Source organism: Cnephaeus nilssonii, assembly GCF_951640355.1.
Source record: "Cnephaeus nilssonii genome assembly, chromosome: 2".
Taxonomy (NCBI): Eukaryota; Metazoa; Chordata; class Mammalia; order Chiroptera; family Vespertilionidae; genus Cnephaeus; species Cnephaeus nilssonii.
This window is the reverse complement of record NC_137073.1, coordinates 15,592,629-15,652,113: the sequence shown is the minus strand read 5'-3', so window position 1 is coordinate 15,652,113 and position 59,485 is coordinate 15,592,629. Positions and strand designations below refer to the sequence as shown.

The 59,485-nt window shown below is 51.8% G+C and overlaps 3 protein-coding genes across 3 annotated transcripts; 1 reads left to right on the top strand and 2 right to left on the bottom strand.

Moving 5' to 3' along the window:
* Positions 1–25,614: 25,614 nt before the first annotated feature.
* Positions 25,615–30,317, bottom strand: IL32 (interleukin 32). The gene is made up of 7 exons (XM_079795550.1): positions 30,129–30,317; positions 28,406–28,456; positions 28,208–28,261; positions 27,801–27,827; positions 27,582–27,641; positions 26,994–27,147; positions 25,615–26,117 (listed from the first exon to the last, which is right to left on the bottom strand). Exons 1-7 carry the CDS (start codon positions 30,141–30,143, stop codon positions 25,906–25,908), a joined length of 573 nt encoding a protein of 190 aa, XP_079651676.1. The 5' UTR covers positions 30,144–30,317; the 3' UTR covers positions 25,615–25,905.
* A 4,396-nt stretch (positions 30,318–34,713) lies between these two features.
* MMP25 (matrix metallopeptidase 25) lies at positions 34,714–46,680 on the bottom strand. The gene is made up of 10 exons (XM_079795562.1): positions 46,344–46,680; positions 45,838–45,970; positions 44,226–44,364; positions 43,839–44,131; positions 38,380–38,556; positions 38,201–38,285; positions 37,949–38,031; positions 37,247–37,399; positions 36,905–37,162; positions 34,714–36,750 (listed from the first exon to the last, which is right to left on the bottom strand). The coding sequence occupies exons 1-10, from the start codon at positions 46,440–46,442 to the stop codon at positions 36,461–36,463; spliced, it is 1,710 nt and encodes a 569-aa protein (XP_079651688.1). The 5' UTR covers positions 46,443–46,680; the 3' UTR covers positions 34,714–36,460.
* A 4,811-nt stretch (positions 46,681–51,491) lies between these two features.
* On the top strand, positions 51,492–51,840 carry LOC307093639 (migration and invasion enhancer 1-like; the record flags this gene model as incomplete). Its single annotated transcript, XM_079761888.1, is given in 2 exon segments — positions 51,492–51,506; positions 51,508–51,840. Coding segments are annotated over 2 exon segments (348 nt in total).
* Positions 51,841–59,485: the final 7,645 nt, after the last annotated feature.

The following is a 59,485-nucleotide window of genomic DNA, read 5'->3' as shown; positions in this document are numbered from 1 at the left end:
GCCCTGGCCGGTTTGGCTCAGTGGATAGAGCGTCGGCCTGCGGACTGAAGGGTCCCGGGTTCGATTCTGGTCAGGGGCATGCACCTTGGTTGCAGGCACATCCCTCGTAGGGGGTATGCAGGAGGCAGCTGATCGATGTTTCTTTCGCATCGATGTTTCCAACTCTCTATTCCTCTCCCTTCCTCTCTGTAAAAAATCAATAAAATACATTAAAAAGAAACTAAGAAAGTAAGAAAGGAAGGAAGGAAGGAAGGAAGGAAGGAAGGAAGAAAGAAAGAAAGAAAGAAAGAAAGAAAGAAAGAAAGAAAGAAAGAAAGAAAGAAAGAAAGCAAGCAAGCCTGGGACAGGCCAAGACTCATCTCGTGTTCTTGTCAATATCCCCAATACTTCTGTACCAGGGTTGCCCTCAGTGAGGGGTCTGGCTATGCCATAAACACCGTGCAATTACTCCTTCAAGATTGTGACTGCCCAGAGGAAAATGCTGGGGTTACAGCTTCAGGAAAAGATATTATAAAAAATAATTATTAATAAAGTTATAAAGTTTATTTTTTAAGCTTTTATTGATTTTTAGAGAGAGAGGAAGGGAGAGAAACATCGATACATCAACCAGCCATGTCCTGCACACCGCCTATTGGGGACTGAGCCCACAACCCAGGCATATGACCTTTCCTGGAATTGAACTGACAATATTTTTTTTTGGTTAATCCTCACCCAAGCTATTTTTTCCATTGATTTTTAGAGAGAGTGGAAGGGAGGGAGAGACAGAGAGGAGGAGGGAAGAGAGGGAGAGAAAGAGAGAGAGAGGAACATCGATGTGAGAAAGACACATCAATTGGTTGCCTTCCACACACACCCGACCAGGGCTGGGGATGGAACCTGCAAACCAGGTACATGCCCTTGACTGGGAATCCAAGAACCTTCAGTGCATGGGCCAACACGCTAACCACTGAGCAACACAGCCAAGGCTTAATGCAGTCTAGGGACACACTTAGGCCACTGGATTAACCAGAGGCTATTTCAGGGATCAAAGGGCTTTAAAATATATATTATTGATTTCAAAGAGGAAGGAAGAGGGAGAGAGAGATGGAAACATCAATGATGAGGGTCATTGATGAGCTGTCCCCTACTGGGGATTGAGCCTGAAACCGCAACCCAGCCATCTCCTGGATCATAGGTCAACACTCAACCATTGAGCCACACGGGCTTTGCAAGCATAGGGCTTTTAATAGTAATTCTTCCGTGTTGGAGGAGTTCTCCCTTTGCACTGAATCATTCTAAATGGAGGAATCCTATATAAATTGAAAATACAGGAAGATTTGTTTTTCTTTTGAAATTTCTGAAGAGATGGGAGGAAAGATGAAGACTCTGTCAGTCATCCCGTTAGGTACTTCTGTTGACCTGGCTGATATTAGATTTAATTTTTTTTCACATTTAATAAATAAATGGTAAGTTGTGTGTGTGTTAAGATACCAATTACTTCCAAAAATTCTAAGGTAACAAGTAGAATAGTTGAGGTTTGCAGTTTCAAGATAATTTTAGGAGATACTGAAATATACCCCAAGTAGGTAGGTGAATATTCAAAGTCCTTTGGGGATGTGTTTATCACTTACTAAATAGAGATAAGTAATCCAGCAACTTAACAAGAATTTTTGTTTGTTCATGGATAACACTCTGGGAGAGGGGGATGTGTTTTCAAAGATCAGGACGAATTTGAAGAGAACTAAATGTTCTTTAAGCACTTTTTTTTTTCCGGCAAAGTAACTTCTGTTAATAAGAGAAATCAAAAGGAATCCTGCTTCAGGGACCCAAAGCCTCATGGAGGCAGCACTTGTCCGTCCACTGAGCCCGCATCCCTGGGGTGGGGACCTTGCCCGACACACACTAGGGAAGCAAGTATTTTCCGAATGAATGAATGAACGGCGCAAGTACGTGCTGAGCCAGGAGCTGGGATCTTAGGCCAAGCCCATAAGCTGGCGGAGGTTCAGGGACGAAGGCCCAAAGCTAGTGTCGGTCTTGTCTCCCTCCAGGCCTTTCTGTCTGGCTGTTTCTGGTAGCTGGGTCAAGCAGGTCTCTGCTTTTCTAACATATTTCCAGGAAAGGTGCGCGCCTGAGCCGCAGGCCCTGGCGAACCCCGAATCCTCCTGCTGCATTCCCAGCCAGCTCCCCCAGGCGCTCCCTCTCGGTCCAGCGCCCCGGAGACAACCAGGTCGGATCCTTTTTTTTTTTTTGACAAGATTCAACATCAATTTGTAATAAAAAGGACTCTTAACATTCAGGTTTATAAAGAAGGTTCTTCAGCCCTATAAGGGGCATCTACACGTTTCCAACAAATACCATACTTGATGATGAAAGACTAATGGTTTCCCCCTCAATTCAGAAGCAGGACAAGAATACCCAGTCTCACTATTACAAATTAACATGGTACTGTAAGTCTTAGCCAAGCCAATAGACAAAAAAAAAAATAAAAAAAAAATTAAAAGCATAGAAATTGAAAGCATAGAAACAGGTCGGATCCTTAACCAGACAGGCCGTGTTCCTGCAGTTCGGGTCCAGCCACGCCCACTCCCAGGGGTCAGGTACAAGGCCACGTCCTCGCAGGCAACAGCCATGGGGTCGCAGGAGCCGGGGCAGCAGCCCTGGGGGTCGGTAGAGGAGCCCGGGTCTGGGTCTGCGGGAGAAGCCTCCGCCCCGCCCCGTCCCGCCCCGCGCCCCGCAGGGAGGCTGCCGGACTTCCACGACGTGGCCTCGCTGCACCCACTGCCCCCAGGACAGACCGGCCTCATCGACTGGGCTCGGCACCGAGAGGAGGGCCCAGCCGATAAAGACAAGCCACTCCTGCCGGGGCGGGCCGCAGCCGCGGGGTGGGGGTGGGGGGCTGTGAAGCCGGGGAGGAGTCGCCCGGTGGGGAGCCCGGGGTGGGGGGCGCAGCAAACCTCGGAGTACCGTGGGCCCGCGGGCTGCTTCCAGCCATCCCGTCCGTCCCGAAACGTGCCAGGCGCTGGGCTCGGAGAGGGGGATGCCGAGCGGACAAGGGAAACAGCCCTGTGGGCAGGGGGCTTGTGGCCCCGTGAGGCCCACGCCAGACAAATATAGGAACCAGATCAGCCCGGTGCTCGGTACCGGAAGACAGCCAGCCTGCGAGGCAGCCAGAGCGAGCGCAGGGTCCGGCCCCCACGGCCTGCAGCCACCATGGAGGTGGCCCCGGGTCTCCAGGACAGGTGGTGCCATGGGGGTGCACCTTCCAAAAGCACAGCCCAAAGGCCCCTTAGAACAAAGAAGTTTGAGGCAGAGGCGAGGTCCCTTCCCCTCCCGGGAGCCCCTGCTCTGTCCTTGGTAAGGCTGGGGCCAAAAGCCACCTGGCAGGATTCTTGGGAGGATTTTAGGTGGCAATGTGTCTGGCGCCCTCCCCTCCCCCATTACATAGTCCTGTTCTATTTTCTTCCTAGCACCCATCACTGTTTGTTCCTGCACCCTGGCGTGTAAGCCCCTGCGCCCAGGTCCTGCTTACCTCTGTGTCCTCAGCACCCACAGCTGTGCCTGCCCTTGGCAAAGATTTGCTGCGTGGATGAAAATGCCTAGCAAGAAGCCCAGCACGCAGCAGGCATTTTTATTTATCAGTTAATTTATTATTTATTTAATCCTCACCCAAGGATATTTTTTCCATTGATTTTTAGAGAGAGGGAAAGACAGAGAAACACATCGATTGGTTGTCTCCTGGGCTCAGGCCGGGGAGGAGCCTCCAACCAATGTACGTACCCTTGACGGGAATCGAACCTGGGACCCTTTGGCACGCAGGCTAACGCTCTATCCACTGAGTCAAACCGGCTTGGGACACAGCCAGCAGGCATTTTTAAATGGCACTTCTTGTGTCCCCCTCACCCCAAAGTACAGGCTGACAGACCCCAAGGGGCATAGGATCAGTCTTGACTAGGAGGGGGGGGGTAGTTCTTACTTGGAGGGGTGGTTAGACTCATGAGCAGTTTGGGGTTGGAATCTGGATTAGCCCCTTTGTCTTTATTTCTCTGGCCCTGCCCTGCCTTCTCTCCACCCAGCTCCCAAACTGGGAGGTTAAGGGTTAACCCTAGGATGCCCCCTCATCACCTGGCTGGGGCTGGGGCTGGGGCTGGGAACTTCCTGTTCCATTTTCCTTGAGTCCTTCCCCAGGCTGGCCGAGCCTGACTGATTCTACAGCCCTCAGAGAACCCCAGCACCTCTGTCTCTGGAGTGGGGACCAAGTGGTAAGTTGCAGGGATGCCTGGGGTGCAGGCTGCCAGGACAAACGTGAGGGATCACAGCAGCTGGGAGAGAAAACCGGTGGAGGGTGGGGAGGGTGGGTGTTCCAGGCCTTGATGGGGGATTGGGCTGGAAGACAGTCTTGAGAGGGTGTGGGTGGTCCACGCTGGGGAAGGGCCCAGTGCCAACCAGATCAGTGGACCTGTGTTATGGGGCATCAGGGAGGTTACAAGACTTGCTATGACATGGGCTTGCTGTACCCGCTGCCCCCAGGAGGACCGACCGGTCTTATCAGCTCAGTTTGGCACTAAGAAGGGAGCCCAGCCAACAAAGACAAGCCGCTCCTGCCAGCTGTGTCCAGGGAGAAAGGTAGGGTTCCTGGCCAAGGACCCCGCTCTGTGCTCTCCTGTTGTCTGGGTGGCTTTCATGGCAGCAACTCCGCTCTGGGCTGGTCCAGCTTTTGCCTCCCTGACTCTGGGCTCCGAATTAAGATGGTCAAATACTAGAGGGTGGCTGCAGAGTCTTCCCCCTCACCCAGCCCAACCCCCACAGATGATGTGCATATTAGCAAAGCTTTTGTGTGCTCGGGCTAGGGGAGGGGGCGAGGCACGGAGGGACTCAAAGGCCAATTTCCCTTGAATTCCACTTCTTTCAAACCTTTTGGTGAGACCTCACCTGGAGGTTCCGGCACCCTGGGTATGTAGGCCTGAAGGCTGGAATTCGAATACCCTTCTTTTTTCTGATTCACGTTATGATGTTCTGCTAAGATGAGGGCAGGGGGGAACCTGGGTCCTTTTCTGTTTCTGGGCTTTTGCTTGGCGGTCAATTTCAGCCAAGCTTGTCTCCGCCTGGGGTGACCTTGACCAGTTTACTCATCCTGTTTGAACACGGTCTTTGCATTTGTCAAATTTGCCCCGTGGGCCCGAGTGGGATTCAGCAACCCTTATAGCTAGGCACCCTGTTAATACCGGGTTCCTGATTACACGTGATTGGTTCTCTAATTATTTTGCTCTTGCTACCAAAACACAATGGAACAAAAACCCATTTTTTTGAATATTTATCAAAGACCTTTTCTGTACCATTTTGGATGCATTCCTCAAAAATTACAACTGCAAGATAGCCCTTATAGTCTCATTTTGTTATTTCTATTAACAAACATTGAAGCCACTGCAAATGCTGGGTGAACAGTTACTGAACAAGAGCCAGTTTGTGGCTCAGTTGGTCCGGAGCGTCGTCCTGTGCTCGGAAGGGTAGCAGGTTTGATTCCTGGTCAGGGCACATACCCAGGTTGTGGGTAAAATCCCTGGTAGGGGCTCCTTTCTCTCTCACATTGATACTTTTCTCTCTCCTTCCTTCCTCTCTCTAAAATCAATTAAACAAAACAAAACACAAAAAGAAAGAGTTCCTACTCGCAGGCCAAGGGAAGAAATACACTCAGGGTGACACTGGAGGGGGAGAGACACGTGGCTGGTGTGTTGTGGAGTTCCACAAGCGAGGGGACAATGGGTAGAGGAGCCAGCCATAGAAGGAAAAGCCCCAGATGACACAGAGCAGGGAAGAATGGAGGTTGGAGAGGCTGAGGGGAAACTGAGATGCTGGGGAGTCTGGGGAAGTGCTGGAGGGAGGAGGGGGAAGAAGGGGAGAGTATGGAGGGAAGGGGAAAGACTGAAGAGAAGCAGGAGAGTGGGGGAAGGGGAGGGGAGCTGGGGAGATGCAGGACGGAGGGTGGGGGAGGCTGGAGAGAGGGGCCGGCCTGGTCAGGTGGTCAGGATGTAGGCCTCTCCCCTCTCCTTTCTCCTCTTCTCTGAGGCAGGAAGTGTAGGACCAGGCTTTTAAAAACCCAGATTCCTTCTGTTCTACCAGTTCACACCCCGCTCACCCCACCTGAAAAGGAGGTTTACAGAACCCTCAGCCCCTTGGCCCCTGAGTCCCATATCAAGAGGGCTCAACATATTGTTCCAAGCTCTGGACCAAACTGACTTCTCCCTGGCTCCATGGCCAAGGTTGAGTTGCCTTCTTGGTCTGTACCTCTGGGCATTGTTGTCCTCAGCCATAACATGGGACCAACGGTTATCTGTGCTCATTTGTGTTATTACCCAGTAATAATGGGATGAGAATTAGCACACCCACCGTCTACTCCCTTTAGGTGGTGGAAAGTGGTGCTGAAGTCTTTCTTCTGATCCCCCTGCCTGGATGTCCATGGGGTGGGGGTGGGGAGACGGGTTTGGGAGAAGCTCATTTTTAACCCTGAGGCTGGACAGCATGGAGAGCAGAAAGAGATTCGGACTTGGGTTTCAATATCCATAGAATAATTTCTGCGCAAATTAAAGTATAAACGTGCCCCAAAGCTCTGTAACAAAAGTACAGGTATGTACTGGGTTGTGCTGAAGGACTAAATTGAGTCCCCTGTGAGTGGGGCAGCTCCCACTTTGGTAGCTGGGCTACCCCCACACAAAAGACTGGGTAGCCCCACAGAACCCTTTGGGGCTTGCCAGGAGAGGGGGAGCGTTGTCAGTCAGTCACATGGATCCAGTGCCCCCTGGTGTCCAGTTAGAAACACTTTATTGCTGGCAGACTCAGGATGGATTCCTCCCAGAGGGGTAGACCAAGAAAGAATCCAAATGTAAAAAAAAAAAGAAAGGGAAGAACACTGCCTCTCCTGCCCATTCCCAGCTCCCAAGGGCACACCCACTACAGGCCTCTGAAACGGGCAAGGAGTTTTGGCCTGCCTTGGGGACCCGTCTGTAAAGCTTGTGCAAGCTGTAAGCTGATCTCTCACCTGGAGACCCATCCCAGCTCTTTGTCGGCCCATAAATTTGGTTGAACCCTCATGCCCCTTCACTTCCAAACCCTTCAACAGCTAAGAATAAAGGCATTTCCTGCATACCACAAAACTGAAATTCCACCTCAGAAATTCATCTTCATTGTCATCTAGTGCCCCATCCATGTTCAAGTTCCCCCAATTAATCCCGAAGTATCTTTGAGAGCCTTTTTAAAAACATCAGAATCCAGCCCTGGCCAGTTTGTTCAGTGGTTAGAGCGTCGGCCCGAGGACTGAAGGGTCTCGGGTTCGATTCCAGTCAAGGGCATGTACCTTGGTTGCAGGCTCAATCCCTGGCCCCAGTCCGGCCTGGCCAGTGTCACTCAGTGGTTGAGTCAACCCATGCATCAAGAGGTTGCAGGTTCGATTCCCAGTCAGGGCACATGCCGGGGTTGCCCCTGGGTTCCAGGGCTCGATCCCCAGCAGGGGGCCTGCAGGAGGCAACTTATTGATGTTGATGTATCCATGTTTCTTTCTCTCCCTATCCCTCCCTCTCTCTCTAAAACCAATTAGCAAAAGAATATTTAAAAAATCAGAATCTGGCTCTAGCTGGTTTGGCTCAGTGGATAGACTGTTGGCCTTCGGACTGAAGGGTCCCAGGTTCGATTCCGGTCAAGGGCACATGCCCGGGTTGTGGGCTCAATCCCCAGTAGAGGGTGTGCAGGAGGCAACCAATCAATGATTCTCTCTCTTAATTGATGTTTCTCTCTCCCTCTCCCTTCCTCTCTGAAATCAATAAAAATATATTTAAAAAACAAAATCAGAATCCGGCCCTAGCTGGTTTGGCTCAGTGGATAGAGTGAGGCCTACAGACTGAAAGGTCCTGGGTTCCATTCCAGTCAAGAGCACATGCCTGGGTTGTGGGCTCGATCCCCAGTGGGGGGCATGCAGAAGGCAGCTGATCAATGATTCTCTCTCATCATTGATGTTTTATCTCTCTCTACTTCTCCCTTCCTCTCTGAAATTAATAAAAAATATATTTAAAAAAAATCAGAACCAATCAAGTTTCATGCTTTTGGTAGCAAGAGGAGATGTTAGTCTCAAGCAATTTGCCCCTACAGGTACTCACTTTTTATAACAGACTAAAGAACCTGGGCCCGCTGTTTCCGGGAATATCCTGTCTTAAGGCTTTATTCAATTTTTCCTTGAGGGATCCTTTGATGCCCTACATGCCCTTTATACTGAGAGTTGGGTCTGAAGAGCGGATTGGATTGCGATGGAACATCGTTGGTAAGGACCCATCCTCAGTACTGCCAGGTACTGGAGACCACATCTTTAAGCATCTCTCTCTCTCTCTCTCTCTCTCTCTCTCTCTCTCTCTCTCTCTCTCTCTCTCCTTTTTCATCTCTTACCACAGGTGTGGGAGCAGAGAGGGAGAGAGCCCTCTCTGAGTGGCAGCAGCTGCGGTGAGGTGTCCCCGACGGTGAAGGATGCTTGTGGAAACGGTCCCGGCTGAGAGGGAGCCAGAGCAGCTCAGTGCAGTGAAACTGGAGGAGGAGGAGGCTGCTGGCCAGGAGGACCCCAGGCGGCCGGAGCTCAGGCTCCGGCCCGAGGTGGCTCACCAGCTCTTCAGATGCTTCCAGTATCAGGAGGACATGGGGCCCCGGGCATCGCTGAGCCGGCTCCGGGAGCTCTGCAGCCACTGGCTGCGGCCGGAGCTGCACACCAAGAAGCAGATCCTGGAGCTGCTGGTGCTGGAGCAGTTCCTGAGCGTGCTGCCCCCGCACATCCTGGCCCGGCTCAAGGGCCAGCAGCTCCGGGACGGCGAGGAGGTGGTGCTGCTGCTGGAGGGTGTCCCGAGGGAGTCCATTGATGTGGGGCCGCTGGTAAGCGGGTGGCGGCTCGATGGGCTGGACAGCTGGTGGGAAAGAGGGACTTTATGGCCCCATTAAGAAACCACTGAGCAGCCCTAACCGGTTTGGCTCAGTGGATAGAGCGTCGGCCTGCAGACTCAAGGGTCCCAGGTTCGATTCTGGTCAAGGGCATGTACCTTGGTTGCGGACACATCCCAGTAGGGGGTGTGCAGGAGACAGCTGATCGATGTTTCTCTCTCATCAATGTTTCTAACTCTCTATCCCTCTCTCTTCCTCTCTGTAAAAAATCAATAAAATATATTAAAAAAAAAAAAAAGAAACCACTGAGCACCCCACTTTCCTCCCTGTGCCAATTCCTTCTTAACCTCCTCATTTCTCCCCCATCTGACTCTCCTCTGTCCTTAGTTTCGTGTCTTTGGAGTCAGTAGGACATGGGTTACCACCCTCTCTGTTGCCTCACATGGATTTGTTCTGAACAGGATTTTAGCTTCAATGCTGGCAAGAACTGTCCCCGTGCAGACACCGCCGTGGAAGAACACGGGCATCCTTCCCAGGTCTCTATCCATAGCCCCAAAAAGGAAGTGCCCTCAGAAAAGCCTCCAGCCCTGGAACCATCCACGGAACTCCTGCCATCCCAGCCAGGGCCCTCCAAGCCTGCTGAGCAGGGGGCCTGGAGACATCCCCCAAGTTCCAAGCAGCCACTGAGCCCAGGTCCCAAGAGGACATTCCAGGCCCTGCAGGATAGTGGTGAGGAGCTGGGGCCAAGGAAGGTGGGAGCTGGGAGGCCAGGTGGGGACAGAGGTGGGCAGCCCTAATTGGCAGGAGTGGATGAGAGCCAGGAAGTCGCAGAGACTTAGCAACAGGCGCTTGTCCTCAGCCTCGTGGCGGATAAGGCTGGCTTCTCACAGCTCTTTCTCCCCCCCGATGCTGCCAGCCCCCCAGGGCCCCGAGCTGTGGTCTGAGGAGAACTCCCGTGATCAGGAGCTGGCAGCTGTTCTGGTGAGTTGGACTGGGCCCCTCACTCCAGGATGTTCTGTCCCAAATGTCGTTGCCTCTGCAGTTTCAGCAAGTCCATGTCTTTGAATTTAAGCCTAGTAAGCTCTTCAATCCCCTCAGGCCCCCGGCCGAGTTCCTTACTCACTGAGGGTTTCTGCCCCTCCTTTTGTTACAGGAGTCCTTGACCTTTGACGATGTCCCCGTGAAGAAGGCGTGGCCTGTGTACCCTCTGGGTAAGAGCCCCTTCCAGGGCTTACAAAGCCCAAAGCCTCTTTCTTTTCGTTGGGATGCGATTCCTGAAGCTCCAGACGCCCTACCTATACTTGAACCTTGTTGGCTGAACATGGGCTATTTTGAAGAAGAGATCATGTATATGGTGGAGCAAAAGTAGGGTTACAGTCCTGCCAGGGAGGCCCAGTGGTTGAACCAGGAGGTTACTGGTTCGATTCCCGGTCAGGGCACATGCCCGGGTGGGTTGCAGCCTCCATCCCCAGTTTGGGGCGTGCAGGAGGCAGCCAGCCAATCAATGATTCTCTATCATCATTGATGTTTCTATCTCTCTCTCCCTCTCCCTTCCTCTCTGAAATCAATAAAAAAAATATTTTTTAAAGTAGGTTTGCTTTTTTAAAAAGTGAGTACATGAAACAGAGTTTATTCTTATGTTATCATTTATTACTTATTTTCTATACAAAAACTGTAAACCTACTTGTGCCCCACCCTGTATATATTCAAAGGCTCATTGTGTCTGGTCTAATCATCAACCTCTTTAACTCTGGGCTTTTTTTTCCTTCATAAATATTTTTATTGATTTTTTTAGAGGGGAAAGGGTGGGGGGGCAAAACATCAATGTGATATCGATGGGCTGCCTCCTGCACACCTCCTACCTGGGATTCAGCCTGCAACCCCAATTGTGCCCTGACTGGGAATTGAACCGGCAACCTTGCGGTGCAAGGGATGACGCCCAACCAATTGAGTCACATCAGCCAGGGCTAACTCTGAGTTTTTAAAAATATATATATTTTATTGATTTTTTTTTTACAGAGAGGAAGGGAGAGGGATAGAGAGTTAGAAACATCAATGAGAGAGAAATGTCAATCAGCTGCCTCCTACACACCCACAACCAAGGTACCATGCCCTTGACCGGAATTGAACCCGGGACCCTTGAGTCCGCAGGCCGACACTCTATCCACTGAGCCAAACCGGTTAGGGCCTAACACTGAATTTTTTAAAAAGGTAGTCAGCCCTAGCCAGTTTTGCTCAGTGGATAGAGCATCCACCTTCTTAACCTCCTCATTTCTTCCTCATCTGGACTGAAGGGTCCTGGGTTCAATTCCGGTCAAGGGCTCATGCCCAGGTTGGGAGCTCGATCCCCAGTAGGGGGAGTGCAGGAGGCAACTGATCAATGATTCTCTCTCATCATTGATGTCTCTATCTCTCCCTCTCCCTTCTTTTCTCTGAAATATATTATATTATATTACATTATATTACATTATATTATATTATATTATATTATATTATATTATATATAATATATATATAACATATATTTTATATATATATATATATATATATATATATATATCCTACATAATAAAATGGTAATATGTAAATTACCATCACTCCGCTACGCCCACGATTGGGCCAGCAGGAGGCACAGGGGGCGGGACTCAGGGTGGCCGGGGTAGCTGATTGGGCCAGAAGGACGCTGAGCTCGCGGCGCCTCTGGCGCCGCGAGCTCAGCGTCTGTACCATGGCTGCCGGAGGCTTTCGGAAGGCCTGGGGCGCCTGCGGACAGCCAGCCGGACAGGTCCCCCGCGATCAAAGGCCAAAGCGGGGGACCTGGCCGCCTGTCTGCTCCGGCGCAAGGCCTTTCGAAAGCCTCCGCAGCGCCGGAGGCTTTCGGAAGGCCTGGGGCACCGGCGGACAGCCTGCTGGTGCACCAGGTGCATGATTAAATCATGCACTGGGCCTCTAGTATATATATATATATATATATATATATATATATATATATATATATATATAGTAATCATAGAAGTGCTTGCTAATAGGTATGGAGTTTCCATTTGGGGGAATGACCAAGTTCTGACACTGGATAGTGGTGACAGTTGCACAACATTGTGAATACCAGTATGACTAGAATCGCACACTATCAAACAGTTACAGTAGGAAATGGTTTGTTACTAGTATTTACCCCACGCCCTCTGCCCCCCACCATCTTTGCAGGATCCTGGGTTTCCTTCTGTTCCCAGGCAATGAGGTCCTGGCGATGCCTAGGCGCCCCTTGGAACAGGCCTGATCACTCCCGTTTTTTGCTCCTTTTACAGGATTTACAAACAGAATCCCGGACGAGGACTTTAAAGAAGACCCCAAAGGGGTGGCCTGGTCTGCTGCTTTCGCGGCAGAGTCTCAGGAGAGTCCGGGGGCGGCAGGAGAGGCCCACGAGCAGTCCCTCGGCCCGGGCCCTGCGGTGAGCAGCTCCCGCGGAGGAGAGCCCTCCGACAGCAAGAGTGACCTTCTTGCCGAGGGCAAAGCGGCCGAAGGGGCCCCCCAGCCGGAGCCAGAGACCAAGTTCATCTGCACAGAATGTGGGGTGAGTTTCACGAAGCTGGCCCGCCTGGAAGGGCACCTGCTGCGCTCCCACCCGGGCAGGCGGTCCTTCCAGTGCCTTTGCTGCGGGAAGACCTTCGGCCGCAACTCCATCCTCAAGCTGCACATGCGCACGCACACCGACGAGCGGCCGCACGCCTGCCATCTCTGCAGCCACCGCTTCCGCCAGAGCTCACATCTCAACAAGCACCTGCAGACGCACTCGGAGCCCGCCTTCCTGTGCGCCGAGTGCGGCCAGGGCTTCCAGAGCCGGACCAGCCTCCTGCAGCACCTGCTGGCGCACGCCCAGGACCAGAAGGGCCCCCGTGCCCCGGAGCCCAAGGCCCAACAGGCGGAGATGACCGTGGTGCTGTGCTCACACTGCGGCCAAACCTTCAAGCGCCGCTCCAGCCTCAAGCGCCACCTGCGGATTCACGCCAAAGACAAGAGCCACCAGGGCTCCGAGGGCCCAGCCGGCCAGCGCCCAGCCCCGGAGCGCAGGCCCTACGTGTGCAGCGAGTGCGGCAAGGCCTTCCGGCGCAGCGAGCACCTGGCGGCCCACCTGCGCGTGCACACGGGCGAGCGGCCCTTCTCCTGCCAGGTGTGCGGCCGCCGGTTCAGCCAGAGCACCCAGCTCGCCTGCCACCAGCGGGTGCACACGGGCGAGAAGCCCTACGGCTGCCCGCAGTGTGGAAAGCGCTTCGTGCGCAGAGCCAGCCTCGCCCGCCACCTCCTCACCCACGGCGGCCAGAGGCCCTACCGTTGTGCCCAGTGCGGCAAGACCTTCAGCCAGACGCAGGACCTCGCCCGCCACCGGCGCAGCCACACTGGCGAGAAGCCCTGCCGCTGCAGCGAGTGCGGGGAGGGCTTCAGCCAGAGCGCCCACCTGGCGCGCCACCAGCGCATCCACACCGGGGAGAAGCCCCACGCCTGCGACACCTGCGGCCACCGCTTCCGCAACAGCTCCAACCTGGCCCGCCACCGCCGCAGCCACACGGGTGAGCGGCCCTACGGCTGCAAGACGTGCGGCCGGAGCTTCCGGCGCAATGCCCACCTGCAGCGGCACCTGGCCACCCACGCAGGGTCAGGGGACCTGGCACCCGGGCAGGCCGAGCCCCCCCAAGAGTGCCTGGAGTGCGGCAAGAGCTTCAGCCGCAGCTGCAACCTGCTGCGTCACATGCTGGTGCACACGGGGGCCAGGCCCTACGCCTGCACACAGTGTGGCCGCAGCTTTAGCCGCAACTCCCACCTGATACGCCACCTGAGAACCCACTCGCGGGAGACCCTGTACTAGCAGGCTTGCCTTGCAGGCCTCTCCCTGGCCTCCTGGCAGCCCGGGCTTGCAGGGGAGGTCCTGGCCCCACCCACCCTTGCCCTGGCCCGCACCACGTCCCTCTGGCGCAGGTTAACCCTGCATTCGTTCTTCCCTTCCCCAGAAGCGTCTCTTCCTGGCCTCCGGAATGTATTTCAAAATGCCCCAAGTAAAAGAGCCTTTAAAAAAAATCATTTTGTACTTAAGCATTAATTTTTAAAAAATATATTGTATTGATTTTAGAGAGGAAGGAGTAAGGAGAGAGAGAGAGAAACATCAATGATGAGAATCATTGATTGGCTGCCTCCTACACGCCCCCTACTGGGGGATCAAGCCTGCAACCAGGCATGTGCCCCTGGCCAGAATCGAACCTGGGACCCTTCAGTCCGCAGGCCAACGCTCCATCCACTGAGCCAAACCAGCCAGGGCCTTAAGCATTAATTTTACAAAATGTGGCATAAAGGTGAACTAAATTTACAACTTAAATTGTTCATATAAATTGTCTTCAAAATATATTACACCTAAGAGGTTTATAAGATTTTATATGCATTTTGGGAGAAATCACACCGAAGCAGCTGCTTTTTCAATAAACGTGGCCAGTTTCACACCTCTTTTGGTCAGTCCACCACCGCCATGTGAGGTGAGAGTGACCTGGACTTTTTTGTATCCATTGAACCATTCCCAGTGATTTATTTTTTCTGCTTGTAGGGCAACTCGAGACAGGAAGCCAAATGCCGGATTAAAATTTTTGAAGAACCTTTGTAGATGGCATCTCTCCTTTAATTCTGACCCTCCTGCTGCTTTAAGGTCAAGCATAACTTGGTTCCTCTCCTCTGCTGTCAACCAGTGTGCCTCTGCTGACAGGGCCACAGGGCTGGGACTTCAACGCCACAGCGCCACCAGCAGGCACGGCATTGCCCCCAGCCTCACAGGGGCCGGCCCTAAAACAGCCTTCCTCTTTCTTCTTTTTTTTAAGCCTCACCCGAGGATATGTTTTTATTGATTTTTAGAGAGACGGAAAGATAGAGAAATATCGATGTGAGAGAAACACATCGATTGGTTGCCTCCTGCACATGCCCTGACCGGGGCTCAGGCCAGGGAGGAGTTTCAAGCATGGTACGTGCCCTTGACCAGAATCAAAGCCAGGATCCTTCAGTCTGAAGCATCCATCTCATATAAAAACTGCTGTTTGAAATTTTAACCCTGCTATTTTGGCTTCTGTAAATGCTTGCTTGCTTAAATAATAAGGAAAATAGGAGTCCTCCAGAGAGGCCATAAACATTCCCCAGACAAAGTTATCAGACCTCAAGCCTTTGGTTGAGGTCTCAAAGCCCAGCACATAAGGGCTCTTTAAGAACTTGCAAAGGGGACCGGAAACACCCCATATTTGGGAGACAAAGAAGGTAAAAACATGTAAATAGAGAAGTTCCTCCATGTTGGGGCCCAGAATTTGAAATACAGTTTTCTCTCGGCCCGAGCGTAATAATGATAAAGTGTAACTCCATCTCTCTGAGTGTTGCTTGGTTCTTCTCCGGTCTTTTGTAACATTAATGGTTCCCTGAACTACTGGGAGATCAACCGCGCTTGGTCTTTTTTGCCTCCGGTGAGTGGGCCAGGTTTGTCGCCCTGCTGAGTTAGCAGAATTGAACCAGGGGACTCTGGCGCTCCAGGCCCTCAGCCCAGGACCTGGCCGGCATTTGGAGAGAGTGGACAGACACTTCTGGACCTGTCGACAGAATTGGTAAGGTAGGGGCCCCAGTCAGTCAGGTCCACTCCAAGTGAGTGGAAGGGTAAGCCATACAGCTTCCTCAGGCAATTAATCAGAAATCAGGTGGATTGTTTAAACTCTGAGAAAATACCTGGTAGAAGTAAAAAACTCGAATTGTCTGGTGTATAAATGTAAGTGTGAGAGTCTGTGTGAAGCAAAAGCTACTTTGATTTCTTCTGCATTTCTGTTGATTCATCTGACTAAAACATTTGATTTACTAAAGGCTGAATGCTGCCGTGACAAACTGCAAAAGTCTAGCAGTGCTGCTGAGAATCCTTTTTCTCAGGGACATTTGCTCTTTATCACAGAGGGAATCAGCCCCACTTAGCTAATAAAATTTCTGTCTATCGGTTGCTCTTCCCTGAGTTGTGAATTTGCTGTATTAAATTGAAATCTTAAATTTCTGGGGTAGATTTAAAGGCTAAATCAAAGGACGGCTAGGTTCCAAGATTGCTTGGTTCTGAGATTGCTTGTAAGAAAAGCAAGAGAGAAGTCTTTTCAAGTTAACTATTTGCAACAAAGTAGTAAATTTCAAAGAACAAAGAACTTGTTATTTATGGCTTTTCTTATCTCTTTTGGTGGAACTTCCAGGGGCAGGGCTTATAGCTCCGCAGGGCGGGGAGATTTATGGGCCCTGCCCCTGCCTGTGATATCATAGCCCCATGAGCCACCTGAGGCGGAACTAAGGCTGAGGTTATTAACTACTAGAAGCCCGGTGCACGAAATTCGTGCATGGCGGGGGGTTGTCCCTCAGCCCAGCCTGTACCCTCTCCAATCTGGGACTCCTGGAGGGATGTCCGACTGCCCGTTTAGGCCCGATCCTGGTGGGATCAGGCCTAAACGGGCAGTCGGACATCCCTCTCACAATCCAGGACTGCTGGCTCCCAACTGCTTGCCTGCCTGCCTTCCTGATTGCCCCTAACCGCTTCTGCCTGCCAGCCTGATCACCCCCTAATCACTCTGCTGCCAGCCTGGTTGATGCTTAACTGCTCCCCTGCCAGCCTGTTTGCCCCCAACTTCCCTCCTCTGCCAGCCTGGTCACCCCTAACTGCCCTCTCCTGCAGGGTTGATCACCTCCAACTGCCCTCCTCTGCCGGCCTGGTCACCCCTAACTGCCCTCTCCTGCAGGGTTGATCACCTCCAACTGCCCTCCCCTGCAGGCCGGGTGCCTCCCAACTGCCCTCCCCTGCTGGCCATCTTGTAGTGGCCATCTTGTGTCCACATGGGGGCAGGATCTTTGACCACATGGGGGCAGCTATATTGTGTGTTGCAGTGATGATCAATCTGTATATTACTCTTTTATTAGATAAGATTAATGGACCTCGTTAACCCTGGTTGTGTGTCTTGCGCGGTCTGTTGTCTTTGTGGTTGTGTGTTTTGTTTGACTTGCCATTTTCAGTCATTTATTAGGGCCCTCCTAGAAGACATAACTTGGTTCCACACCTCTTCTTACACCCCTGACGGTATCTGTGATTGGATTGAAAATAATTTCCTTCAGTGGACCTTCCAGGATTTTGATCCATAAGAAATCTCCCTACGCACCCTTATCTTCATCTGCTATCTTTCCAGACTGACTAAGAATCATTTTTCTCCATGGGTCGGACCCCAGCCTCTGGGAGGGAGGACTAATACAGTGGCAGTCTGTAGTTTTCTCCGAAACTCCCACTGTTTCTATTTCTCCCCTATGTAGGAATTGTCTCCCTCTGACTCACAATGGGAAAGGGAGACAAGCAGTGGGCCCTGGGCTGGGGGACAGGAGGGCGGGGGTGTCCACAGTTAATTATGAAGCAGGGAAAGATAGGTTTTTGTTGATTTTTACTAGCTGCAGACCGCTCTGCTGGTATAGGGGTCTGGTCCATAGCCTACCAGGTGTCTTATCAGAACTGCACTAGATTCAAGGTTGCAACTTTTCTGCAAGCACAATTAATCTTTCTCTGCCCTGGTTTATTCTTTTTAACCCTTCCAATACTAAATTAGACCAATACAATATACTTTAAATTACATAGGGAAAAATATAGCAGTTTTTACTAGACAAATTTTAATTTACCTGCTCTTAGTTTTATCACAGAAGGTCTAGGTATATTTTCTTGAAAAAGTACATTTAAAGTGTGTTCATAAATTGTTCATAAAGTGTGTTCAAAAAAGTGCTGACTGTTCACTTTTGGTAATCATTAAATGATTGAGGTTTCTAAGAATAAAGAATTCTAATACATTTATAAAAACAAACAAACAAAAAAGACCTAAACTCCCAGGATCCAAGTGGAGGAGAAATGGAGCTGAAGTCCTCAGCCGCCCTGGTGATTTAGAACTGGTTGCTAGGCAGACTCAGACCCCAGAGCCAGGTGAAAGAAGAAGGGGGGGGGGGGGCGCGGGGTGGAGAGTAAATGCCAGAGCTGCCTGCAGTGGCCCTGGAAGAAACAGCAGCAGCAGGGAGAAAAAAGGGGAATGACAGACAGTAACCTGACACCTGAGCTGTTGCCCAGTAAATAACTCAGAACCACTCAGAGCAGCTGTGCCCTTGCTGCTCTGACACTTGGCTTTGCTGGCAGGACCTAGAAGAAGGAGCCAGTGCTCCCAACACTAGGTGTCAGGACAGGACTTTAGGGGTAAGTGCCCTGTCGGGAGATCATGTTGACTCCCCACCCCTTGAGGACTTGGAACCAGATCCCCAAAGAGCAGCGGGGAGCAGGAGGCTTGGGAAAGACCTTTGCCAGAGAAGCAAGAGCAAGCAAAAGAAGGTAGAGGGGCCAAATATCTAAGCTGCAGCCAGGCAGCCCAAAGATCCCTCAGCCCCGGCAGAAACCCTTGCCTGGAATGAGAGCGGGCAGGTAAGGGGGTAAGAAGAGCGAGCGGAAGGGAAGGTCAGACACCCAGACCCCAACAATGACAAGTGAGGGGGTGGGAGGTGGGGGGGGGGGTAGCTGACATTCACCTGACACTACAGCTGCCCCGCTGCCTCCCAGTTCGTAATGAGCGTTTTACAACAAGCAATACAAGACTTAGGCCTTTGGCTTGCTGGCTACAGCAGTTAAACCAGAAGCCAGTGACTGCTACTGGCCTTCCGGCAGCCCCAGGAATGGAGCAGGGAGCCCGGGATCTGTGAAAGCAGCAGATAGAGCTAGTGAAAGCTCCCTGTTTGCAAATGTGTTGAAAGGGTTCAGGACTACAAGAACAAGTGCCAATACCTGCCGCTCATCCCCTTCCAGTGCACTCCCTTGGGAGAGGCCTGGTCGCTGCTCTGCCACTAAGGGGACTGGTGGGAAGTCAAGGGGCCGAATACCCAAGCCACTGCCACAGAAGCCCTTTGCAATATGCAAAGCTGTTTCTAACGGCAACGCTGGCTGTTTGGACTGGCAGAGTAAAGTCAAAGGGCCACAAGAGACAAAGATAGCAGGGCCCTGTAACTAGTAAACAGGGTTAACAAAAAGTGCAAAGGAAAGGCGCTCTCCCTAGACCCGGGGAGCCTTCAGGACTTTGAGATTCTCCGAGAGAGGAGGAGTCTGACTGAGGGATGGCAGAGACCCTGCTGGGTTGGAAGGACCTAAGGCCACATGTTAAATGTATAGATTACGGCTTTCTAAACAGAGGCCCAAGCCCAGTTATGTAGAGATTAAGCTGCCTATGTACCGCAAAACAACTTTGTCCCATCCCAGAATGCATTTTAGGGAAATTGGACAGACTGTATTTGTGGCTAGAAAGAAAAACTGGCCACCATACACAGCCCTGAAAGTGGCCTGCGGAAAACTGTATAATAGACTTAGATGATGCCTGCGCCTTCATGGACACAACTCCAGAAAGACAAGGACAGTTTCGCTTTGCGTAAGAAGGTAAAAATGAACGTCAGTCACCTCCCTAAGATGTGTGTATAGCCCTACCATGTGTCATGTTTGGTAGCAGAAGATTTAGCCGTCAGAAGCGGCTGCAGCACCGATGTTATACTTCATTATGGGCAAAGAAAATACCCATCAGATTTTGGTCTTTAGTGAGAGACAGTTGGAAGCCTGTATACTGGTTGCTTCCTGCACATGCCACTACCAGGGCCCAGGCCAGGGAGGAGCTTCAAGTATGGTATGTGCCCTTGACCAGAATGAAGCCAGGATCCTTCCGTCTGCAGGCCAAAGCTCTGCTCACTGAGCCAAACCGGCTAGGGCTCCTCTTTCTTTTTTTTACATTTACCCTAAAGACATCTATTACCCTCCCGACTGTCACACTGGTGGCTTTCTCCCTCCCCCCACCCCAGCACCTCCAAAGGCAGGCTGGATGGGAACAGGCCTGGGGAGAGTCTCCCCCCCCCAGAAAGGCCCGGAGTGGGGTGTGTGTGAGAGGAGGTGGCTCTCTGTCACAGCCAGCCATGGAGAAGGCCAAGGAACCTCACCCTGGAATTTCTCCTGCTCTGGAGTGGACCCTAATCTGTGCTGTCCAGTACAGTATCCTCTATCATAGGTGGCTCTTTAAATTAAGATGGCATGCCATTTAAAGTCCCAGTTTCTGGATGATTATGGGAAACTGTTTTGGAATGCTGGTATCTAATTCAAATGGGAAATGCTAGCAGGTGAAACGAAACCTGCCTGCAGCTAACTCAGGTTATCAGCCGGGGGCCCCTAACCACTTATGATCCCCTAAACCCAAAGCTGGATTGTCAGAGTGCCCCCCACCTTCTTTTCCTACTCATCAGGCATTCTTGACCTGTCTCCCCCTCCCATGGACAGTTATTTTACTTGAATTTTTTAGAGAGAGGAAGGGAGAGAGAGAAACATGGATATGAGAGAGAACCATTGATTGGATGCCCCCCCCCCCCCGCACCCTGACTAGGGATTGAACCCACAACCCAGGTATGTGCCTTGACCAGGTGTACGTGCCTGTTAGATCTGATGGAATAATTGAATGAAGACCCCTCTCCCCTGGGAACCTACCTTTAGACCATTTCACAACAGACATTCCCTTTTGCATAGCACTTGCTAAGACCACATTCCACTTGGTAAGACCATTATCTTTCCCCTCAGGACCTTCCCAGAGAATTCTGGGTACTGGTGCCATTTTGGGGCTCAGCCCATCTGGTTTTCCAGATGACCTAATAAATTCATAATTCTTACCTCTTTGGGGCCGTGCGTTCATCCTTCGGTGACCCTAACAGTGACGATATTCCAACCAACTGAGCCAGGACTTTTTTCTTTTTTTATTTGAGAGAGACAACAGGAGAGAGAAGCATGGATTTGTTGTTCCACTTATTTAGGCATTCATTGGTTTATTCTTGTATGTGCGCTAACCGGGGATTGAACCAGCAACCTTGACATATTGGGCTGACACGCTAACCAACTGAACTACCCGGTTGGGCTGGACAGTTTTCTTTTTTAAATATATTTGTATTGATTTCAGAGGGAGAGAGAGTTAAAAACATCAATGAGAGAGAATCATTGATCAGGTGCCTCCTGCATGCCCCATACTGGGGATCAAGCGGGCAACTTGGGCACGTGCCCTTGACGGGAATCAAACCTGGGACTCGTCAGTCTGCAGGCCGATGTTCTATCCACTGAACCAAACCGGCTAGGGCTGGACAGTTTTCTTTGTGTGTGTTGGTTGTGTTGTTGTTTTTTAGTAAAGCTGACACTTGTACTTAATGAGTGTTGAAGTTCATCATACATTAACTAGCTATTAGACCTTAGTATCTGTTACAATACTGGTAGTTTTCTCTTAATCAGGAATAAAACAAAAAACAGAAGAGAAAAATATTTGATCAAAAGAGAGACAATTGGATAAATGTCTGCTTGTGACCAGAAGTGTCTAGGCCAGTGATCTTCAACTGGTGAGCTGCAAGAATTTTTAAAACGTGCAATACCTGACTATTTAGTCAGGGGCACTGACCGCTTTTCCCTTACATTGTCAAATAAAAAAGTGGCAGCATCCAACACACTAGCCATCCAATGTGAATGAATCAAAATTATACCTATTTTTTGGTCAGATGGGAAAAAAATATATTTTTGGTGTGCCATGGGACTTTATATAATTTACGTGTGCCATCAGATAAAGAAGATGAAAAATCGCTGGTCTAAAGAAAAAAATTAAAGGCATGGTGCAGAAAGAGCTGAGGATGAAAAAAGGAATTAAATTCACTAACTTGATGATAATGCCAGAGAGGAAAGCAAAAATGAAGTCAGCTTTGTATTGATAACAGGGATTGAAAGAAACAAATAATTGCAAAAAAATAATCCAAAATATTAAAATGTCTTTATATTTGCCTCAGATGCTGACTTGAGACTAAAGCAACAAGGTAAAGAAGATGGCTTTTGTGGGCATCGCATTCCTTATCTTCAAAGTGAAAGCTCCGCATTAGATTAGGGATGTCAAATGCAAATCTTCCTCTGGCCTTCCTCTCCAGCACCCATGGCGAGCACAGCTCCGGGGATTTCCTTGATGAGACCAAATGGAGCCTGGTGACCCTTCTCTCCACGGCGAGGCGGCCACTACCCATGAAACCCTTCGTTGCTCAAATTGAAACCAATTTGCTCTTCTCAGTTTGTTTTTTTATTTTTTTATTTTTTCTCTCTTCTCAGTTTTGATATTACATTGCATGCCTTCGAGGGATAGAGTTCTATATTCATATAACAGCAGTAGTCAATTAATATAATTTTGAAATGTTTAATTTGGAAATGTCTTCCCTTTTAAAAAAACATATACTTTTATTGATTTCAGAGAGGAAGGGTGAGGGAGAAAGAGATAGAAACGTCAATGATGAGAGAGAATCACTGATTGGCTGCCTCCTTCACGTCCCCTACTGGGGATCGAGCCCACAATTCGGGCATGTGCCCTGACCAGAAACCGAACAGTGACCTCCTGGTTCATAGGTCAATGCTCAACCACTGAGCTATGCCAGCTGGGCTAAATCATGTGATTTCTAATAAAAATACAGGAGATCCTGGCCAATGGTTGGTGTGGGTCAATGGTTGAGTGTTGGTCCATGCACCAGGAAGTCACCAGTTCAATTCCCTAGGTTGCAGGCTTAATCCTCAGGAGGCGGCTGTAGGAGGCAGCTGACTGATGTTTCTATCTCTCTCTCCCTCTCCCTTTTTCTCTCTGACATCAATTTAAAAAAAAAACATTACAATACACAAATTGTGAAAAAGAAATACAGGAGAGGAAGACAGCCCACCCCAGCTCCAGAGCACATGAGAACTTCCTGTTGTTGTCTGTGGCTTTTCACCCACAAAAATGCTGTGTCTGAGTTTCTGTGGCCCCTCCACCCCACTTGACACATAACTGCTCTTTAACAAGTTTTTGTAGAAAGTTAGAGAACTTATTCACCAGGGTCAATGGACTAAGGGAGGTGGGAAGGCTCTGAGTCTAGCAAAGGTCAGCACTTTGGGGGTTGGGTGGGAAGATTGGGGTATCGAGAGCCACCAGATGTCACACAACAAATTCAACTCATGGAAAACCCCGGTGGGGGTGGGGGGGAGGAAGGAATTTCAAAGAGGAAGGATTGGTTAACTAAGAGACTGAGAGGAGCTGGGAGAACCCACAGCATCGAAAGCTTATTCTTTATTGAGCACCTACTGTGTGCCAGGGACTGTGTGGGCTATTGAGGGGAACAAGGACTACAATAGAGGGAGGGAGGCAGCCTCAGGAGAGTGGAAAGGGCCTCCCAGACAGAGGGAACAGCGTGGGTAAAGGCCCTGAGATGGGAGAGGCTTGGCAGGCAGCTAAAGAATGTTGTCCAGGAGGGCGATCTGCAGGGACCTATGATGCAGGCAGAGCCTTACAGGCCAGGGTTGGGCTTCATTCACATTGGGAACACGGGAGATTTTTAGGCCGTGAGTTACTTCATTTTTTTTTCTTTAATATATTTTATTGATTTTTTACAGGGAGGAAGGGAGAGGGATAGAGAGTTAGAAACATCAATGAGAGAGAAACATCTATCAGCTGCCTCCTGCACACTCCCTACCGGGGATGTGCCTGCAACCAAGGTACATGCCCTTGACTGGAATCTAACCTGGGACCCTTCAGTCCGCAGGCCAACCCTCTGTCCACTGAGCCCAACCGGTTAGGGCAAGTTACTACATTTTTAACAATGTAATCATTTAGAGCTTGGCTACCGGACTGAAATAGCTTAAAAGAGGCAAGACTGGGAGATGAGCTAGTAGGTGACCTCAAGGGATTGGTGGGCCACAAAGCTCCTGGTGGCTTTAGCACAGGGGGACAGTTTTTTCTGTTGGAAGAATTAAGTGGGAGGGCATGAGGAGAGGTCAGTGGAGGTTTGATACAGGGACACTTGGGAAATTCAGGGACAGGGTTTGAAAAAAAAAAGAATGGTGACTGATGCCCGGTGTGGCTCAGAAGTTGACTCATGAACCAAGAGGTCGCCTGTTCAATTCCCAGTCAAGGCACATGCCCAGGTTGCAGGCTCCATCCCCAGTAGGAGGTGTGCAGGAGGCAGCTGATCAATGTTTCCTTCTCACCGATGTTTCTATCTCACCCTTCCTCTCTCTCTAAAAAATCCATAAATCTCTAAAAGAGCCCAGCTGGAGTGGTGTGGCATGGTTCAGTGGTTGAGCATCGACCTATGAAGCAGGAGGTCGCGGTTCGATTCCTGGTCAGGGCACGTGCTGGGTTGTGGGCTCGATCCCCAGTAGGGGGTGTGCAGGAGGCAGCCGATCAATAATTCTCTCTCATCATGGATGTTTCTACCTCTTTCTCTCTCTCCATTCCTCTCTGAAATCAATAAAAACATAAAAAAAAAAAAAAACCAACAACATAGAAACATAAAGAAAAGAAAAGAAAAGAAAAGAAAAAAAGGTGCCTGGGATGTGAGGTGAGGATATGGCCAAGGGTAAGTGAAGGCTGGTCAGGACCTGCAGTGGGCAGCCCTTGGAGCTGGGGGATTCAGGCCAGAGATGGGCCTTATAGTGTGAAGGCATGCCAGAGGGGTCCCCTGGAAGTGAAGGGGGATAGGATGTGAGCACCAGTGGGGCTCTGCTAAAAGGAACTCTCAGATGGGCGGGGCCAGGCCAAAGGTAAGGAAGATCCTTGCCACTAGCGCCCTCCCCTGCTGGGGCAGGGTCCCTCCGGATTATCGGGACCACCGAGAAGCTACTGAAAGGGTCCGGGTCCAGCCATTGCTCCCTCTTGCAGGACTGACAGCTGGCCCTTATGGGGAGCTCCTTCTAGGAATCAAGATTTCGTTCCTACCATCCAAAGGGTCTGGAGCTGGCAGAAGAGGGTGCAGGATACTGACCCACAGAAATGCCCCCATCCTGCAGGTCTCCTGGCTCCCAACCCCCTCCCCACATCCACTGCTGGTGTGTCTGCTCTTCACCAGGCCCACTTCCTCCCTTTTCTTCCTGCTTCAGCTCAAAGCCCCACCTTCATCTCATCTCAGCGGCTGCTATCTGCTGCCAATCACCCCTGAATGCAAAGCTGGTCTTTATACATCTGCCTGGAGCAGGGAGTCAGGGCTGGGGGTGGGAGGCCTGGGGCCTCACAGATGGTGAGCCGAGGCGCTGGCCCTCTCAGGCCTCAGGCCTTGCTCCAGGCTCTCCCAGTCTCTGCATTTGCAGTCCCAGGTCAGGTGGCCAGCCCCGAGATCAGATGGCTGCCCCCTCCCTCCTCTGCCTTCCTTCCCGGCTCACACAGAAGTGCACTCTGCCCACGCCCTACCACCACCACTGCCCCAGGCCCTGGGCCTCTGATCTTGGAAGAAAGATGAAGGAGTTTCAGAGGCCCAGCCCAGCCCCAGTGGTGAAGGCCCAAAGAGGGTGGTCAGGAAAAGAAAAGGGGCCAAAGTCCCTCAGGCCTGAGCTCCTTGTGTTCAGGAACGGGCAGCTATTGAGCACTTACTGTGTGCCAGGCACTGCCGGAAGCCGTGCACAGGCTGGCGTCCAGGGGCCCATTATAAGTCCACGGCCAGTGTGACCAGGGCCCTATTTACAGATTAGAGAGGTCTGGTGGCTTCTCCTTTTTCACCAGAGCCAAGATCCAGGCCGAGGTCCATCTGATTGGTGCACAGCCTCTCCCTCTAACCACTGAGCTCCCTGCCACCCAGCCAGACAGGCACTCAATTTGGTTCAGTCAACTTTTGAAGCAAATCACCTTTATTGTTGAAAGTATTACAGATCTCCCTTTTTCCCCATGGACCTCCTCCACCCCACTCATGCCCCCTCCCCAGGCCAACCAAGTTTTATTAAAATGCCGTAGCAAGAGAAGGAAACCCAGGCAAGCTAGGTGGAGAGGCTGTGAACAGGGTGGAAGTGAGGGAGGTTGTCGAGGATGGGTCAAGGGTGAGCAGGAAAGCAAATGTTACTTCAGAAGATTCTTTCTGGGAAGGGGGGAATCAAAGGGCTGGGAGGTGTGACTGAGCTCCTCCAGGACCTCATGGGACTCCTTAGAACTGGAATAAACTGGAGAAGTACTGTGCCACACCGGAGCAGAAATCCTTAATCGCACTCCAGACGAACTCCATAGTTCTGACAAAGGAGGCCCACTTCTTCTGCAGCCAGGCCAGCAGGTCCTGCCACTTCTTCTGCAGTCGACTTAGCATCTCTTGGAACAACCTCAGTACCCGTTCCCAAAAGCTCTCCCCAGGCTTCTGGGCCCCTGTGAGAGAGACTAGTTAGCAAGCCAGGGCAAGCGGAATAGGGAAGCTGAGACAGATGGTTAAACGACCAAGCCTTTACAGCCATCTAGTACATTGCAAAATCCTGTCTTCCCTAACCAGGCACACAAGAGTAAATGGTTTAGTTTAGAGCATTGTCCCGTACACCAACACAGGTTGTGGGTTCGATTCCCAGTCAGGACACATACCTAGCTTGCAGGTTCAATCCATGTTCAAAGCAAATACAAGAGGCAACCGATTCATGTTTCTCTCTCACATAGATGTTTCTCTCCTTCTCTATCTCTGGCTCTCTCTCTCTCCCCCTTCCTCTCTCTCTCTAAAATCAATAAACATATCCTCAGGTGAGGATTAAAAAAAAAAAAAAGACTAAGTGGCTAATACTTCTCCCCCCAGAACAGGGAGTAAATAGCTTAAATTACCCCACTAGGGAGGTAGATAGCTCAATCCAGTTAGTGCCAACCACACCCGAGCACAGCTAAGGTAAAGGAACACATCTCATTTGGGCACAGCAGCATAAAGCTGATGAGTATCCCATTGAGAGCCTTCCCCAAGCCCGCCTCTGAACTCAGCCTTTAAACCCCTCAAGACAAAGGACCCAGGAGCAAGCCCACACCTTTCTTCCCTTTCAGGCATGCATCGCCTAAATCTGGGTCCCCGGGAGACTTGCAACCAGAGGAGCAATGGGCAGCAGCAGCTCGTCTGGACTGACCCCCCAAACCTGTCTCCAAGGCCCCCCTTTTCCCTAAATTTCCAGAGAGCCAAAGCAGCCCCGCCTAGGCTCTCTGCTGGTGCTGCTTCTATCCTAAGCCCTCCTCGTTTCACCGTCCCATCGTTAATAAACATCCTCTCAAAATCACCTGGACTTTGGTTGTTTGATTCTTCCGGCTCAGAGTCCTGCTCTGGGCCTGGTTTCTGTCCAGGAAAACCTGCATCCTCATGTCCAGGGAGGGCTCTACTACGGACTCTGTTACGTAGTTCCTGCTGCTGTTCCGGAAGTAAGGGAGCAGATTCCTGTGGGGATGGGGCATGTGAAGGGTCCGACCGGGTCCTGACAGAAGCTCACACATGGAGCTGCCTGCTTTCCTGCCGGCAGTCCACACACAAAGACCTCTTGTGGAGGTTCAGGCCGCAATTCCCCTTTGCAGCTAAACCCCGATGGTCGTACCTGCTTGTTGGCTGACTGGCCTCTGAGGCCAGCACCAGGCCCAGGGGGTTCCCCATTAATGCATGAAGTTGAGGGCCGGGATTTGGCCACTGTGTGCTGGGTGGGGAGGTCAGGAGCTGGTGCCAGCCACTCCTCCACCCCACCCCACCCCACCTCACCCCACCCCACCCCACCCACCCCACCCCACTCAGGGGCTGTGTGTGCACATGGCAGCGCCAACATCCAAAGAGATTAGGGTGAAGGGAAGCACAGAGGGCTGGGACAGGTGCCTCAGACTCACCTGGTTGTTGTTCTCCCAGTGATCAAATAGGATCTCAAGCGAGGCCTCGTCGATGCTATCCTGAGGAGAGGAGGGTGGGAGGCTGCAGACCTGCTCCTGCCTGCTGTGGTCTGTAGTCCCCACTGTGACCTCCAAGGGAGCCAAAGCTCACCCCAATAACCTGGCCCAGCCAAACTCCTGGGGACTAAGTTTTGGGGGAGGGGCGAGGCCAAAACTCACCTCCAGCTCTTCTAGGCCTATGTGGACCTGTTGGGGAAAAATGACTTGGTTTAAATTCCCCCGGCCTCCCTCACTGTCAGTCTTATCCCCTGTTCTCAGCTCACCGTCTCCCCATCACTGCTCTGTCATCAGTATACCTATGACGTGGACATCTCTCAGGCTTCCTGGGCCTTCCTATCCCCTGCCTGTGTACTCACCCGCCACACAGGTGTGAATTCTGTCCAGTGTAAGGAATGAGCCAACCTGAGGTGGCACCTTCATCATCATCATCATCATCACCATCACTGTCATCATCATCATCACCATCATCATCATCATCATCATTGTCATTATCATCATCATCATCATCATCGTGAAACCACCCCACCCAAATTGTGCAGAGCACAGGAGTGGGAACCCTGACCCACCTGGTCCTCTTCTTCGGGTTTGAGTTTATCACAGAATGTGTCTAAAGCCGTGTGCTGGAAAAAGAGATAGAGTTGGGACAAAGAGATGTGATCCTTCTCCCTCTTGGACCCCAGGAGGGCCAGAACATTCTTACCCTCCCACAGTAAAACCCAGGCCCCCACCCACACCCTATCTATACATGGGCAAGAGCTTCTTACCATTTTACTCCTCAGTTTCTCAACATCTTCTTCGAATGTCCGCGGAGGTAACTGTAAAATTGATCTTATATGACTTACCAACCCCCAGACCTGTTGTACACATGCTCACACACACTCACCATGACACTCAAGCGTACAAGTATGAACATTGTTCTGGAGTGTGCAGGGCAACCTGGTTCCCAGATACCAACCCTCTATGGTACCGGTAAGAGTTGGCTGAGGGAGGAATTGGCAGTGACCACTGCTCTATGAGGAGGGACAGACACAGCAGTGCCTACATCCAGCTGTTCTTCCTGACTGCTGACCTTGCAGGCCCACAGCACCCCAGGCCCTTTTTCACCCCTAAACCCTTGGCTCAACCAAGGCAGGGAGTTCCCCATAGACTTCCTCATGAGCCTCCACCTTATGGCCCCAATCTGGTCACTGAGCCCTGGATCACTTTATTCCTCAACGATGATTCCACGATCCCTTGGTCACGACCCAAAGCATCCTGGAGCATCAGCTCAACCTCATGCTTAGGGTGCGGGGTGGGGCTGAGGGTGGTGGTAAGGTGTGGGGAGGTTGGAAGGCACCACAAAACGGAGGAATAGACACTGAGGCCAATGCCAGTACTGGGCTCTGGTCCAGGCACCTGAGAGGATTGTTAAGTTCCCAGGAAAGCACTGCCCACTTCCCATCTTCAGGGTATCCTATCTAATAAAAGAGTAATATGCAGATTGACCATCACTCCAACACACAATATGGCTGCCCCCATGTGGTCAAAGATCCTGCTCCCATGTGGACACAAGATGGCCACCACAAGATGGCCAGCAAGGGAGGGCAGTTGGGAGGCACCATGCCTGCAAGGGAGGGCAGTTGAGAGGGACCAGGCCTGCAAGGGAGGGCAGTTGTGGGTGACCAGGCCAGCAGAGGAGGGAAGTTGGGGGCAAATAGGCTGGCAGGGGAGCAGTTAGGCATCAATCAGGCTGGCAGCCGAGTGGTTAGGGGGTGATCAGGCTGGCAGGCAGGCAAGCAGTTGGGAGCCAGCAGTCCTGGATTGTGAGAGGGATGTCCGACTGCCCGTTTAAGATCAGGCCTAAACGGGCAGTCGGACATTTCTCGAGGGGTTCCAGATTGGAGAGGGTGCAGGCTGGGCTGAGGGACACCCCCCACTCCATGCACGAATTTCATGCACCGGGCCTCTAGTTAGGATATAAAGGGTCTACTGGGATTGTTTCTTCTCACAAATAGACCCTCCATTCTCCAGCTCTTCCCACAAATACATCAGGTCTAATTGTTAAAGTAAAACTTTGTCCTATAAGACTCATTGTTTCACACACACACACACACACACACACACACACACACACACACACACACCTCTTCTCATACACACAGAGTTGCCCCCATAATTTCTCTCCCACAACCAGAACCTGCTACATGAAGTGAAAGGCTGAGCACAAAATGAAATTGTGGGGCCTTTGTCAGAAATTATTCAGAATTTTAGTTTGGTGCCAGGATAGCATTCACCCAACCAGGCTCAGGGCCATCACGATGACCACACAGGTCACATTCTCCTGACACCCTGTTTCAAGGGGTCTCCCATGGCCCAGGAGGATGGGACAGAGCCGGGTGCATTAGAGATCAGCTAGGGTGGGGCTGCACTGGTGGGAGAGGGAACAAACACACAGTGGGAAATGGGACTCCAGGGCCTACTGTCCCCTCATCATTTGCTCTCACTTACCTTGGAGTAGCACATGGCTGCTCAGGGTTCAGAAGGCTGTGGCCTGATGTTGAGGAACAGGTATGAGAAGTGTTCAGAGGAGCAGCCTCTTCTACAGAATCCCTGTGGCTGCAGCTGCTTTTGGGGCCCCCACTGAGCCAATCACCTTCTGCCACATCATCCCAGCACAGAGCTAGCTGAGGTTTCTGCACCAGAGGAAGGTCAGCTGATTTCAGAGCAGTAGAGGATGATCTGGGAAGTGGAAAGGAGGGAGGGTGACCTGCCCTAGAGAGTAAAGTATGGCTGATAGTGTGGGGGTGGGGGAGGGGATGCAACAAAAACAGAAAGAGAAGGAGGAAAGACAGGAAGCGGGAGGTCGAAGGGCTCTGGGAGGGGCAGGTGCATTCCTAAACTCTGACCTCGGCTCCTCCACTCTCTGAACCAGGGAATCTCCGAAACCAGGAATGGGCCTCTTCCTCATCCCCTCATCAGCCCGAGACAGAGGAGGGGCAGAGGGAAAGTGCAGGTTTCAAAAGCAGGTTGGAGCATTTCTCAGAGCTTCCAGAACAAAGAGCTTCCAGCTGGGGAGTCCAGGTGCAGCGGAATGTCTGGAATGTCCACCAGGTCCCTGGAACAGAGTGCACCCCAGCTTCAGAGTCCAGAGGTTCTATTGATTGGGAGCATAAGATATTTTGGGGGCTAGCAATCTGATTTTGATCCAGTAACCTGCTTTCTACTGCACACTCTTTTTTTGTTTTTAAACATTGTGGAATTAGAATTCTTGGTTTCTTTTCTTTAAAAAAAAAAATATTTACAGAGGACGGGAGAGGGATAATCAGAAACATAGATGAGAGAGAAACATTGATCAGCTGCCTCCTGCACATCCCCCATTGGGGATGTGCCTGCAACCAAGGTACATGCCCTTGACAGGAATTGAACCTAGGACCCTTGAGTCCGCAGACCAACATCCACTGAGCCAAACGGTTAAGGATCTACTGCACACTCTTTTTTTTTTAAATTTAATAAATCTTTATTGTTCAGATTATTACAATTGTTTCTTCTTTTTCCCCCCATAGCTCCCCTCCACCCGGTTCCCACCCCACCCTCTGCCCTTACCTCCCTCCACTGTCCTTATCCATAGGTGTATGATTTTTGTCCAGTCTCTTCCCGTACCCCCCACACCCCTTTCCCCCTGAGAATTATCAATCCACTCCCATTCTATGCCCCTGATTCTATTATATTCACCAGTTTATTCTGTTCATCAGATTTTTAATTCACTTGATTTTTAGATTCACTTGTTGATAGATATGTATTTGTTGTTCATAATTTTTATCTTTATTTTTTTCTTCTCCTTCCTCTTCTTAAAAAATACCTTTCAGCATTTCATATAATACTGGTTTGGTGGTGATTAACTCCTTTAGCTTTTTCTTACCTGCGAAACTCTTTATCTGACCTTCAATTCTGAATGATAACTTTGCTGGGTAGAGTAATCTTGGTTGTGTGTTCTTGCTATTCATCACTTTGAGAATTTCTTGTCACTCCCGTCTTGGCCTGCATAGTTTCTGTTGAGAAATCAGCTGACAATCGTATGGGTGCTCCCTTGTAGGTAACTAACTGTTTTTCTCTTACTGCTTTTAATATTCTCTCTTTGTCTTTTGCTCTTGGCATTTTAATTATGATGTGTCTTGGTGTGGTCCTCTTTGGATTCCTTTTGTTTGGGGTTCTGTGTGCTTCCTGGACTTGTAAGTCTATTTCTTTCACCAGGTGGGGGAAGTGTTCAGTCATTATTTCTTCAAATAGGTTTTCAGTATCTTGCTCTCTCTCTTCTTCTGGCACCCCCATAATTCGGATGTTGGTACGCTCTAAGTTGTCCCGGAGGCTTATTACACTATCTTCAAATTTTTGCATTCTTTTTTCTTTTTGCTTTCCCAGTTGAGTGTTTTTTGCTTCTTTGTATTTCAAATCTTTGACTTGATTCTTGCGTTCCTCTAGTCTGCTGTTGGGTCTCTGTATAATATTTTTTATTTCAGTCAGTGTATGTTTAATTTCTAGTTGGTCCTTTTTCATATCCTCGAGGGTCTCGCTAAATTTATTGGCCTTTTCTAGGAAATTCTTGAAAAACCTTATAACTGTGGTTTTGAACTCTATCTCCAGTCATTTGTTTTCCTCCATTTCTTTCATTTGTGATCTGTTTCTTTGTCTCCACATTTTCGCTGCTTCCCTGAGTTGGTAGGGTGGCTTTGTCTGAGGCCACCCAACAGGAGCTACAGCGAGAACTACAGTTTTCTCCTCTTTGATTGGGGTTTGGAGGTGTTGGAGCTGTCTGACCAGAGCTGCAGTTTGTTAGGTTAAGCTGCGATAGGGCAGGCCATTTATATGCAAAAGCTGCTGCGTGGAGCTTGGGTGGGTTTGTAGATTGTGTGGGGCGGGGTCTCAGGGAGTCACTGGGGTAGGGCGTGGCAAACAGCGATGACTATCAGTCAGCTGTCTCTGCGTTTCCACGTTTCCAACTCCCCACGTCCCGTGCCCCAGCGCAGTAAACAATGATTGCGGGGCGCACCTCTGCAAGAAAGTCACCCTCACTTTCCGACCCGATGGCAGACAGTCCAGCTTCTCCCCATAGGAGTTTGGGTCCCCAGCGTCTCCCCAGAAACTGGAGTTCAGAGTAATCAGGAGCTTGTCTCCCTTCGGGTTGAAAGAAGCAGCACACCCAGACGCCCGCCGCCAGCCCGATTCGCGCACCTCCGTACCTCAGCTTTTCAGCGCTTGTGCACGTCTCAATGCTCTTTTCTCTTTCCTTCTAGTTGTAGAACTTCCACTCAGCCAGCTTTCCCGTGGTTCTGGGTGATAGACGTTTTGTCTTTTAGTTGTAGTTTTGAAATTGTTTTGCAAAGCAGCAGTTTAGGTGTTTACCTATGCTGCCATCTTGGTTTCTCTCCCTGCACACTCTTGCTAGCTGATAATTAACTCCATTTGTGAAAGAATGTAGGAGACTAGCAGCTGGACTCTGTACCTAGTTAATCACTGTCCCTAATGCACATTCAGAAAATCAATTCCCCTCCCTTAGTTATCTGGTCCTGTAAGAGCTATTTATCTAGATACTCCCAATCTACAAGGGTCATGAACCAAGGATGTAACAACTTCATTAGAGGGAGGTCACTGGCATCATCCATGATGGACATTAGATACGATCTAAGTTCACCATTGATTCTTGAAGGCTCGAAGGCGGGGCGGTCGAGGGTTGGGGGGGGGGGAGCTGTGAGAGTCCACTACAGAAGCATAGTAGTTAGGGAACAAAGAAACTCAGAAATATATAAAGAGAAAAATCTCATTGTCTAAGATGTTGTTCAGGATCTGGATCTCAGAGTCCCCTGAACTAGCAGTGCTGCTTTGAATAAAGGCTTTTCCTGAAACCTCAGAGTGTCCAGCTCTCTCTCCTGCACCAATTCCATAAATTGCATATTCCATAACACTATAGCAACAGCAGGCTCGGGAGATGGCAAGACCTGCAAGACCCCTGAGGCGGCTTTTTCACGCATAGCCCCACACAGCTCAGCACAGCCACTGTCTTGCCCTCTGTATTAGTGTCCCAGGGCTGCCAGAACAATGCACCATGGACTGGGTGGCTATACCACACGAACTGATTTTCTCACAGCTCTGGAGGCTAGCAGTCTAAATCAAGCTGTTGGCAGAGTTGGTTCCTTCTTTCTTTTTTTAACATATTTTACAGAGAGGAAGGGAGAGGGATAGAGTTAGAAACATCGATGAGAGAGAAACATCGATCAGCTGCCTCCTGCACACTCCCCATTGGGGATGTGCCCGCAACCAAGGTACATGCCCTTGACCGGAATCGAACCTGGGACCCTTGAGTCTGCAGGCCGACGCTCTATCCACTGAGCCAAACCAGTCAGGGCGAGTTGGTTCCTTCTGAAGCTGCAAGGGAAGGCTCCTGGGTTTGTAGATGCCGTCTTCATGTTCACATGGCATTCTCCCTGTATCCATGCCTGTCTGCTAACTTCCCACTTTTATGAGGACACTGGTTCTACTGGATGAGGGGCTGCCCTAGTGACCTCATTTAACCTGGCTCCCTTCATAAAGACCCTGTCTCCTAGTAAGGTGACATTCTGAAGTACGGGGGTTAGGGCTTCAGCATACGAATTTGTGGAGGAACACAATTCAACCCCTAAGATCCTCAAAGAGAACCTGGCCCCTGAAGGCCACTCATGAGCCCCATAAGGACAGACCTACACATCACACTTCCTTAGTGCAAGTCTCACTTGGGTTAACGGGACCTCAGCTGACATCTCCCTGTCCCTTAAAACGCCATTCAATTGTCTGAAACCCCCTTTCCACACTAGGAAGTCCAGATCCTTCCTTGAGCTGTCTTTGAATTCCAGGGTGGGAGAGAAGGGAGCTGCTCCTGTTCAGGTACAAGTGTTACTTCTGCACTTTGTCTGCCGAAGCCCGGCTCCCTGACCCCCCATAACACTCCACTCCTCCATGACTGTCGCACAAAAGCCACCATCTGAAGACATTTTGTGTTTCATTGTGCACTGTACCACTTAAAAAAAAATGTTTTTATTGATTTATTTTTTTTTTAGAGAGAGGGAGAGGGAAGGAGAAACATTGATGAGAGAAATACATCAGGGCTCATTATACAGGGTTCGAGGTGCTTTCCCTTTAGAGAGAGTTAGATGGCTGCCTCCTGCACACCCCCCACCAGAGATTGAGCCTGCAACCAGGGCATGTGCCCCGACAGAAAAGCTACCTTTTTTTAAAACATATTTTTATTGATTTCAGACAGGAAGGGAGAGGGAGAGATAGAAACATCAGTAATTAGAGAGAATCATTGATCGGCTGCCTCCTGCATGCCCCCTACCTGGGATCAAGCTCGCAACCTGGGCATGTGTCCTTGACCAGATTCAAACCCGGAACTCTTCAGTCCGCAGGCTGACGTTCTATCCACTGAGCCAAACCAACCTGATAAGCTTTTAAAATACAAATTTCCCCCTCCTTGTACTTAAAAAGGATCCTGACAGAGCCTCAGATGGTTTCGAGTACTCAGGTCATGGACTGACTGGTCAAAGATGTGCCTGGCTGTTGTCTTCACACGGGTCTGCTTGCCTTGATAAACAGCAGGCACTGTCTGTGCTCACTGGGACTGCAGCCCACAGCCTCAGCCCCGGGGAGCACTGGGGAGCAGGAGGCTGGGCAGCAACCCAAGAAAAGGCCCCTAAGTGACTCCAACCATGGGGGTGACCCCTATCAACCGTGGCCATCAGCTTGGCTCTGTAGGAGACATGAAAAGGTTGGCTCCTGGGAGAACACGGCAGAGACCCAGCAAAGCCACAAGGCAGCCTCCTTGCCCATCAGGCCATCCCACCCCCACCCCAGCTTGCTCAAATGCAGGCTTCTGGCCCCATCCCAGGTGAAGATTCAGGGTGAGGGCATGGGATTTGCTTTTTAAAGCTCCCCGGTGATTCTGATGTGGAATGTTCCAGAAGCACAGTTCCAGAGGCACTGATTTAGATCCTGAGTTCTGTGGAGAGTGGGAAATGAACGAGATGGCTCAGGCTTCACCCACTCATCACCCAGGAGTGCTGAGGGAGCAGTGAGCCAGGTTCAGAGAGCACTCAATCTACTGTCTTTCGGTCAGCATTGAGCGGACGGGAGCCAAGGGGTTCTCCTTGAGGGAACTGCAGACACGCGGCGTGGAGGCAAAAAATAGAGGTTTTTAAAGATAGGGAGGGCGTCCTATTGAATGGAACAATTCCGGATTCAGGGTGGCGACCAGCAAGGAGGTCCAGGGGCCAGATTGTGGAAGGTCACCCTTGTGGTCATCGGTGTCACTCAGAACGTGCAGCACTGGTGTCCCGGGGTGGTCTCAGGCCTGGGTCCCAGTTCCCCGCCCATGTGGTGTTGACTGGGACCTGGTGGAAGCGGTAGCGGGTGAGAAACTTCGGGAAAAGTGAGGGGGGAGGGCGTGCTGGGGTTCAGTCTCCCAATCAGGCCTGTCCCCTAAAGACCCTGGCACCTGAGCCGCTGTTGCCAGGCAGGGCTTGCGCTGCAAGGAGTCAGCAGGCTGTGTTCTGAGAACAGCCAGCCATTCCGGGAAAAGCACAGTCCCGGGGCGGCCAGAGCCGGTGGAGGCGGGGGTGGGGGTGGGGGGGAGGGAGGCTGAGCACTTCCTGTGTGCGGTTCCAGGGCCCGCCTTTGGCTCCCACCCACCCCACCCACCCCCTATCCCCAGGGCTCAGCTCTACCCACCATGCGGGGCCGCCCTGGGAACAGAGCATGGGGCGGGGCCGCGATCACCGCCCCCTAGAGGCCGGCGGTGGGAGGACCGGCCGCCCTCAGCGGGAGGTGATGTCGCCCACCAGCAGGGGCAGAAGGAGCAGCAGGAGGGACACCGACAACAACGAAGCCGAGGACAACCGCCCGGCGGCCTGGTTGATCTCGCACTGACAATTGCAGGGTCCGGGCTGGAGAGTCGCTCTGGGGGGCCTGGGGGCGCGAGGGCCGGCGCTGGGGGCCGGGCAGTCCAGCCACCGGGGGCCCATGGGCTGGGGGGAGTCCGGCTCGGCCTTGACGCTGCCCTTGGGAAAGCGCCAGTAGTGGGCGCCCTTGAAGAAGTAGGTGTCCCCTGCAAGGCGGGCGGGAACGCTGCTGGGCTGGTGCGGGCTGCCCGAGCCCCGCCCACCCGAGGGCTCCCCGCAACCCCCCGCAACCCCCCGGGAGGACCCCGAGTCCCAACCCCAGGGCCAGTAGCTTGCAAGCCGGGGCGCGCGCTCTCCTACCGTCGTTGCTGACGGCGACATCGTCGGGGCTGGGAGGCGCCCCCTCCCAGAGGCTCAGGTCGCGCGGGTAGCCAGGGTCCGGGCGCGCTGCCGCCTCGTCGAACCGCCAGTAGCGGTGGCCCCGGACCAGGTAGGTCTTCCCGTTGAGCGGCCACGAGAACACGGCGTCCACCTCCTCCCCGGCCGGCAGCCCCAGCTCGGCCAGCGGCCGCGCGGCGCCCTCTAGCTGCCGGTCCTTGAACACCCAGAACTGTGTGCCTGCAGGGAGGGAGCCCGGTGAGCAACTGCGCCCACGCCCGCCTCGGCCCGGCCCGGCCCGGCCCCGTGGGGCTCCCCACTCACCACTGAAGAGTAGGATTCGGCCATCTCGGTGCCGGGTGTAGGCAGCCTGGATGACATTCACCTTGGGGGGCAGCCCCTCCCAGAAGCGGTGGAGCCTGGCAGGCCGGGGGGACACCAGCTGTCCCGAGGGTTGGAGGCGCCAGAACCAGGGGCCTGTGGGAGAAGGGATGGGCCTGGAGCGTGAGGTGGCAAATGGCCTTGTCCCCCAGAGGGTGCGGCTGGGACTCAGTGCCGGGTGGGAGGTCCACCTGGAAATCAAAGGGTCCAGTGGCTCTAGGGTGACCAGCTGGCCCAGGACTTTCCTTCTACCTCCACCTCCAATTTGTTTGTTTGTTTTTCAAGTACAAGCAAAAGTTTACATAGAAAGTCACACAGGTAGAAGAAGTGAGCCCTGGGATAAGTGAGCCAGCTGAGCTGGGTGGGCTCAGGAAGCAAGTTACAGAGGCAAAAGTAGGGCTTAGGAGAAAAGGCAAGGATATAGCCCGGGGGAGGTAGGGGCGGAAAGGCTCAGGGGAGCTTCCAAGAGTGTGTGCTGGGGAAAGAAAGGTATTGGGGAAGGGCAGTCACTGGTGTGCTCCACAGAGAGCCACTCCCACCCAACTTGAAAGTCCGTATCCTGGGAAACCCCACAGGCCTGGTGGGTCACCCTGAGTGGGTAGGAAACCAATTCTATGGGGCCGTGGAAGATCCCAAGTGACTCACCTTTAAAGAAGAAGGTTTCCCCACGGATGTTGGCGACAGCATCAAAACTGCCAGCACAGCGATCGGGGACAGGAAGGGAGGGGCTGAGGAGGAAAGGAGAGGTGAGGAGAAAGGGGTCAGGACTCCTCCTCTCTGTACTTCACCTTGAGGACAGCCCTGGGGGGGGCAGGGACTCTTACCAAGCCCCCTCACCAAAGAGGACACCACGGGGAGGCAGCTCACCCAAGATTGCAAAGCTGGAGGAGGACTCACCTGCCTGGGGGCAGGGCAGGGGGCGGGGGAGGAGGAGCCAGGGGTTTCCTTGTGGGCTCATCATACGGGGATTGGGGTGCTTTCCCTGTAGAGAGAGTCAGAGAGACATGTGTTCCCCGACCCTGCTGCAGAGGCCACATGGGGAGCACCCCCACACACACACACACAACTCCCTGTACCGTAGAGCTGCTGCAGGCCTTCACGGTCGTCTTGGGACAGGCGGTACTTGGTGGGATCCCCGACGGGACCCTGGTAAAAGGGCCTCATGATGGAGTCAGGGGCAGAGGAGTGGCCCAGGCCCAGTGCGTGGCCAAACTCATGAACTGCCACAGCAAACAGGTCTGTCCCCTCACCATCTGGGGAAGAAGGGAGACTGGGCTGGAGCTGGAGCCGCCAGGAACGCGGCAGCGAGGAAGCCCCTGGGAGCGGGGCCTGCTGGCAGCCAGGAACAGCCAGGAGACCCTCAGAGGTGGTCACAGCGTCCTCTGCCCAAAAGCCTCCCTGAGCCACTTCATCCTTCCTGTGTGAGTTGACTTATTCAGCAACTATTTTTGCTTGGCAGTGCTAGACCCTGGGATACTGGGCTTAAATGACCCGTAGAGCAGGTTAGGGAAAGGGCAGGAGGAGACAGTCTGGCCCAAGGAAGACTAGCCTCATGACGTAGGCCTGCCCAAAGAAACATGGGGGAGGGGAAGCAGGAGCCTGGGGTGCACACAGTTCTCTCAAGGAAGTCCCAGCCTTTTGAGTTTCCCTCTCCCAGCTCCAGCCAGTGGTCAGAGGTCCCCACCCCTCGACACCCTCCCCACTCCCTCCCACGAGGAATGCTGCTCAATCACCTTGGCCTCTGCTCCCGAGCCTTCAGAATCCCACTCCCACCCCCATGGTCCTCCCACCTCCCCTCCTCCCATCTCTATGGCCCTTCCCCATCTCTCCCTCCCACAGCCTCCACCCCTCCCCACCTCCCTGGGGTCCTGGCCTCTCCTCCCCACCACTGCAGCCTCCATCCATCTCCTCAGAACCCGCAGCCTCAGCATGCACTCTCTGACCACAGTCTGCTGGCCTGGGTGCTCAGCCTCACTCCCAGCCTCTCTCGGAACACGGAACACCGAGGCCTCTTCCTTGGGGACCCAGCCCCGGCGCCAGAAGCAAGCCTCTTTCCGTTCCCAGTTGCTGGCCAAACCTCAGCTCCTCATCCATCCACAAGCTTCCTGCTGGCTCCTGCTTAGCAGGTGAGAGGCCAAAAGAGACAGAGACCGTAAGAGGGGTGAGCAGCCCCCAGGAGGCATAGATTTCCCCCGATGTCGATTTACTTCATGGAAATCTCTAACGGGCACCAGCAGTGTTGAACGTGGGTTAATTGGACATGGCCTAGGGAACTGAGAAGCCATTTTCTCTCAGCTACTAAGTGAGAGTCTAAGAGTGAAATGTGTAAGTCAAACACTTGTCCTCATTTACTTCTCACAAAACCTCGACCTCCAGCCACAGTTTACAGGCCAGGATACCGAGGCACTGAGAGGTCGGGTGGACGGCAGCTGAAACCCAGGCTGAGGACTCTGGCTGTGCTGGCCTGCTCTCAGCAATGACTTCAGATGGTCTTGTTCACACTCATGTGTCCTGATGACTTCCTATGTTGCCTGTGGGTTTCCCATTGCTCTGAGCCCTTTTTCTGAGAAATGAGGAAGTTTGGTGGTTTTTGTTGTTGTTGCTGTTGTTGTTGTTGTTGTCCTCACATGAGGGTATTTTTCCCATTGCTTTTCAGAGAGAGTGGAAAGGAGGAAGGGAGGGAGGGAGGAGGGAGGGAGAGAGAGAGAGAGTGAGAGAGAGAGAAAGAGAAAGAGAAACATCGATGTCCATTGGCTGGTTGCCTCCCCCGCTTGTCCTACTGGGCAAACCCCGAAACCTAGGTATGTCCCCTTGACTGGGAATCCATGCTTGGGCCAACACTCTAACCACCTAACAACACTGGCCAGGGCAAGTGAGGTACCTTAATCAGGTAGAACTCTTTCATCTTTCACCCCCCCCCCCCACCGCCCTGTCTTGCCTTTCCTTTGGCCACACCCCTTCCGTGCACTCTTCTCATGCTATGCAGCTGGGGGAAATTACCCAACAGAGCCAAATATCAACAGTACAACCATTGAAATTTCTTTTGAGAGCCAAATTTTTTAAACTTAAAACTTCTTCTAACGCCACTTCTTCAAAATAGACTCGCCCAGGCCGTGGTATTTTGTGGAAGAGCCACACTCAAGGGGCCAAAGAGCCGCATGTGGCTCGCGAGCCGCAGTTTGCCGACCACGGGTCTATGGGGGTCCGCAACACCTTCTCTCTCTTAAAACTTGCCCTGGGCCCCGGCTGGAAGCTGCTTTGCTCTCAGGCGCTCAGCCTCAATTCCAAGCCCACAGCCCCTCAAGTTACCACCCAGGTCCAGCCCCCAACTCTTAGGTGACAAATGCATTTCCTATTTCAAGACAGGCCGTCCTATGTAACTTCCTGTGTACCCAGAACGGATAGCCTCATCTCGCCCATGCTCACCTGCTGCCCTGCCCTGTTCCAGGACCCTGCCTTGCTCAACTCCTCTAGGACAAGAACAATGCCCCACCCATTCGTCCATGCCTGCACCCTCCCATGCCTCCATCCATCCATCTGTCTGTTTATCCGTCCATCCACCAACCCTCTCTTTCTATTAATTCATTCGGCATCCTGAGTGCTCTCAAGACCCCCGCATCCTAAGACACTCCCTAGACCTGTCCATCCACTTCCTCAGTTCCTCTCACGCCTACCCCTACTGTGTGGTCTGGATTCTTCCCCCACCCACCAAGCCTACAGGCACTAAGGTCACTTCATTCCCAGATGGCCGAATCCAAGCCCATGTCACACACGGGATTGGTTCGCCATGCTGGCCGCTTCCTCTTTCACTCTTGTTCTTGATCACCTTTCGGCCTGTTCTTTATTTCTTTGATTCCCCCTCCCCTGCCGCCTTCCCCTTTGCTATGGGGCTCTCCACAGCTCTATATTCGACCTTCACATGCCACACTCCCCTCCTTACCAACCCCCCAGGACCTCTGACTCTTAAATCTGCCATCAGGCCCAGATCAGACAGCAGCTGGCAATGAACAGAGCACTACTCTTGTCAGGCCTTGTGCAGAGAGCTGGAGGCGAATTGCTCACTTAATCCGTAAGTCCACGCTACCAACAGGTAATATTATTCCCATTTCTCAGTGCAAAAACTAAGCACACTGATGTCAAGTAACTTATACACATAGCAAACAGAGGATCCCAGCCTTGTCTGCTTCAAGCTTGCAATCTTTTGTTGTGTTTTGTTTTTGAGAGGAAGAGAGAGAGAGGGGTAGGGAGAGAGAGAAAGAGAGAGACATTGATAGGCTGCCTCCTGCATGCCCTCTACTGGGGATCGAGCCTGAAACCCAGACACGTGCCTTGGGAATCAAACCTACAACCTTTCAGTGCAGGGGATGACACCCAACCCACTGAACCACACGAGCCAGCGAGAGCTTGTGTTCTTAAATGCTGTGTCACACAGTCTCACTATTGTGGCTGCTAGCTGTACCTTGCCCCAAACCTCTCTGAGCCTGTGTGCCTATGCCCTGGCTGCCCCCTTCCTCAGAAAATGGCCCTCTCTCCCTCCCAGGCCACTTCTGCCCAGCAGGTCACAATGGCGGACGGATGCAGGACTAGGAGAGCTGGGCACTTCGTCTCCAGGGAGGACCAACCCTGTGGCACCATTTGTGCTCCAGAGCTCCTAGTGGGGTCAGGCTCCTCTGGCCGAGACCACATCCTTGCTCAGCTCTTTCCCCAGTCTTCCCCTGCTTCCCTTTCCCCTGAGAGCGTACCCCTGAGAAACCGCTTGCGTAAGAATTTACATCGGGAGCTCCCGTTCTGAGGGACCTGACCTAAGTCAGAGGAGTCCAAGCTCTGGAGCAGTGGTCGGCAAACCGCGGCTCGCGAGCCACATGCGGCTCTTTGGCCCCTTGAGTGTGGCTCTTCCACAAAATACCATGTGCGGGCGCGCACGTACAGTGCGATTGGAACTTCGTGGCCCACGCGCAGAAGTCGGTTTTCGGCTCTCAAAAGAAATTTCAGTCGTTGTACTGTTGATATTTGGCTCTGTTGACTGATGAGTTTGCCGACCACTGTTCTAGAGCAACATACTGAACCACCATTGCTTGCACTAGTTGCACTGACTGCCCATAAGCACTGCAGACACACACCCACGTAAACTCACCCCTACCTTCCCGCAGCCTGCTTCTCCTGCTCCCACACTTCCCACCTGCATTAACAGGACTGTCCTCCAGGGGCCAGCACGCCAACCTCCTATACCCTCTGCCCCCAGGATCCAGTCAGACCCCAACCTTTACCCATCCTGATTAAACTTCCCTCAGAGCCACCCACTGCCCTCCATTCACCAACCCCCTTCTCCCACCACCATCCTCACATTGACTCTGTAGCAACCTTCTGCCTTCCTGCCCTATCTTGCCCTGCACCGCAGCCAGTGGCATTTCTAGAATGCAAAACCGTCCACATCTATTCCTTCAGAATCCTACAATTCAGACTCCTCCCGTGCTCTCCAAGGCCCCTTGTGTGACATGAAACCTCCCATCCACCCTCCATGGTCTGCCTCCTGACACTGTATTTTTTGCCTCCCAGCCCCCACTGTCCTAGGCCATTTCCCACCCCAGTGCTCTCATCCCTGACCACCACGACTATCCTGCACTCAGCCGGCTCACTGGCTTGCGCTTCCATATTGAACCTCACCCCCTCCCTGTATACTCCAGGAGAGCAGGACCTTGTGTGCTAGTTGGCACTCAGTGTGTGTGTGTGTGTGTGTGTGTGTGTGTGTGAGAGAGAGAGAGAGAGAGAGAGAGAGAGAGAGAAATCAGAGTCACTGCTTCCGAAGTCTCTTGCAGCCCAAAGCCTCAAATCAGTCCTCTCTCTGACCACCTGCAGGCTTGAGGACTTCCCTGTTGTAACTCCTTGTAGTTGTGTCATGATGTGGAGCAACCGCCACGTCCTCTTCTGACTCAGCTGCTGCCCAGAACTGGTTTTTGCCTCTTTTAAGTTCTCGGCCCAGCTCGGAGCTGGGCATCTGACAGGCCCCTTTGACGGGTCATTTTCCATGTCAGAGTGGCCAGACTACGGCACCCAGTTGCTTGGTCAAATGCCAGCCTCGACGTTGCTATGGAGGTTATTTTGTAGGTGTAATTTTAAGTAAAGCAGCTTACTCTCCATACTGTGTGGGTGGGCCTCACCTAATTAGCTGAAGGGCTTAAGAGCCAAAAAACTGAGCTTTCCCCTGAAAAAGAATTCTGCCTTCGGACTGCAACATAGAAAGCCTGCTTGGGTTTCCAGCCAGCTGGCTGGCCCTACAGATTTTGGACTCAAAATGGCAACATCAATTCTCACCTGTGGGCCTGCCTTACAGATTTTGGACTTGCCAGTCCCACAATTCCGTGTACCAATTCCTTAAAATAAAGCATACCCATGTGCACACACACACATCTTATTGGTTCTATTTTCCTGGAGAAGCCCAACGGATACGGCCTCCATCAATCAATGTAATTTAAACCTAGTTCTTAAGGACAGACAGACCTGGGGAGAGGACTTCTCAGAAGAAGGGACATTGTACCTTTTGACCCAAAAGTCCAGATTTCCTCATCGTCGAAGTGAGTGTCCCCAGAGATGGAATGCTCCCCGGGGAAGAAGGCGTGGGCGAGGGTCCCCCCCTGCCCGTCGAAAGGGTAACTGTCCTGGTGGTAGGCCCGGACAAAGTCGATGAGGATATCCGGCTCTGGTGGGCCCTGAGAACCCACCTCCTGGAATTTGAGGCCTGACTCAATACCCCAGGTGGTCAAGGCATGGTGCATGAGAATCCGCACAGTCTCCTGGCTCAATGCGGAGCTCCGGGGGAAGGAGTGTATCCTGGGGAAAGAGGAGTGGGGGGTAAGGATAGCCTGGGAGACAGGGCCCAGGGCCCAGCAGGCCAGCCCAGGGAGGGGTAGGCACCAGGACCTACCTCCAGGTCAGGGTTCGCTTCTTCCAAATACTGCCGCTCAGAGCATAGCGACGGCGGCGCCGCCTAACCAGCTCTGCCACCCCCAGCACGTCGGGCAGAGAGCAGCGGGGCTTGTGCATGGTGGCCATGGTCACTGGGTCTGTGGGGTAGGTTGGGGAAGCGGGATCAGCAGGACAACCTGCCCTAATCATGGTGCCAGCTAGCTTCCCACATAGGAAACAGGTTCAGGGAGATTAAGAAACGCGCCCCCACTTGGATTCGAACCCAGGCAGTCTGATTCTGTAAGCCAGCTCCTACAAACCAGCACCTGGCCCGGGAGGGACTGGCTGCCTCCAGGTGGTGCTCGGAGCCTCAGGCGGGGAGCTTCCCTGAGCCCTGGCAATTGGACTCAAGAAGGGAGCCCTGGGGGTGCAGTGCAAACTCCTCCTTCTGAGGCTGGAAACCCCTAGGAGGGTGCCCACACCCCACACCGTAAGTTCCAAGACCCTATCGTGTCTGGATAAAGTCCAGAGTCCCCATGCCGGTTGGGTCTCTGGTTTCCTGTGACTAACCACCCCTTCCTGGGTGAGAGCTGCCTGGAACCCCCTTTTCCAGCTAAGCTCAATGCCCGGCAGTCTCCTCCTCCTCAACAGAAGGTCAAACCTCACCTCGATGGCTGAGGCCACGATGTGTAATTGAGCACGTGTAGATGCCAAGCACTGCGGGGCAGTGGCCAGGGCAGGGAAACACCCCGCCTTCCCTCACAGCTAGCCAGGAACCCACCACTTCTCTCTTCTTCCCCATTTCACCCAACAGAGGAGCTCCTCAGCTCTGCCTCCAAAACGGGCACTCTGGATTCAGCCACGTCTCATCACACGTTCCTCCATCAGCCCTTGCCTGGACGCTGCGTGACCTCCTTGCTGGCCTCCGTGTTCCCCACCCACCATTCTCCATCAGCAACCAAAGGAAATAAATGCAAAACTGCAAAAACAGTCCAAGTTGCCTTCCCCCTTCAAACCCTTCCATGGTTTCTTACCGTGCTTTGGAATCAAACCCAAACACCTTTCAAGCCTCCTCCCACCAGGCCTCTGCTTAGCTCCTTAGCCCTCTCTCCTCACAGGTGCACAGCCTGTGCCGGCCACAGGGCCTTTGCACTGGCCTGGTACACTCTTCTCCCGCATCTTCCCGGGGCTGGCTCCTCCTCTTGGTGTCCTATGAGTTCTCTGTGTGATAGGAATTCCTCTGGACTCATATGACACCTGTCAGAGGACCCTGACCTGACCAGCCCAGCCCCTCAACACCATTAGCATTTTATTTTCTTCGAAACACCACTATCTGAAATTATCTTGCCTATTTCTGTTTCTGGTCTCCAGAATGTATCTGTCTCCGGAAGGTTAGCTCTAGGAGAGCAGGGACTTATCTACTCTGTTCACTCGGGGTCCAGGCCTGAAATGGCCTCTCACGTAAGCGATTCCCGACACATACTTATTGGAAGAGGAATGCTTGAGGGTTTCTTGGGTGAGGGCCTGAGATCAGCACCGCCATAACCCCCATGACCCAGGCGCACGCTGAGGTTTAAGAACAGCTGGGTGATGGTCAGGCCGGGTGCGGGGGCAGGGCTGGGGGCACCTACCCAGGAGGCCGGTCTCAGGCAGCCCAGCGAACCTCTGCATCACCTTGATGGCGTCCCGCAGCTTTTCGGGGCTCTGCAGCTGGGCCTGGGCTGGGTGGGGGGGTGGCAGGTAGCCATAGCGGGTCAGCCAGTCCTGGGCGGGAGAAGTGAGCAGGTGAAGCGGGAAGGGCGGGAGCGATGGGACTCTGCCTCCCCTCCGCCTTGGGAAAGCCGCACCGCTCACCGGTCAGGAGCCCAGGGCGCCTCTCCAGGTCCTGCCCTCCCGCCCTGGGCTGGCGGTCTTCATCTAGACCCGAGTCCTGGTCCCCCCCACCCCCCAGTCCCGTTCCAATCTTCAAATCACGGTCCCAAACCCGACGTTCCCTGGAATCCGGGTTCCCAGACCCCATGCCCACTCGGTCCCTCTGCGGACATTTGAATCAGCGCTCAGCCCGACCTAGGTGTCCGGCACCAGCTTCCCTCTCCCCGCGCCCCTGCAAACCCCAGAAGCCGGAGACCCCACTCACCAAGCCCAGGCTCACGTCCTGCGCCGCGGGCTCCGGGGCGCGCGCGGGCAGCGGCGGCGGGAGCAGCACCAGCAGCAGCGGCGCCAGGAGCCGGAGCATGGCGCGCGCCTGCGGGGCAGCGTGGGGCTCCCGGGGGCCGGACCCGAGCCGCCCGGGGCCCGGGGAGGAGACCGGGGAGGCTAGGGCGGGGCACCTGGTGCTGGGAGGAGGGGCGGGCGGGAGGATGGGGGGCCGCCCAGGGGTCAGGGGCCCGGGCAGCACGGAGCAGGGGTGTGTGGCGTCCAGCGGAGGGTCCAGGGGCGCTGGGCCTGCTGCGACGGCTTCGAGGGGTCCCGGCCGGTCCAGTGCCGGCGCCGCACGGCCCCGGCGGCCCCTCCCTCCGCGGGGGGTGGGGGGCGCGGGGCGGGGCGGGGCGGGGCGGGCACACCCCGGTTAGCGGTGAAAGCGCGGCCGGGAAATGGCCCAATTTTCCGACATCCAGCGAGACGGGGCGGGCCAGGTGGTGGCCCCGTCCCGGGCCCGGACCTAGTGGACCTCCTTCAGCTCTGGGCGGGCCCGGGGGCGGGGCGGGGCGGGGGTGGCGAGGAGCCCCGGCCGCAAGTTTCTCTTCCCAGGTCCCGGCGCCGGTGGGACTCGGGGGCGCGCGGCTCACTTCTGCTTTCTCAGGCCCGCAGCCGGCTCCCCGGGAAGGAGCGGCTCCCCGCCCCTCCCCTCCCCCAGCCACCGTCCCCGGACCCCGCGCCCGGAGGCGGGCGGCAGCCGGTGCGCCCCGTGGGCCCGGGCGGCGCCGGTGGCCCCGGGTTCATTCCCGCAGCCGCCTGGGCTGCGCGGGTCTCAGCCTCCGCGCGCGGGGCCCAGGCTCCCCCGAATCCCGGACCTGGAGCCGCCCGGGCCCGTGCGCTTTCTCCGCGGACAGGAGACATCCTAGTCTAGGAGCATCCTCGGAGGGCTGGAGCGCAAGGGAAGCAGGTCCCAGCGGCAGAGGTTTGGGGACCCGCCTCGCCCTCGCCGTGCCGCCCGGGGAGCCCGGGGCTCGGAGGCCAGGCAGCTAGAGAAGAGTTCAGAGGAAGCGTGGGCACCTTGCCGGGGAGGGGCTGGTGAGAGCGGCACAGCGCCGTCTCTGGAGCGGGGCAGCCGGAGGACCCGGTGTGCTTTAGACAAAGCGCAGGCAGGACAGCGACCCGAGGCCAAACCACACCACCTGAGCTCCTGCGCTAGTCCGCTGGCTGCCGGGACGAACTATGGCAGAAGCGATTTTCTCACAGGCCTGGAAGCTGGAAGTCCAAGGTCAAGGAGCAGGCAGGCTTGGTTTCTCCTACCATTCCAAGGCCTCTCTGCTTAGCTTGAAAGTGGCTGCTTCTTCCCTGTGTCCTCACGTGGTCTTTCCTCTGTAGCCCGGATGCCTCTGTGTGTGTCCAATGTCCTCTTCCTTAAAAACAAAACAAAACAAAAAAAACACACCTGTCAAGCCCAGCCGCGATGGCCCAGTGGTTTGATTCCCTGTCAGGGCACATGCCCAGGTTGTGGGCTCGATCCCCAGTAAGGCGTGCAGGAGGCAACCAATCAATGATTCTCTCTCATCATTGATGTTTCTATCTCTCTCTCCCTCTCCCTTTCTCTCTCTGAAACCAATAAAAAATATATATATTATTTAAAAAAAGACACCAGTCAAGCCCTGGCAGATGTGGCTCAGTGCTTAGGTCATGGGTTCAATGGGGGGGTGTGGGGGGGTGGGGTTGCATTCAGGTGGCAACCAATTAGTGTCTCTCTCACATTAATGTGTGTGTGTTGTTTTTTTTCTCTCTCTCTCCCTTCCTCCCTCCCTCCCTCCTTTTCACTCTATCTGAAAATCAATGGGGAAAAAATATCCTTGGGTGAGGATTAACAACAACAAAAAAGACACCTCAAGGTTTTTAAAAAAAGACACCAGTCAGTCAGATAAGGATCCACCCTAATGGCCTCATTTTGCCTTAATCACCCCTGTGAAAGCCCTGCCTTCAAATACAGTCACACTCTGAGGTCCTGGGATGGGGGTTGGGAGGGTTCAGTCTGCTACAGATCCCACACTCCTCCTGGGTGTTTCCCCTCCACTCTGACTACCACCGCACTCACAGCACTTCTGACAGCAGCTGTGTGGGTTCCTTCCCCCGCCAAGTCATTCTCTGACACCAGCTCAGTGCCCCGAAATTCTCTTCCAACACTAACCAGAGTTAGCACCCACCCCACAGGCTAAGGGCTCAGTCCCGGGAGACTCCCCCCATTTTCAGATGCCAATTGCAGACAGTGGACCAAGTGTACCCACAATTTCTAGAGACTTGACTACAAAGCTTAGGTTCCTATGACCAGCACACATTATTTGCTAGAACAGCTCACAGAACTCGGGGGAATATAACAAAGGATTCAGATAAACAGCCAGACACATCGGGTGAAATCTGGAAGGGTCCCAACCAAGCACAAGAGCTTCTGTCCATGTAGAGTTGGGGCGCCACCCTCCCGACATGTCAATGTTCACCAACCCTGAAGCTCTCTGAACCCCATACTTTTGGGATTTTTATGGTAGCTCGTCGCATCGGCATGACCAGCTACTAACTCAATCTCCAGTCCATCTCCCCTTCCTGAAACATGAGCTGTGGGGCTCAACGTTCCAAGATACTAATCATGGTCTTTGGGTGACCAGCCCCCATGCAGGAGGTACAGGAGCCCACTCAAAGTCACCTCATTAGAACAAAAGACACTCCTCTATGACCCAAGAAATCCCACGGGATTCAGAGCCCTGTGTCAGGAACTGGGGGAGAGACCAAAAACAGAGCCAGAGATGCCCTTAATGCTCTTATCACTTAGGAAATTAAAAGGGTTTTAGGAACTCTGTTACAGGAACTAGGAGCAGAGACCAACACCTATATTTTCTATTACTTCACAGCCCACCCCCTGGCCTCTGGCCACAAAACACAGCAAAATGATATACGACTCAAAAGATATTGGCACATTACTAGAACCCCACACAGTCATTAGTATTCATTCCAGTCAATCATCATATCATATGAAAATGTCCCCCCAGAATGAGGCCACTCAGGTTTGCAGGCTTCCGTTCAATCTTGCAAAAGCAGAGGTTTCAAAAGCAGAAGTGGTCTCAGCAAACATGGGTACACCCTTTCAGGTATCCTATATAATAAGAGGGTAATATGCACATTAACCATCACTCCAAAGATGGTGGCGCCAGGACTGGACGCTAGCGTTCCATGCCCAGGCCATGGAGGGAGGGAGGGCTGTGGACAAAATGCGGGACTGCTGGGCTGGGGGCGTGCTCAGAGCTGCTGAAGCGGACAGAAGCATGGACCGTGCTCAGAGCATGGACCGTGCCCAGCGGACAGAAGCCCAGCAGACAGAACGCGGGGCCGCTGGGCTGGGTCCATGCTCTGAGCTGCCACCGCCGCATGGCTCAGGGCATGCCCCCAGCCCAGCGGACAGAAGCGCAGCGGACAGAACACGGGGCCGCTGGGCTGGGGGCGTGCCCCGGGTGGCCCCCGCAGTGTGGCTCGGGGCATGCCCCCAGCCCAGCGGACAGAAGCGCAGCTGACAGAAGCCCGGTGGACAGAAGCACAGCGGACAGAATGCGGGGCCTCTGAACTGGGGGTGTGCCTCAGGTGGTCGCTGCCATGTGGCTCAGGGCACACCCCCAGTCAAGTGGACAGAAGCCCAGCGGACACAATGCAGGGGGTCCTCTGTGCATGAGCTGCAGAGGAAACACCTTTTCTGACGGCTCATTGGCTAAGCTCCCTGTAAGCTGCCACTCTCAGTGTTCTTGGTAACTTGGGTAATAAGAACCTAAGAAGGTGATCTAGGTTTTTCCACCTCACTCCTGGAGGAAAAAACAAAGGTGTGCTGCTGGAGGGGCTAAGAAATGTCATATCCTGCCCTAGCCGGTTTGGCTCAGTGGATAGAGCCTCGGCCTGTGGACTGCAGGGTCCAGGTTCCATTCTGATCAAGGGCATGTACCTAGGTTGCAGGATCCTCCCTGGCCGGGGCCCAGGTCAGGGCTCATGCAAAAGGCAACCAATTGAAGTGTCCCTCTCACATTGGTGTTTCTCTCTGTCTTTCCCTCTCTCTTCCAATCTCTCTAAAAATCAATGGAAACAGCCGAAACCGGTTTGGCTCAGTGAATAGAGCATCGGTCTGCGGACTGAAAGGTCCCAGGTTCGATTCCGGTCAAGGGCATGTACCTTGGTTGCGGGCACATCCCCAGTAGGAGGTGTGCAGGAGGCAGCTGGTCGATGTTTCTCTCTCATCGATGTTTCTAGCTCTCTATCCCTCTCCCTTCCTCTCTGTGAAAAATCAATAAAAAAATATATAAAAATCAATGGAAACATATCCTCAGATGAGGATAAAAAAAAAGAAAGAATGTCATATCCTATGAAAGATACATCCTGAAAATGCCTAAAGAAAGTTGTCATTTTTTCATGGTGAAGGGACTGGAGTCCGTGTTGATGAAAACACCTTGGCGGCTGCGACAGTGGCAGCAGCAGCAGGGTGATGGGGCTGGTGCCTTCCCCTGATCAGCCCGGTCGCCTCCTGCAGAGTGAGGCCAGACTGTGGCTTAGGCCCGCTCCCCATCAGTAGGACATCTCCTGAGGGCTCCCACCCTGTGAGAGGGGGCAGGCTTGGCTGAGGGACCTCACCCCACCCCAGTGCACCAATTTCGTGTACCGGGCCTCTAGTCTGATATAATTGTGCTAAGAGACGATATCATCTCTTGCTCTGAGCCTCTTTCGAGGTGTTAATGTAATATTGGTCTCTCATTACATAACCCATCTGTTCATAATTTTTCCCTTAGCTGCTGTTTCTCCTCTTTATTTATACCCAGACTCTTACACTGTTGGAAGAGACGTTAGGTTTGGCCATTGTGCTGGTCCAGATTGCAGGCAGCAACACTAGTCTATCAAGTGCCTCCCCTTCAATCCACTCCTGTTCACATAGGGTGAGGTTACACAGGTGCAGATCCTGTGAGCTGTTCTTATCACCAGCTATACAGCTGCATTCACTGTTAACACCAATTTTGGCAGATGGAGCAGATGAAGGCACATCTTGCTCCATCAGGCCCTTAGGAATTCTGACATAAGGTTTAAAATGTAGTTGCAGGAGCCGGCAGCAATGAGCGGGGACAGTGGGGCCGATGTCTGCAGCACCCCATCCCAGGGAGATGGAACCGGGCAGTGGGGTCCGCATCGTGGTGGAGTACTGTGAACCCTGCGGCTTTGAGGCGACCTACCTGGAGCTGGCGAGCGCCGTGAAGGAGCAGTACCCTGGCATCGAGATCGAGTCTCGCCTGGGGGGCACAGGGGCCTTTGAGATCGATATCAATGGACAGCTGGTGTTCTCCAAGCTGGAGAATGGGGGCTTCCCTTATGAGAAAGACCTCATCGAGGCCATTCGAAGACCCAGTAACGGAGAACCCCTAGAAAAGATCACCAACAGCCGTCCTCCCTGCGTCATCCTGTGACTACATGGGATTCCAGGTTCCTGTGTGTTCTGGGATACAAGCCTTGGTCTCCCCTTTGGTCCTGCTGAGGGTTCCCCACTGCCTCTTTCCCCTCACTGGGCTCCAGGTAGCTGAGACCCTGACCTCCACTTTGCCCCTTTGGGGACCAGGAGGGAATAGAAACTTCTATTGGTCTGGAAGGTGGGAAAGCCTCTCCACTGATATTATCACAGCCACCTTGCTGGAAGCTAGTTCCAGCATGTCATAAATGCAAGAGTTTCATCAAAAGGTTGATGGGCCCTAGCCAGTTTGGCTCAGTGGATAGAGCGTCGGCCTGCAGACTGAAAGGTGCCAGGTTCAATTCCAGTCAAGGGCATGTACCTTGGTTGCAGGCACATCCCCAGTAGGAGGTGTGCAGGAGGCAGCTGATCGATGTTTCTCTCTCATCGATGTTTCTAACTCTCTATCCCTCTCCCTTCCTCTCTATAAAAAATCAATAAAATATATATTTAAAAAACAACAACAATTGAGGCGATGTGGGGAAGAAGAAAGAAAAAGACTGAGTCATTATACCACCATTTTCTCCTCTTGGGAAGAATTTCAGTGTCTTACCAGCATAATTCTCCACCTCCTTCCCCCAGATCCAGTGGGGAAACTCCTTTAGCCCCACTCATGTTCCTGTTGAGTGTGAGCATACACTCATGAAGGTGTGTAAGCCTTTATCTCCTTTCATTTTAGACAATGTTTTTATTGCCCATTCCAATTCTCTATCAAATAAAACTCTGAGAAGGACATCTCTTTGCCCATTGTCGGACATCATGGTCTATAAAGTGTGGTCCTTGGCCTGAAGAAATGACAATTGGCCATAATAATTGGTGCACTATCTTCTGTTCTGTTTTTGTTTTTGTTTTGTTAATCCTCACCCAAAGATATTTTTCCATTGATTTTCAGAGAGAGTGGAAGGGAGAGGGAGAGACAGAGAGAGAAACATCGATGTCAGAAAGACACATCAATTGCTTACCTCCCATACACGCCCCACCAGGGCTAGGAATTGAGCCTACAACAGAGGTATGTGCCCTTGACCGGAATTGAACCTGGGACTCTTCAGTCCACAGCTGATGCTCTATCCACTAAGCCAAACCAGCTAGGGCTGTTCTGGTGCGTGTGTTTTTTTTAATAGCATCTGAGCATTTGCATCTATTGCTGAGTAAGCAACGCCCAGTCCAGATTCAGTGTCTGTTCTGATCAGGACCCATTTTTAGCCCATTAGGGCCACCAGCATCAGTCTGACTTGCCAGCTATGATCAAAGCCTTTGCCCCAGGGAATCTGCCACAGAGCCACTGCAGTCTTCCTGTACACTTAGTTTATGGGCCCAGGGGCCACCTCGAGTGAGCACACAGAGATGTCTGCTGGCTGATTTTAATCATCTCCCAAATCTGGAAGGGGGTTCTTCAGATGGACATTGTATGTCCTACTTTATTCACTTCTCAAGTTCCTATAGGGATTTCCACAGGGATCAGGTTTCCATCGCCCTCCTGCCTGCTCAGATGGTCACAAGTTTCCATTGCCCTCATGCCCTGCTTGCCCTCCTGCCTGAAGATGGTCACTACCGATGAGCTGGTAGAAACAAACACATAGGGAATTTTACTGTTCAGTTCTTCCATCACTGCTGGGAAAACAGCATGCAATTCAGTCCACTGAACTGATCTGTTCTTACCTTCTTTGATCAGAGTAGTGGCCTCCCAACCAGGATGTTATTCATTCACCTTGGAACTGCCGTCCACAAACCAAGCAGCTCTTTGTTGGTCAGTTAAGGGCTATTTATAGGGCACTGTCCAGTGACAGTAGAAGCCAGGAGCTCCTCACACCATTCCGAAGTTGGTTGTAGGGGAAAAGGTTCCCTGCTTGTGAGTATGTCTTTGTGTTCCCAGCAGCATGAGCCTGTACAAACCATTTCCATGTCTTTATCCAACTCTTCTGGGCCCTGCAGTACCCATTAGAGCATTTCTCTGACATCACCCAAGACACTGTGGGTAGTTCAGGTTTCAACATCATTTTATGTCCTTCAGTCTTATGAGTAGCTTCGATTTATGTCTGATAGCAAGGTAGGAAATACCCCAAAATGAAAATTCTCTTGTCCAACGTACCCGTAGTGGTCACTAGGAGGTGCTCATGGGGTGTTGTAATAGCCCCAGCCCACACTCCACTTGGGCTATTTCTGTTCCAGCTTCTCTTCCACACTCTGTGGGCTCAGGCAATTGCCCAGCTGCCCATTCAGCATGTCCAATTAATGTGGCCAGAAGGACACGTTTACATGCCTGTTTTACAAGACTAGGTAGGGAACTGTTCCCCAGTTAGATACAATGTCCATCCCATAACACAACCAGGTAAAAGAGACACAACTTCACATAAAGCCTGCTCAAACGTACCAATTCTCCTGCTAACGTTTACCTGAATTCCATCAATCCTCACATTTCTAACGGTAGGCCCTATTGGGACTTATCAACTGGTCTTGGTTTTACAATACAAGGTAGGGGCAGTGTGCCCCAGTAGGACATAATATTCACTCCCATAAAACATTAGTAAAAGAAGATACAACTTCTTTACACAACACCTGTTTAAATAGTCTAACTTTCATAATCTTATAGACTCTTATATTTTTAATCTCAATCAGTTATCGCCCCAGTCAGGGCTTCACCACTGGGTTTGGTACCACGGTGTTTGGGGCTCCTGTATCAAGCAGCCCTGGGGACTGTGCTTCTTCACTCCCTGACCAATTAACCCACTCTTAAGCAAAAGGCCTTGGGTTAGAGAGAATTCTGGGAAGTTGGTGGAGTAGGAAGCACCAGGAATCTGTCTCCCCACCTGGACAGAATCTGTCGATGGAACTGTTACGGAACTCTGAACACTTACAACTTCTGGGGGAAGGGTTGGACAGTAATTGTGGTAAATTTTATGTCTTAGCAGAGTAGCAGCTACTCAGAGCACACACCTAGGCATGTGGCAGGCAGCTGTGCATGATCACCAGAGCAGCTAGCACACAGCTTTCAAGAACTTCTCAAAATGTCAGTACTACCCAGAACAATCTACAGATTTGATGCAATTCCTATTAAAATCCCAATGATGTTTATGCAGAATAGAAAAACCCATCCTAAAAATTCACATGGAATCTCAAGGGACTCCAAATAGCCAAAACAATCTTTAAAAAAAGAAACAAAACTGGAAGATTCACACTTCCAATTTTAAAACTTACTACAAAGCTACAGTAATCAAAACAGTGTGGCACTGGCATAAAGATAGACATATACCAATGGTATAGAATAGAGAGGCCAGAAATACACCCTCACATATACAGTTAAATAATTTGGATAAGGATGCTAAATGGAGAAAAGATAGTCTTTTCAATAAATGGTTCTGGGAGCCTTGGTCAGTGTGGCTCAGTTCATTGGGGATGGTCCTGTGCACCAGGAGGTTGTCAGTTTGATTCTCTGTCAAGTCCCCAGTAGGGAGCATGCAGAAAGCAGCCGATTAATGTTGCACTCTCACATTGATATTTCTCTCTCTCCCCTCCCCCTTTCTCTCTAAAAATCAATAAGCTATTATTTAAAAAAATTTAAAAAAATGGTCTGGGAAAATTGGATGACACATACAAAAGAATGAAATTGGATCCTTACCTAACACTGTATACAAAAATTAACTCAAAATGGATCAAGGACCTAATGTAAGACCTAAAACAAACTCTTTGAAGAAAACAGGCCAAACACTTCACAACATTGGATTTGGCAATGATTTCTTGGATATGATACCAAAGGCACAGGTAACAAAACAAAAATTAGACAAATTTGACTTCACAAAAAAATTAAAATTTTGTACATTGATACTATCCATGGTGTAAAAAGGCAACCCACAGGATGGGGAAAATATTTTCAAATCGTATCTCTGATAAGGGATTAATATCCAGAATATATAGAAAATTCCTAAAATTCAACAACAAGAAAACAACCCAATTAAAAAATGGGACTTGAATGGATATTAGTCCAAGGAAGATACACAAATGGCCAATAAGCACATGAAAATGTGCTCAACATCACTAATCATTAGTGTTTCCTCTTTGTTTCACTCCCATCAATATTTGCTTAATTTGTCCTATTTCTTAATAACTTTTAAAAGTTCCACTCAGCTAAGACCAATCTGTTGATTCTCTCCTCTGCCTTCCCCCCATTTTCTTGTTAATTAACCTAATATTTTATTAGTAGTAAGACCCATGAAGGAAAGCAGAGAGAGCAAATTCTATATCTTCCTCAACTGTCCTTCAGGTTTGTAACAGTAAGATTACATGGGGTGCCTATGGAGCAGGGCCCCCTTAACCCCAGCATTTACCATGACCCGGGTACTGAACATGTCCACTGGGGGAAGCCAGTCCCACGTGGCTGGCATACAGAGCATTTCAGCTGTGGTGCTCCACTTGGCATGATGGGAAATGAACAGCACACCTTCTCAGGGGATTTTATCCAATCCACCCAGCTGGCTGTTCCCTTGGGAATAACTTCTTGTGCGTCCGGATCCGGAGAGCCATCTGTGAGAGCTCCACAGGAGCTTCGGGTCCTGTGCTAACAAACATGCTCTCCCACTCACTTTGCAGCATCGAAACCGGAGACACGGCCTCCAACCTGGTTCCTCTCACAATCCATTTCAGTAAAGGTTCTTCAGGAAGCTGGTGATACTGATCTACCCTCTGGTTTCTGTGGTTTCTGGGTTTTGCCCTTCCCTGATGTCGACTACCTTCTTGGCGGCCACAGATCTTAGAGGTTCTTTCTGAGCTTCCTGCACAATTTTCACCTTGAGCAGCGGCTGCGAGGCCAGTGGCTGAAGCTCAGCCTCAGTAAAGTGGGAGCTTGTCCTAGCATCAGGGTCCAACCCCAAACTCTTTTTAAATTTTGCTTTAGTTATTATAGCTAGCAATAACCAAGAGATGGAATATTTTACTTTTTAAAAAAATATATGTTTTTATTTATTTTAGAGAAAGAGGGAGGGGGCGGGAGAGAGAGAGAGAGAGAGAGAGAGAGAGAGAGAGAGAGAGAGAGAGACTGCATAGTTGCCCCCCATATGCATCCCGACTGGTGACTGAGCCCACAACCTGGGTATGTGCCCTGACCGGGAATCGAACCAACGACCCTTTGGTGCATGGGATGAGCCACACCAGCCAGGGTTTACCTCTTTTTTTATTAGTTTGCATGTCCTTATACATCCCCTGAACCAGCTCCTCAGGAGAAGACTCATTTCTAAATCCCGTTGGTAAATTTGCCGTTGGCAACTGAGCACAACACAGCGGTGGCTCATCCGTGGGTAACCATGTGGCCACTAGGAACCAAAGGCTCCTTCTCTTCACCCTTTCTCTCTCCCAACCATATGTTTCTATGACCCAGAGCCGTGCTAGCAAATCCCACTTTTCTCACACCAATGGTAATGAGAACCTCCTTTCTTGTAGCACAGGTGTTTTCAGAGTCCTGTGCCAGGAAATGGGGTCAGAGACCAATATATACATATTTTTTCTCTATTATCTCACACCATGTTTGTCATCAGATTGACAAAAATTACAAAGCCTGATGATGCCAAGTGTTGGGCAGGTGTGGGCCAGATGAAATTCACACTTTGCTGACAGGAGTGTGTTTTGTTGCTTCCACAATGGCATCAACCCTCCCCACAAAATTTGGTTCAGATGTGGAGACTGATGAGGCCACTCACACCAAGAGAATTTGATGAGAGGGATGAGGTTTTCATGGGGAGCAGAAAAAGCAAAGAGGGTCCTGACCGGTTTGGCTCAGTGGATAGAGTGTCGGCCTGCGTACTGAAAGGTCCCGGGTTCGATTCCGGTCAAGGGCATATACCTTGGTTGTGGGCACATCCCCAGTAGGGGGTGTGCAGGAGGCAGCTGATCGATGTTTCTCTCTCATCGATGTTTCTAACTCTCTATCCCTCTCTCTCTTCCTCTCTGTAAAAAATCAATAAAATATATTTTTTTAAAAAGAAAAAGCAAAGAGGGGCTTTTCTGGTGGTGAGGGAGTGAGGCTGGCTGAGGCCCCTACACACTGCCAGGGCTTTTCTGGTTTCAGTTTCCTCAGCATCGAGGCCTTCTTTTCAGCCTGCCCCGCTGGGCAGCACAAGGCGAGGAAGGACGCATGGGGCTTTACGTCTCTCAGCAATCAAACATCAAAAATGGAGTCAAACTGTTTATTACAGCGTGTAAATTAGTACCTACACTTTGGAAACCAGTTTGGCAATATTTAATAAAGCTGAAGAGCGTAGCCTCTGTGGTAGATAAAAGATGGCTGCAAATTCTTTGCTACTCCCTCCATTGAGAGATGGAATCTATCCTCTCCTCTTGAGCCCCAGGTGGGCTCGGTGACTTGCTTGCCCAGTGGAATGCCCTGGGAGTGATGGTTCTGGGACCTCAAGGCTGCATCTGAAGACCTGCAGCTTCTTGGAACCTCTCTTTGGGGGGAGTCAGTTGCCATGCCAGAAGTCTGGGATGGTCAGACTGTGAGGAAATCCACGCAGGCCACAGGCAGGGGCTGCGTGGAGAGAGAAACGCTGTCTGGCCCCAGCTCACACAGCCATTCAGCCCAGGCATCAGACGTGAGATGACTCAAGCCCTGGCCACCATTTACCTGCAACTGCATGAAGTCCCAGCAGCAAGACCCTCCAGCAGAACCAGCCAAGCCTCAGAACATAATTGTTGTTTTAAGCCTCTAAGTTGTGGGGTGGTTATTACACAGCAAGAGATCATGGGAACAGCTCTCACCACTGACTGCACTTCTAGATGGATGGAACGCCCGCCAATGTGCCCATGGAAATAGGAGCACAAAGGATGTGCATTAGAATGTTGGCCACGTGCCAACAGTGTTCACCGATAGGAGCGTGGAGGAATAAAGTAAGGATAAACATGGGATGAAATGCCATACAGTTATTAGGGACAAACAAAACCCAAATGCATCATCCTGGATAAATCTCAGAAACCTTCTGGAAAACAGCTGCCTGGATTCTTTAAAAATAAAAATAAAAAGTCAGTATTGTAAAAGACACATGAAAAGACACAGGAACTACTTTGGATTAAAAGAGACTAAAGAGAAATGACAGCTAGATGGAATATGTGATCTTTGAACTTCTCCTGGATTTAAAAAAAAAAATTATTTAAAAAGGGCATCCTGTCTGGCCGGTGGTGCTCAGTGGTTGAGCATCAACCTATGAACCAGGAGGTCACTGGTTGGATTCCTGATCAGGGCACATGCCCCAGTTGTGAGCACAGTCCCCAGTAGGGGGTATGCAGGAGGCAGCTGATCAATGACTCTCTCTTATCATTGATGTTTCTATCTCTCTCTCCCTCTCCCTTCCTCTCTGAAATAATAAAAAATATCTAAAAATAAAAATAATAAATGAAAAGGGCATTCCTGTAATAAACAGTAAAAAAGATTATTGCATCTACAGTATTTTATCAGTGTCCAATTTGTCACATGTGATAATAGTATGTGCTTGTGTAGGAGAATATATGCATCCGCAGGAGATGCTGAGTAAGAAGCTGAAGTAGCCAATGGTTTTGCCCAATGTGTGCCTGTGTGTGCAGCGTGAGAGAGAGAGGAAGCAAATGTGGCAGAATGTTCACAATTG

What these genes read in the sequence shown, in the direction of transcription:
- IL32 (XM_079795550.1), bottom strand. An exon ending in TAGGCCTAGAAGAGCTGGAG is followed by an intron (nt 27,642 to 27,800) that starts GTGAGTTTTGGC and finishes TCCTCTCCTCAG; the next exon opens with GATAGCATCGACGAGGCCTC. An exon ending in ATCAAACAACCAAAGTCCAG is followed by an intron (nt 26,118 to 26,993) that starts GTGATTTTGAGA and finishes TCTCTCTCACAG; the next exon opens with GGGCCCAGAAGCCTGGGGAG.
- MMP25 (XM_079795562.1), bottom strand. Translation starts at nt 46,442, where the DNA reads ATGCTCCGGCTCCTGGCGCCGCTGCTGCTGGTGCTGCTCCCGCCGCCG. An exon ending in AAGCGAACCCTGACCTGGAG is followed by an intron (nt 44,132 to 44,225) that starts GTAGGTCCTGGT and finishes CTCTTTCCCCAG; the next exon opens with GATACACTCCTTCCCCCGGA. An exon ending in AGGCCTGCAGCAGCTCTACG is followed by an intron (nt 38,286 to 38,379) that starts GTACAGGGAGTT and finishes CTCTCTCTACAG; the next exon opens with GGAAAGCACCCCAATCCCCG.